This window comes from Cryptomeria japonica, chromosome 4, assembly GCF_030272615.1.
Source record: "Cryptomeria japonica chromosome 4, Sugi_1.0, whole genome shotgun sequence".
Classification (NCBI taxonomy): domain Eukaryota; kingdom Viridiplantae; phylum Streptophyta; class Pinopsida; order Cupressales; family Cupressaceae; genus Cryptomeria; species Cryptomeria japonica.
The window spans coordinates 183,583,362-183,655,450 of record NC_081408.1 but is presented as its reverse complement, the minus strand read 5'-3'; the positions used below and the strand labels follow the sequence as shown (position 1 = coordinate 183,655,450).

Here is a 72,089-nt window from a genome sequence, read left to right as displayed (position 1 = left end):
CATGGCGCGCCTGATCAATAGACCTAGCTTATTGTTTTATTTTCCAAACCCAGTTCTTGATAGTCCCCCTTTAGTGATTTTACTTCTTTCTTGCCTACACTTGGACTTCCTCTTTTTCTTTGAACCCTTATGATGATACAATGCTTTTTCTGAGTGAGGGTTATCGGTGAATGAAGCATCAAAACTTATATTGAAGGGGAATCCGCCAAGCGGCAGACAATTTGGCATAGAGAGGATCAGAGTACCTCCTAGAGGAAGGAAATTAGGTTGAGAAATGTCGTGCAAGGCCCTAATAGGAATCAAATTTGGGAACATCTCTAGAGAACAAGAATGTCTGATGGTAGAGGTGGGCCCTAAGCTTACTGCTCCCAGAAACTGACATAAATAGAGTCTACAGCGCAGGTTAGTTGATAGAACCGACAGTACGCCAACCTTGTTTCCCACCTAGGCTATTGATTTGAAAATTTTCCATTGGGAGGACACTAGGTGCAGAGGCTTGCCAGTGACCCATTCTCTCCTCAAATAGTGAGATTGAGCTAGTACATAAAGAATTGTTTGGAGTGGTAAATTATGATAATGCCTTGTTCCTTTGCTACAATGAGAGCGATCTCTGTGAAAGATGTAGAGGGATACAACTCCAAGAATTCATAGACAAAGCTAATACTGAGGTAAATTATGGTTTTCTAAAATCGTTAATGTAACAAGTATAGTTTTGAGACTGAATTTCACCCTAGCCACATATAGCCTTTGTAAATACTATCGTCCATATAAAATGGAACGTTAAAAGAGTTTTTTTGAGAGATAATACCTAATGCATCATATGGATTTAACTTGATCAATCATTTATGATTAACCACTATTTATGGATTTTTTTTTTTCTTTAAAGAATATTATTCATGATTGCTAATTATATATTGTATTTTTAGTTTCTCATTATGTTCATGTGAGAGTGATTTTTGACTCATTTCCCTTGTAGGATCAAGTCATCAATGTATATCATTCTTTCCTCTCACCAGAGTTTTTGGGAATTCAAATTGTTTATCAATTTAAAGGGAATTATCTTTAGTGATATTAATTTCTTTTGTATTTCTAGTGCATAGGTTTTTGTTTTTTTTAGTTTATTAGAGGTTGAGGAGGTATTTTACTTATTGATAATTTTGTGTGTCTTGTTCTTAGACAGGTTATGATTGTAAGTGACCTATTCACAATTCTTCCTTTCTCTAAATATTTTATGTAGATGTCTCTAACTACTTACCCTATGAATATTTGTAGAACCTCAAGAAGAAGGAAAACTTACCCCTCTCGTCATATTGTCTAAGATGTTTTATTCTTTGAAGATGAGAATTTTCATTGGAGGCATCAATCTATAGCATTCTTGTTGAACACACACTGGATATTGAGAGGAAGGGGAAGGGTTGAGGAGGGGGGTGATTGAAACAACATGTACTATAACTCATTTATCTAATAACACTTAATTATTCATTCATTAGCTCATAAGATATTAAATTCAAATTTGTAGAAATAAAGAAAGGACCAAAATATTCACCACACAAAGATAAAAAGATTTTTATGTGGAAACATAGTGAGGATCAAATCACAATGTATAAATCAAGTATTACAATATCTATTTTAGGCACACTACCAAGGAATGTCACTGCCACCTGGACTTGCAAGCTAAGATAAATTGACTTAGGGAAAGATACAAGGACTTGCAAACTGAAGATCACTTCTTTAGGGAAAGATACAATCTCACAATTATCTCACCACAACAATGAAATTTTTTAGGTGATATATGGTAGAAGAAGCATCTCAAATGGAGATAGTGTGATCCTCATTGAACCAAATTCAAATCTATCACATTGACATCACACACTTCATCAACAAATATTTATAGATTATTTTTTATCAACAACTACCACACCTTCCTCAAATGATTTTTCTTTTGAATATATCATTCCCAACACCAAAACCTATACTATGTCGACAAAATAGGACCCAATAAATGAAACCTGTTACAAGGCATAGGCCTAACCTAAAACATAATACAACATCACCAAGATAGGTTGTGGATCAACCCAATGCAAATTCAGCCTCAATTAAATGATAACACACCTCCTAAACATGGTCTAATTCAAGTAAAATAAGTTTGGATCAACTACAATCATTAGAACATTATTGAATCAACATCAAACAATAATCTTCGTAACCAATGATTGATCCCAACACAAACTAGCATCCAAAACACATTATGGACCGCTAAGAAAGATGTGTAAGCCATAAACACATGTCCTCCTTTCAAATCCCCAAGTAGCAGATTATAGAAAGTTGATGTACATGCAAATAGTAGATTACTGATTTGACAAACACTATGTAGAACTAATAGGTTGTATAGCTACCATAAGTAATAAATCATCCACCAACACTCCAAAAAACCTAAATTCCTATCATAGGACCAATAAATTATCTTTATCATGTCCCAAAATATGCATGATCCTGTCTATTAATGCAAGAAAATGTGGAGCATTCTATTGTATGACCTACTTATACACATCTGTCAAACCAGTATTGAAGAGTCAAAATTCTTTTTCCTATAGGTGATAAAGATAGCTGAAAAGTTGACAATATGCACAAATCCATTACCAAACCACAACCCAGATCCACAGAACAAACTGATGCAATGTGGTGAACTATAGCGAAAATTATTGACTCATGATTATAGAGAAATTCACTAATTCAACACTTAGTCATTTTTTCCAATCTCATAACTCTAGACTAATATGTTGGCGAACCTCTAGATTAACTTTTACAATAATGACCAACTCATCTAAACATCTTCCAACATAAAGTCATAGTCATCAATAATACTCATACAATTAAATGATAATACATATTGTCAGACATCAATGCTGACATCATTGACAACATATATTGCTATCAAATTCACAACAAATCAAGAAGTCACCAACAATCTCCCCTTTGTCATTGATGGAAGCACTATGTACATATCTACCAAAAATCTATATACCCTTCCGCGTAGCTTATTTCTCCTTCAACATCAAGGAAAAATAGCATAATATTTACACCAAACCAAAATAGAATTGTACATAGTCCCCTAAATATGTGCATGCAGTTTAAAATTCTCCTACAAACTATACATAAGTACTCCTAAAAAAAAAACAATTACTGCAACACCTATACTACTGATTGTATCTGATAAAAACTTATTTGTAGTAATGCAATCACTAGGGTTGAGGCAATATGACCTTGTAGATAACTACAAATTATCATGAGGTGGATTTTGACTCATCTAATGTAGAGGTAAGAATGAAATTCTAACATTCAAAATTCAATAAAAGGTTGTTTTCCTCATCTAAAGAGATAGGTGCTCTCATCTCTTATTCCACTTTCTTCAATTAGATTCCAATAAATTAGAGAGGGAAGTAAGCCTTAGATTTACAATATCTCTAAGTTTATTATACTGCTTCTTGATTTGCTCCTTTCGGTTCACAAGCAGTGGTAATTGTAAGTACAAATTATTAATTCGCACCATTTTCACCCATCGTTATCATTCTATAGATCATAGGAGTTGATAGACTATAAAATTTGAGACTCGAAAGAGCCTATTTGATCCTTTATGCTTTTGGTGGAAACCAACTACCCATGACAAAAGTGGTATAATGCAATGGCTTCAACTACACTTTTCCTAAAGGCTTTTAAGTTGTCTTGTAACTTAGAATGAGAAATTGTACATCTATCAAATAATTTCTTCATTGCATCCTTCTTAGCTTTTTATTTCAAGTTACATATGTAGTATTTAAGGGAATCACTGAGCAACTTTAGTTGTTGTACACTTGGCAGAGATGCATCAAACATTACTTCCAAATGACCTTGTTACAAGATTTTAATTAACTCTTTCATAAACTCTCTATTTTGCAGGTGTTTTTTCATCACCTTCTTCTACATAAAGTGTTGAAGAACACCACCAAGATATAACTTATGTAGTGGAGAAATATTTGCTAGGTCCAGTTCACCTTGTCACATTGGACCTTGTAAAACTTGAGTCATCACCACTGATTGGAATTATAATTGGAGACTCAACAGGTCCTTGAAAGAGTCTTCAAAGGGAGATGATGATTCTTGACTAGTATCAGAACCATATTCATCTTGTTTCTTATCCTTTTCCTTCATTGCACGTGGAACAACATCTGGGTTCTTTACATTTTTATCCACCTTAACACCCAAAGTTTTTCTTGGAGGAGGAACAAATTTCTCAAATTGTGTTTTTACAGTCTTCAAATAGTATCCTCTTTCTTCACTTCATCTTTAACTCCATCATTTTGTTGTCTTGTTGAAGGGGGATTAGTATCAACTTATTATTCAAGTAACTCTAGAAGAGATGAATCTTTTGGTTCATCATGAAAAGATTTCATTATTCTATCCTCTACATCATTATTCAAAGGTGTCACCAGTACATTCAAGGCTGATTTTTGATGGCCTATCATTGGAATTTTGACTACTTTTTGTCGTACTACCGACAAACGATACCGTTAAAAACTCATCGTCAGACATTTCATCAATTCCATTTAACATCGGAATTCCGACGACATCCTAAAATATTTCGACGACGTCCATGATTGCTCCTTCGGCCAAAAATGTTGTTGGATGGACATTGGAATTCCGACGCTCATTACACATATGCATCAACTACAAATACGACGACTGTTTGACAAGAAAGCACCTTCAGACATGCAACATCCTCACTGGATGTTTCTTAATTAGCGTCGGAATTCCAACGTTGGCTAGAAAATTTGCACCGACGAGGATGTTGTTGATCCGACAGTTTGGCTGTTGGTGCAAATTTGTGTTGCCATCGGAATTCTAATGGAGATGTATTTTTAAAAAAAACAATACGCATACCAATTACAATGGTCCTTGTTGGTTCGCTTTTAGCATGTGGGGTATGATTCAGATCTTGACCTCGGTTTTGAGACCTCGGGTATTGGAGACTATTAAGCCTATTGGATGGGGTGTTCAACCTGCCCATTCCCAAACAACTCACCTTTTGTTGTTCTTTGTACAAGTTGATAAGAATTGGGTCTATCTGGCGTGTATGGATCTCTAAATAACCAACATGTTAATTTTAAGATAAGACTGTAGAAAAAAATAGCAATAACAGAAAGCAAAACAATGTGCACAAGGAACAATTCACTCTAGGTCGGCCCTTTCAACTTGGCACCAAAACATAGGGTTAAGATTACAAGATACATAAGATAGGGCCTGCCCTATTCACAAGTTACAAGTTACATTCAATATAGTACCACAAGCTACATCACCCAATTAGGGTTGGGCCAAATTACAAGTTACATTTATAGGGCTTGTCCTATCCACAAGTTACATTATATATAGGTCTTGCCCAATATTCATAACAAGACATAATTACAAATCACATGTATATAAGGAACTAATCTAAGGAACTAATCAATTCAATTAAAAGATAGATACCATAATGAAATAAAAACACTTAAATCTTTATATTGAAAATATAATACTCAAACCAGTTGATTTCAACATGTATCATCCACCAACATGATACTTACATACAACGAGTTCATAAGAAAAGCATGAAAGATTGTCCTGATAAAAACTATAACGAACTTATGTCATATGTTTTTCCTAAAAGATCCTCTATATATATATATGAGGATTTAGTTTGAAGATGAAAGGACATACACTTTCATTAAAATTAAAACTAACTAGAAACTAAATACCTAAAAACTATCCTAACGGACTAAAACTAACTTAACTATTGGGCACAATACATAAAAGCACTTGAAAACAACAATTTGCAATGTTTAAAAATAATTTTAATCTCCAAGGACCTCGCCACATTTCCAAATATGCTTCAAGTATTATTCTAATTTATAGGTGTCTGCATCATGGATCGGGTCCCTAACAATGATCTCCCATGTGATCAACTTTTCCATCTATTCCATATTCCTTGTCAATTCCAAACCATCAGAATGACCAATGTCAAGAGAAACACGGAGAAGGGTCTAACATTCTAAGAGCCACTTGTCTTTATCCTTGATTTCTCCATTCTGATCTATCAACTCTACAAAACCATACTGTGTTATTTCTTCACATTCATTAAATTCACTCTTCAATTCTTCTCCAAAACTTTCATGTGCATCTACAAGACCCTGTATTTCGTCAATCAGTTTTTTATTAGCACCTACCATCCTCTTATCATGTTTTAATGTTCCCAACCTGTTGTAGATCCGATGATGGGACAAGGTAGTGTCCATGTTCTTCTGATATACAGTCCAAAATTCTACCAGAGGTATTTACAATTTATTAAATCTATTTGTTAGCAATACAGAGGAAGTGTTTGATCTCACACTTTGAATTTGCCTTTGGATCCTCTTATTTTCTTGTAATAACTCTTCATATGTCTTTTTGATTTTGGATCCATCATGAATCATTGGCAGTGGTTGGCGTCCTCCTCTTAGAAATACCTCATACAAACCTTTATATTGATCTCTCTCTTTTATCACCTTAATTAATTGTGCTTTATTAAACCATGAAAGACCAATACCCATATCTGTTGTTATAACAAGGTCCACTTCACCTACCTTCAATTTCATCATGTGCCCAAAGGGCTTATCCACATCAATGATTTTTGGTCTTTTGTTAGGAGGGTAAAGGGCCCATAACCATAGAGCTTCCTCGTCTTGATCAAATATCGAACCAATAAAAATATCTTGAACTCCTTGGATATCTAATTTGAACTCTTTATTTTCTGATTTCAACATATTGTCAAAATTGAAAGATGCACTTAAGTCCCATCTTCGGAAAACAATAACACCGGTTTCAATTAAAAGTTGTCTCCCTCTATGAGGGGTCATATTTGTGACCTCTGCATCAATCTCTTCCTTAAGTTTTCTCAATAACTCTACTACATTTTTTAGGGGTAATAATAGGGACAGTGTCCCTTAACTTCTTGCCTTTGAAATGATAAAGAAAAGATTTCAATTCCTTAGACTTAACAAATACAACATTTGAAACAAAATCCAAATAGGCATCATACCGAGCATCACTGTGAATGCTTAACCTGGTGATAACTTGTACCTGCAAGTCTGGTTCCTCAATAATATTAGGTTCCTGTTCTCTTGATATGGTTTCAATATCCTCTGATTCTTCTTCACCTTCCACTTATTCTACTTCCATTTCTTGTAATCTCAACCTCTTCTCTTCTAGGTCTTTATTCAAATTATCAATAACTAGTTGGGCTTCTTCCTCTTCCATATTTCGAAACAAGTCCTCTGATTCCACAGGAATGTGCACATAATCTCCTAGGATCTGTCCTTTCTTGCACATACGTATGTATCCTTCGGGGTCATAATTAGCTCTGGCAGTAAACTTGAACAGATTGTATTCTTCAATTAGCTTTTTATCAATGGCCTCATAGGCCTTGGTTGATACAGTAGTAAAATCTCTAAAACTAAGGGTTCCAGGAAGAAAAACTCGTTTGTGCATGCTTCCAAAATGTTTATCATTTGATACACTTAATGGCCTCACATTTTCCAAATAGGCAATTCTGTCTGGTACAAGTTTTGGTAGTAGATAAGGGTGTCCTTCAAAGCCATAAAATCTAAAACAAGTGAAGTCCTTATGCACTAGCCAATCATCCCAATTGTGGTTCACCAGACCCCTATCATCAAAGGCAACAGGTCTTAAGTATTTCTTAATTTCGAGTGAAATTGATCCCTCACATGGGACACCGAAAAATTGATATAATGGTTTTTTTACAATCCATTCCTCAAACTTAATGTAATTTGAACTTCCATACCATGAGTCCCATACCAATGTCCACATCTATACAGGTTGTTGTTTTCCTTCCATCTCTATTGTGTTCAATCATAGAATCAATGGCCACATGCCTCAATATCTTCCATAAAAAATAATTATGTGCATCAACAATGAATAAAACTAAAATGTGGGATCCTTATTGTCCTTGAGATCCAAGAATCCCTCATGTAGTTTCCCAGCAAGGTATGCAACATAATTAAAGAGCCTTGGTTCATACATTTGTATATTAGCTGCCAATACTAGAAGCCCAATATTGGCCACATCTGGAACTTCAACACCCCCCACTTATCCACATGACATTTAAGTATACTACAAGTAATCCCTGAATATGTCCATGCTAAAAGGGGGACCATCCTCATCAGTCAAAACACCCTTCTCAACCTTATGAAAGGCGAGATTCCACCCTTTATAAGTAGTGTCCATTTTCACAAATTCTTCTTCCAGTTTCTCAAAAGATAAGGGCATATCAGGATGAAAGTCAAGGTTAAAAACTTCATCTATGGTGCCTTTGTTAAACCTGATAAACACATCATCATTTGGAAGTTGTATGCACCTCTTTACATAATCATAATTCCTAACCAAAGTTTCCAATACTCTAATATTTACAAGCACATTTGGAACAACCAGCTTGCCTAAATTCGTCATCCACGAGTTACAAATTGGAACTTCCCTATTCTGTCTCAAGAAATGAAATAGGAAAAGTTTTTAACCCCTTACCTTAGTCCACACATCTGCTACCCTCTTAAGTTTGTCCTTTAGTTGATGTCTAACAGACAAATGTTGTTTTGATCTTCTGGATTTCGGCCCTGGTGCTTGCATTTGGTCGATCATGTCCTGGTTCAATCTTCGTGCAGGAGGAGTCTCTGATGTTTTTGGTTTCTTCGATGTGGACTCAAACCCTTTAGAAATTCTCTTTTTCCCTGAAGAACTCGAGGCCTCCATTTCTGCAATTGTCAAGAATTTTTAGCCCTAGTTCTTCAATTATGTTATCTACTTGAAGAAGATACGCTATGTGAAGAGTTATAAACATAAATTCTGTATTCATGTGATTTAATTTCTTGAGCGAGTTCTCAATTAGTATCGTGTGAGCCACCAATTCAATTGAGAGCATTAAATACAGGTCACTTCTGGTTTCAGTTTGAATTAACTCTGCAACAGCTTATCGGTATTAAATTTCTGATGAAATATTTCCTTAGCACCACAAAAACATTTTGTTCTGAGTTATTTTATCGGCATGTGTTTTACCAATGTTTCCATTGGGTATCGATATAGCCCTTATCACCTCATACCGATGGTTATTTCTTCCTCGATGAACCTTTTCTTTTGTGTTTCCATTGGGTATCGATATAACCTATCAACCCACATCCCAATTACTTAGGTACCCCGATGGCTTGTAACTGTTTGCGGATAGTGTTTAATTATGAACATATCAATGTATGTCTTCCCGATAGACCCATCGGGTATCGGGATAGCTTATTTCCTTCTACTCCGATAACTCATGTCTTCCTGATGGCTTTGCTAATAAGCCTTCTTTGGGGTAAGTTACACCGATGGACAAATAAGCCTTTTGCTATAACCAAACATACTTATCTTAATGAAATATCATTTCTTACAGTGTTATATATAAGAAAAGATGTCTTAAAATCTTAACATCTGAAATATCACATAGATCCTCCTCTTCCTAAGCAAATTTGTCGAGATGGAAACCTATGAAAATTGAAATTCAATTGCCCTCTTACATTTTTTATCACTTTAGGAATTGTCTGACAGGTTTAGCTCCCAAATAAACCTCACATGTCTTATCCCAACTCAGTGCCACTCCTTAGTCACCCATCTGATGGTTGAATCTCAGGAGATAGATCATAGATAGAAGAGGAATGATGTTGTGAGATCATCCGTGCACAAAAAATCCAACAGTAACTATTCTCATGATAGAGAATGTTCAATGTATAAAACCAAGAAATAGAGGAGAAAAACATTTTAAGAGCATAATTAATTTGAAAATTTATATGCTAATAGTATTTTCATTGTAACACGTAGAGTTTCCATGAATACACTCAAAACATGAAGAATACAAATGAATACACACGAGTCATAAGATATACATTAAATGAATACCTTGAAGCATGAAGCATGCAATGAGAACTTTAAGCATGAAGCATACAAATGAATACACTTGAATTATGAAGCATACAATGAATACTGAAATCATGAAGCATACTCGTGAATATACTTAATGCATAAATCAGGAAGCATACATAAAGCATCCAGTATCCAGATGAATCCACTGAAGTCATAAAGCATACACTTGAATATATGTAGAGCATGAATTCTCTTAAGTCATGAAACATACATATTGTTACACGCAAGGTAGGAACATGAAGCATCCACGCAAGACATGAAGTAGTACACACAAATATCCCCTAAGGTACAATGCATATATAAAAAAGTACACGTATAAATCATACAATGAGGAAATCATGTTGAAGACACAATAAACACATTAATATCCATAATTTATCAAGTAAATATACATAAAACATGCATTTAAGAGTAATATACATGAGGCACATGGATGCACTTAAAGCATGAATTATGCACATAAAACATAAATAATACTAATAGAGCATACACATGAATATACTTGGGGCAAGAAGAATTCATGCAAAACATAGAGTGAATATAATCCTTTTGAGTAACCTGTGGCCTTGTGAGGGGTCTTGTGAGTCAGTGAAGGGTTGACACCTAATTGAATAGGTGAGTTGGCAGAAATATCTCCCTAGTTAGTTGAGTTCATTAGATTCTTTGCATCACCATGCCTTTTCGCTATCAATCCATTTAAATTTCCACCCAAAGATTCAATCTTGTCAAAGTTCAAAATAAATTTCCTTGCTGTCCTTACTATCTTGCATCAACTTTCATATCACTAGGTAGTCTTTTTCTTAGAACTCTCATCTTTCATGTTAGGATACCATCTCAGTCCCTTGAGTTAAGTTATCTTACCTTTAGAATATATCATTTCCTAGGAACCCATACCTTGCTTGAGTTATCAATGTATTGTGTCACAACGATGCAAGATAAGTAAGTGTTCATGTTGTTTGGACAACTAAGATAACTACGGTTTTTATTCACCAAAGAAACCATGATAAATTGGGATGTTGTTTAGACAATGGGTGTTGTTTGTGAAGATGTATATGGGGCTATCATTTTCATTTATTTCCATTGGATCTAGTGATAAGTCCAAGCTCTAACAATTTTCCTTTGTTGGGAGTTAATCTTAGAACCCTCTTGAACTTCTCAAGAGAGAACAATGGCATACGCTCCAGCTTGTTCTCTCCCTCCCTCTAGAGACAATTTTGTTGATGGGTTTTTTGACACACTCAACATAGACTAAGTATCGCCACTTAATCTCTCTCTTATAAAATAGTAGAAACTAAAGGTATTCCAAACCTCCCAAGGTAACAATGATACAAGATAACAAAGTGTTCATGTGGCTAGTTTGTTCAAGGGGAAAATGTCACTAATCAAGTTGAAATGATGATTTCTCAATCTGCCTAAGCTAAAAGGTTAAAATAAATTGCAAAAGATAAAACAAGGCTAGGAGAAAATGAATCATCAGTATTACCTAAACCCCAATTATCAACAAAATCTAGAAATAACCTTGTATGTAAATAATTTATCATGCCAAAATTGCCAATTCTAACATGAAAATGAGACCAAGGAAAGCTCTAGAACAACTACTACTATTCATTGACATGGTCATTATTAACCTCAATCACCACAAAAGATGCACAAATTGATTATAACAAAGAAGATGTTTCATAAATGTAAATATTAAATCAAGACTAAGGAAAATGAAAGAAATAGAAGAATACCAAGCAATCAAAAAAGATTACCAATATAGTTGCAAACTATGAACTTCATTTCCATTAATTCTTCAAAATATACTAGCAAAGCACAAGTATTCAATCTACAACCTCTTACTAAATGTCTTTTGAAAGAAAACAAACTAAGTAGTGTTACTAAAGTTGGACCTTAAATAATCAATTCTTAGACCCTCAAAATGAATTTTGAAATTACATTTATAGGAAAAAAATTTCCTCAAAATCAAAGATTAAAATCCACCCAAAACCTTATCAAATTAAGAGGTACAATCAACACACGAGATACTGGCCTATAATTGAATTAAGAACTATAAGTTGACTCATGAAAATGAAATATAAGTCAGAAGGAACTTAGAATATGGAGTTGTCAAGCATTGGGAATTTATAGTTGTAACTCAAACTATTGAGAATGAGAACTTTGGACCTTTAGTTGAATTGAGAATGATCAAACTGTTGAGAATGATCATACAGTCCATTCTTCTAGACATCCTTAGATACATTAATTGGCTTCTTGGCTTGGGAAAACTAATATGAATTGAGCCAACAACATGAGGATAGGGTCAAGTATCATGGCAACTGATCATAATTTGTGAGGACAGGGTTCACACTCGTTGATGGTAATTTTGCAACTCACCTTGAGTCTACATGAGCTACATAAGCTTGTGATAAGTATGGATGATTGTCTCCTACCAATATGTAGTCCTTTCATATTTTAGGTGCCTACAAACTATGTTTTTGTTAAGTATTGATGTAGTCTTAAGACATATCATGACTCCATTACATGTCCACACTTGGGTTTACAAACACAACTCTATCAAAACAATAACAATATCACTAGTAAAACTATGACTATGACAATTAATACCCTTAGGACAGTAATAGAAATTTAATCTATTTCATTTGATTTTAATCCACAAACCCTTCTGAAGGTTTCATAGGGTCCCCTCACCCCTCTCTCTATCATCAACCACTTCAAAATACCAATCGCTTGGTCTTCCCACCAAATTCTTCACTCTTACTGCCTTTTACTATCTGATACATAGAGATATCAGACCATCCTCATGCCCAAACACATACCAAATCTAATTTGGAGCCTTGCACACAACATAATATGATACATAGCATGATACCCAAGTTATCATGATACACCAATTGTTACTCCTACCCAAGTGAAAACACAAGAAGCAATGGAAAGGGGTGTGGACCAAGAAAACTCAAGAATTATCATGACAACAGAAGACCAATAAAAAAAATTTCAGAGCCTAAGGCCAAACGAAATGAAGAGAGAACAAACATGGAGTCAAAGAAGCATGGAGAACAAGAAAAATATGATCTATCTAGGCCCCCCACCCCCAACATGACTCCTCCAAAATTTTAAACTTAGGTGCACAAGAAACAAGATGAAGAACAAAGGCCAAAGTAGGTTGTAACTACCATGAACCCATCCATCCAAAGTGATGAGAATCTAGATGTTCCTAAATGGCTACAATTCAACTTTGAAAGGATTAAGAAGAGAGCATTGAAGAAAGTAAGTTTGCAAAAGATGATCATTGAGGTTGAGGCCGCAAGGAAGTCAAAGAAGGCAATGACTTTGTATTCCACCTAAAACTATGTAAAAGGAGAGATGGTTGCCAATACCCTAAACTAGAGAAGATTTAGTAAAAACTGCCAACACCCTAAACTAGGGTAACCTGAGACAGTAAGAAAATGGTTTGGGGGTCATATAGACTAGCTTTATGTTGTATGTTAATTACAAATTGTGACCCCGACACCAAGATTTATAAGAGATTGGAAATTCTTAAAGGCCAAACAAACCCATTGACCTAGAGCAAATATGAATCCATCTACCTAGCTATTGCCCACCTAGAAATTGCAACCGCCCTCAACAATTAATTACTAATGTTGTAGTGTGTTATTTTACTCTAATGATATCTTTAATGATGAAATGTGGTTAATATTATTTTTCATGCGATGTGCTATTAATCTACCTCTCGATATGACCATTTAAACAATCATTTCTTTAGTTTGTGGATCAGGATTAGACTCCTATGTTGTACCACACACTTCTCTAGGTTTCCAAATATTAGTTGAGAGCATGGGCTATAATAGAGACAAATATAAAGTGATTGATTATGTGATTGGATGTTTTCAGTCCACCCCTTCTAGGTTGGGATTGTTCTGAACCAAACACAATTGTATCTCCCTAGGGCCGCAATTCTTTAACAAAGATTGATAAGGTGTAATGGGGACAATAGAAGGAAATCTACCACCCCACAAATAATTCCAAAGATTCATTATCCATTCTAATACTCTTTGCAATGATTCTTGCCACAAGCTAGGTGGAAGGATCAAAAGACTTCCATACATCTCGTTGTGGCAAGATTCTTCACTAGTCGATTCTCATTTGTCTTCCTTGAAGAGAGATAAAGGGGGAAGCCCAAAGCTAGGACTGAGAAGAATTTGTAGCTGCTTGCATAGGCTTTGGTGAAATGCAAGGTTCCAACAACAATCCTAGAACAACTAAATTTTGAAGAAGGGCTTCCTTCCACCACAAATACGACATTGGCCAATTTGCATCTAAAACTTGGTCAATTAACCACCACATGTCTCATTTCCTAACATCTTTTGCGTAAAAAAGGAAGCTCTCATACTCCAAGAGTTGCTTCCACAATTGGTCAATATCCCACAAGAATGTAGCCATAGCTAGCATGCATAAAAGAAAAAGTTGTAGAATCTCTTGAAAGGAATCTCTTGAATGGTGTACTTGTTGGCATGATGAAATTAAGGTGAAGAATATACCTCATGCACAGGATTGCAATGCACAAATGCCTTAAATGCGGGTTTGATCTTATGAGGGGTTGAAGTCGACGAGAACACCTATGCAGGATTGCAATGCACAAATGACTTGCCCTCTTTTTTTTTTAAGTAATACCCATTGTCATCGGAATTCTGACGAATGTGGGCAATTTTTTGAAAAAAAAAACAAATTTTATTACTAAGGCCTTCTCTGTCGAAACCAAATGTCAAATTACCATCGAAATTCCAATGAATTTGGGCATTTTTTCAAAAAAAAAATCAAATTTGGTCACAATATACCTTCTCTGTCGGAAACCTCCATCGGAAATCTAGACCAAATGTATTAGTGTGTAGTTTCCTCACCTATTAAAATGTCACCAAAAAATTCATTGTCATATCCTCAGTTTGCTTGATCAATCTTTTTATTTATTCTCTGTCCTTCCCCAAAGTAATGTTCATTCTTTCTTTTGTCCTTCAACCAGTAGCTAGCACCTGCAAGGCTCTTACTCTTTCTTCATGTGTCAAAGATCCACCACATTTTTATAAGGTGCGTTTCTCTATCTTCGCCTCTTCTAGGACAAATTTATGTCTTTGTATGCTTAGAGTATTGGCAAGGCTCTTTGGTAGCTCATCAAGAATGTCATTTAAGCTCTTATTAAGGGTCCTCGTGTAAATAAAAGATAACTTATTAAATAAAGCTCTTAGTCTAAGAACAAGGATGAAACAAGGCATGAATAAAGGCATTAACTATGCCATATCATGCATCATATGATGAAAGGAATCTAAAATATTTAATAGTGCAAATTGTAGCTTACACTTGGTTGACAAACTATTGTACTTAAAAAGGAGTAGTTCATTTTAGAATAAGAAAGTCATTCAACTTTGCTTTCTTTATTCATCTAGGACAATTGTAGATCATAGAGTCTAATTTAAAATTAAGCTAATTGAAGATTAAGTTGCATGTCTAGTGGATCACATGGTAGGCTTGGAAGGTGGATTGATCGATGACATGCTAAAACTGATAGATAAGGCATCAGTTGTCTTCATACTCCCCCTTAAAGCTACCAGGTCTCACAATCTTATCTTGAAGTGTCAAAAACTAATATCAGACTTTGTGTGGATTAGAAACATCTAAGTCCCAACAATACTTTTGTAAGCTATCTCATCAACTCTTTCAGCACCATCATATCAATACAACACAACTCCAAGAGCACTTGTTGTGGAGGATGGGTTACAATCATACATATCAAATTATTTAAAGTGCTGATCCAAAAAATCATGCCCCATAAGTTCTAAAATAAAATATTTAATATTTGATTTCTCTTATATAACAAGAAATAATTAGTTACACATGGGGATCTACATATGGTTTCATTTTGTTCCTACCATGGTCTATGTGGGTCTATCTATTGTTGTATGTGAATATGTTTCCTCACATTTGTTTTGCTTATGTCAATGTGGATTATTTAGGTATTTTGGTGAGGTTATGTGGTGGGGACTATTTTTAAGTCTAGAATCTCACTTTTATACTTCATCACTCTAGGTAGGAAGAAATTTTTTTAGTTTATAGACATTGTGTGCAATCCTATCTAATGAACACTATCACACGTGGTACTATTCAAGAGATATAAGTGTGATAGGCTTGCATTCAAGGTAAAAGTATGAATAAAAATGAGTGAAATGATATAGAAACCATGAAAATTTAATTTTAAGTATTTGACATGACTTGAAGGTGCACAAGATATAGTGGATAAGCCCCTCCTATGAACACTTTGAACCCCATTAATATATGGGATAAATCAAATAACTAGGATCCTCCTCCTCCCTTTGTTGTAACTCTTGCTATGTACTAGCTTTTCTTTTACTTTCTAGATTGATGACATATTTAGACTTTAAGGGTTGGTGAATATGTATAATAGTATACTATAAATAATAATATAGTAACTTATTCCTTTAAGAAATAAAAATTAATATTTAAAAAAACAAATCAAAAACCTTAGAGAAAGGGACTTTCATTTTTAGTCTTGTTTAAGCAAATTTGGCTTGTCAAGTTTTTCGTCTTTCTTCGTTGATGGATAAAAGTAATTACGAAGATTGATTGTTAGACAATATACCTCGTTCTTAAGTGGGGCACCATAATGTTGTGACGTACAGAAGGATACAATCTAATGTTGTGGGGCACCGTAAGTTCTATATCATACGAGGTCTGACCAACCAGTAAAAGAGACTCAAAATTTTAAAATTTTGCAGGTTTCGACCTGTTAAAGAAAACAGCAAAACAATCAGTACCATCATGCAATCTACGTAATTATCAAATATATGACATTTATTGAAACAGTTGAAACTCTAACAGTAGATTTCATGGAAATCATCCACCTGTTATTTTCTAGCCACCCATTGAAACGGAGTATATTCTATCTTGTCAGAATATTACCTTCCATTGTCTGGATTATATCTGCCAAAATATATTACGTTTGCTCATATTTTAAATAGTTTTTTCATTTTAAAGTTGTTTTTGGACATTAGGATAAAAGCGTAAATCTCCTTGTAGCATAAATCTCCACGCTTTTATGGGATCATATTGATTTTCGAATGGAGGAATTAGAATATGATTAGGCATATCCTCTGCTTCTCGGTCAAAAATGAGCTGCTCAACATAGATTATGTCTTCCACTGTTTTACAGCTGTCATTTATTGAAACCTCCGTTGCTTGACTGCAGTATGGATATATAAATTTAATGTTTTGCTTCAGAATATGAAGCACGATCATTTGATTTTGAGGGTAGATCATAAACCCATTATCAGAAGCTTTTCTATTTCTTTAAAGTTGGAGTTTAAGTTGTCTACAGCTTTTTGCAAGCGGATTTTTGTTCTCAAATCTATAGGATTTTCAGAATGTATGAAAATTATGATATTCTATTTCCAGACCAACCAGTGGTAGATCTTTATCTTCCAATGTGGGCTAAACATCAGCATTTGGCCAATAAACCTGCTTTCAAGTGGGTGGATGAAGCAGGCAATGAGCAGTGCAGTTTGACATACTCAGAGCTCCATGCTTCCGCATCCACCATTGCCTCAAATCTTAGGAGTACACTGCAAAGAGGTGATACAGTTTTGATTCTCTGACCACCTGGGATTGAATTTGTGGGAATCATATTTGGGTGCCAAAGAGCTGGGCTAGTGAGTGTTCCCATGCTTCCTCATCATTCATCCTTCTCTTCTCAGGTAAAGAAGCATTTTATTTTTGAATAGTTTTTATTATATGGTTCCTCTGGATTATTCCATAAACGAACAAGGCTCTTGGGTAGACTTTAAGCTATTGAATTCTTAAATACATCTTTTATACTAATATTAATATTGAATGTTGTGAATGGTGTTCAAATTATGTGGTATATCTTAAATGCATGTTATGTTTTAAGGATTGGATTACCATCTGTGTTACTGATTGTTATCTTTATAGACATCTGATTTATGTATGTGATTATTTAGTGATCTCATCATCTAATATTTATCTCTATAGTTATTTATATGTTTACATATAGAGATGATATTATAATTATGTTGGTATACTAGATTATTTATTATCATATTCTTATGATTATATATGATAGGTATGACATACTGTTAGATTAAATGGTTATGCATTACTTCAGCTATCATGTACGTAGCAGGTATTCTTGATATGAGCATAGAGTAGGCATGTAAAGGGTTATTTCTCCAATAGAATATGTAGCTGTGAGTTGTTCCCTATTTTTTTTAATTTGAAAATGTTACTTTGGATTAATTTGTTTGATAGCCTCTGTCACACCTAATTTGTGCGCGAGATGTGCCCTTAATCAACTTATTTTAAATTTGGATCTGAATCAGTGACAATTTAGACATCCATGTATTCCGAAACACCTGTAAATTCATTGTTTCAATTGTGATCATTTACATTCTTTTTTTCATTCAATTATATCTTTTACTATTATGTTATTAGTATAATGTTTTGTGTAAATCACCTTGAAAGAAGTCAGTAATTTAGAAGGTCAATTTTTCTCCAGTTATAAATTTTGAAATTTAAGGAGCAGAGGTATCCTATTTTGAATAAGATAAAGTATTTCTATCTTTCAGGAGGATTGCCGTAAACTTGTAAGGATACTGCAACAGACTCAACCGAAGGCTGCCATAGCTCATCCTGCCTATATTTCAAGTGTCATAAAGAAGAATGATACTAATGAAATGGGTACGTTGTTGAAGAAAATGCAGTGGATATCACTGGTATCTTTACTCAAAGCCAATCCACAAGAGAAATCATTAACTAATGGAGGAGGTGAGAGAAAGTATAGTGGATGTAAAGCAGAAGACCTGTTTTTGATACAGTACACTTCTGGTGCAACAGGCAGCCCGAAGCCAGTCATGATAACAGCAGGATCTGCAGCACACAATGTAAGAGCAGCAAGAAAAGCCTATGATCTTGAACCATGGAGTGTTATAGTTTCATGGCTTCCTCAGTACCATGACTGTGGCCTCATGTTCCTTCTCCTAACCATTGTTAGTGCTGCAACCTGTATTTTAACTTCTCCATTCATGTTCATCAAGAGGCCAATCTTGTGGCTGGAAATGGTAAGCAAATACAAAGCTACCTGCACACCAGTGCCATCTTTTGCTCTTCCTCTTGTGCAAAACTACATGAGCAGTAGATCTAATAGAAAACCACACATCAAACTGAATCTAGAGACCCTAAGAAATCTTATAGTGATTAATGAACCTATATATGGTAGTGTTGTGGAAAGCTTTGTGAAGAAATTTTCGGTATTTGGTCTGACTGCTTCTGCCATGGGTCCATCCTATGGACTTGCAGAAAACTGTACATTTGTGTCCACTTCATGGGGATCCAGTATAAGCCAAGCTCCTACTTACAGAGGCCTTTTGCCTTGTGCAAGAATTTGTTCACAATCATAACTGGGCATTGAGATGATAGTTGTTGATCCAAAGACTTGTGAAGAAGTTGAAGCTGGCGAAGAAGGAGAGATTTGGATCTCTTCTCCAAGCAATGCAGACGGCTACCTGGACAACCCATGGCTTACAAACGAGGTATCTTTGATATATTTGTATATATCTATTTCTAATTTATTTATCTCAATTCAAAATATCTATTATTAGTACAGATATATAATTTAGAAATAGATTAGCTTTAACTTTTTTAATTTAAATATAATTTATATGTCTCAAATAAAAATAATGTATTTTTAAATTACTTTTGATTTTTCATTTTTTATTATATAATTACATTTATAGGTCTATATACTACTCTTTGACTGTTTTATATTAATATATATTTTAAAAATTTAATATCTTCATGTTTAAAGAATAAATATAAATTTTTTAAAAATTCCAGGATTAATATAAGAAATACTTCTCTCTCTATTACCACTATAAATTATGCCTTCTGTAAAACAAAATTAATTCATAAAAACTTAAAAATTACTAATTTATACAATAAAAGTACATTATTCGTCCATCTCAGTAGTACTTTCTAAAGTTTTTGCGACTGTTGCTATGGTGTTTAGATTTGTTATTGATATTTGTTATTGTTACTATTATAGTGGTCATGATATAATAATGTTATAAAAATAAATCAGACGTGCTTTCTATATTTATCTTATATTCTCAGTGCCATTACTATATTTTGACACAGATATTCCTTGCAAGGCCAAAGAGAGGAGGAGATTGGGACAAAAGAAAATTTTACTTAAGAACAGGAGATATGGGAGTCATTGCAAAAGACAATGATCAGTACTTATATGTCACTGGTCGTCTCAAGGACCTTATAAGAGCAGGTGGTCGTCTGATGCATCCTCACTACCTTGAAACAACTGCTTTCATGAGCTGCACTCAAAGTTTGAGAGCAGGTTGTGCTGCTGCCTTTGAAGCAGACATAACTAGATCTAACACAAATGTAATAGTAGTGCTTGCTGAACTGCAGAATTTTGAGAATAAATACATCACAGAACAAGATGAAGGGATGATGAAGAGAATTTGTCAAAACATTTATTTGTGTATTGAGAAGGAGCATGGAGTGGCTGTTGGCTTTGTTGGGTTGCTTAAATCTCGGAGTGTTCCAAAGACTACATCAGGGAAGTTACAAAGATGGAAAACAAAAAGACTGTTAATGAGTGGTGAGATTGAATTAGTACATAAAGAATGGTTTGGAGTGGTAAATTATGAGAATTTCTTGTTCAAGTGCTGCAATGGGACAGATCTGTGCGAGAGATGTAAAGGGCTACAACTACAACAACTTGTAAACATGGACAAATCTGAATTGGGTTACGGGTTTTTGAAATCATTACTGTAACCTAGATTTATGAGACTGTCTTCCTTTCATATAAATAGCAGAGTTGGGCACCACAAGGAACTGGCCCTGTGGATGGCCCTTGGTAGCTTCCCTCCAACACAAACGAAGAAACAGTGTGATTTAAGGAAAAAAGAAGAAAGCTCAAGGGAAGAGGGATATAGAGGAAGTGGAAATTAGGGTCACTGGGAACCCTAAAAGAAGGCCGGTCCCTAAACAAAAAGAACATTTCTTTAACTTATTATATAATGTGCTTCAAAAGGGCAGACCACGTGGTCATGGCACATGTTATTTTAATGCAGGAGTTAATTTTGGCGGCTAGTAATATCTCACTATATTTAGTGTATTCATATTTGTATCCTTGAGTCTTTACCATGACACCCAAAATGCCTTACAGTTTCATTTAAAGGGATATAACTGCCCTCACCAAGGCTTCAAGCCTTACAAAGAGTCATAAATTCTATGTTATATGTTTGAATATTATACAATATATATTTCTTGTTGCTTTTAAGATAGATATATTTAAGATATCTATACTAATATATAGATACAATCTAATATTAAATAAATTTTAATTTATACATACAATCTGATATTAAGTGAATTGTAAGTTGTGGAAATTGTTTACATCATAACTAAGGGCAATTTTTTTTTTTCAATTTTAATTTGAGTTTTCTTTCTAGATTGTCACAACTTTAGAATTAACAATTTAAATTAAGGAGTTTATTTTACATCCTTTCTTGCAAAGCATATTATTTCACCCTAAACAATAAAATATTTTAGAGTTTGAGCAATAGCTTATGAATCAAAATTAAGTATTCATTATTTTTTAATTTAAGATTAATCACTTAGATTTTGGAGTTGGTCTACAATCATTGAGGAGTGAATGATTGATTTATTGCCAAGAAAAACCTTATGAATGCTTCATAATTCAAACTCAAATTAAAGGTAAAATTAATAAATTGCATTGAATAATTAATTGGTGCAACCATGTTAACATATTTTTCACAATTCATTCATTAAGGATGTAATGAGAAAATTATAACCTCATCCATTTTAAAATGTAGAAATTTTACCTTATGTTAATCAAATTAATTAGTTTAAGGTTCCCCTGTCAATTTAATTCATTAGAAACTGTATTTCAAGGATGTGACAAATGTTATTTCATTAAACTAATTAAATAAGCTGAGGGAAGAGAAGATTATGGAAAAATATTTTCTTTCCAGGTAAAACATCTAGATTAGTATCAACTATTAGTGGTATGAATTAATTATTAAATGGTTCCATGTTCGATTCAATTGAAATAAATTAAATTAGACATCAATAGGTTTATTTCTCATCATCAAGAGTTGGTCTTCATCACCCTTAGGAAAACCAACCTTGAAGGTATTTCCCTTGAGTTGTTCTTTTTACAAAATGGCAAATTCAATTATTACTACATTTATTTCAAAGTTGAAAAATGTGCCTTTCATAGTCATCTTTGTCTTCCCTCTCTCCCCATTTTTTGAGTGGCACGCTTGTAATGATTTTTCACGTGCAAAACCACCAAGTACCCATATGATAGAATGTCATGGTATGATGATATAAAAAGAATTTTGAGTATTCATTTTTAAATTTTTGTCTTGAGTCTACATTGTGGGAATGACGTCATACACCACTGCAAACATTTTAAATTACCACTACTCCATGACCCTTACCACAACTGGGCCTTAATATTCTTATTAAGATCCACCCATCTTCATCCAATAGCTATAATTTTGTAATCACTACTACCAATAATTCAAATAGGTCAAATATATTCATCTTACCTACACTACTAGACAATAAATTTCCAAATTAATCCTTTATTACAATATATATCACTATGAGTCATCTCGTCCACCATTACCACTAATAATAGAAAATCATTTGACACAATAAAGTTCGTGCACTTGAGCTATTTCATATCCAGCATAAATTATGCACTCTACAATGTACCCATAAGGTAATGGTCAAGTAAAGACATCTAAAAATCCCTCTTAAAAATACATAGAAATAAAGGCAATGATGGTAGCTTTGATTGCCATCCTTAGATCAATAATTTTATTTTGGTATATAGAAATAGCATCTATACACCAACTTGAATGACTCCATATTCCTTGTCTTTGGATCTAAATCCATATTAATAATTGAAGTTAAAATTTCATCCTTTTGTGCCTCTTTTTGACACCTTATTGATGATGGTGAGGAATATCATGTTGCATATTTGCACGAGTTAGAGATTATAGATAAATAGTGTCTCAAAATCCGGAATCACCTTTAGTCACATGAGAACTATATTCACCATTGCTATAATAAGATCACAGCTCCAAATTATTATATTTTTTATCATGTCTCTATGAATAATCAAATAAATCCTAAAGATAGAGACAAGAAATGGAAATTTCAGCCTAACTAGTTTGGCCCATATGTCATCATTTTTAACTATGGGTAAGCATAATATCAACTAGCTACGCTTGAGTATCAACATTTTGATGAATTAATCAACATAATGTGCCTCAATTTATTCCATTTTTAATCTAATGAATATCCCAATCATAAAAAATACAAATAAAATGAAAGTAAATTAAAAAAAAAATAGAAAAAATAATAAATAAAAAATTTACCCTTAAGTGAAAACCATTTTTATGGCACATTGGAGTAATAACCATGATGAAATATAGAAAATAAGTATCATATTTGACATCCAAAATAATAGTTAAGGTAATAATCATCCTTTGGTGAAAACCACCTTTAGTGGTGCCCTACAAAATATGCCATGGTCAAACTTACTAGTAGATGTGATTTATAATAAGTCATACTTCATCATCAGCTAGGTCCTTTTCAACTTATCAATCATATTTTCATTTCACAAGATAATCTCTTAAATCCATTTCATTTCATGCATTTTTATATAGTAGGGGAAACTGATTACAACCTTCATTACAATAAAACTTTATTTATGCCTTTTGGCTCATTTAGTGACTAAGATATCTTCCATAGTTGGCAAGTTGCATGCATGTTCTAAAAATATATGAATCAATATAAACACAAAGACAAAACATTGACATATTCAAAACTTAAAACTACACACTTCTACTTTCATTAGAAAACTTTAGAAACTTACATAAACCTCAATAACACATAGTTCAAACCATCGGTTTTTATCATAAAAGTTTTCCTTATCACCCATCACTTTTCTTGTATGATATTTGCCTTCCTATAGCTATGCATGATCCAAATCCATCCTTTAATCCTTTTTGCACATTGATATAAGATATAATTATTATGTGTAGTCGATATTTGCACATCGATATACTATACCTACTCAAGATCACCGTGATCATTTCATGTCATGAATTTATCCTTAAATGGTATATATTGGGGATAAGGTCTATCATTTTTTGTGTTGTGTTTGATTATCATTGTCTCATTTGACCCATGAAGGTCATGTAACCCCAAATGTGTAGGGAACTCTTTATGACTGTTAGTTGTCTCTTCACAAAACCACCAAGAACATTTCTTTCCATGTGAGGGATATGAATTTTTTTTCTCTTGAGAGTTAATCAATCTATTTTATATTTCTATAGCCTAGTTCATAACATCATTTTATATATAAAATAAAGGTTATTAAAATCAAAATCAATATAACAGATCATCATCATTTCATTCATAGTCATATTTCTTACATCCATCTTTTAATATTTTTCTTCCATCATTTTCATCCTCTTTTTGGACAATTGTTTTGCATCTCTTATTTTGAGAGTTCACCCATGTAGTTTTTGTGTTGATAATCTCTCAAGTGGGCATAAATCATCTCACATTTTTTTATTGTCATTTCTTACTCGATTAAGGCATGACATCATCTATATTTCCTCTGATGTTTATTCAATCTAGTTTTATTTTCTTTCAAACTATGGCTTGTACTATTGCTTCAAAAAAGATAAAAATCTAGACACTAAAATAATTCACCTAAAGTAATTATAATAATCTAATTCCCTAATTAGAAATCACATTAGTGTACCATAATATTAATTATTATGTTTATTCATATATCACTTAATCACCATTTTGTTATTATAATTTCTATTTGTCATTTATACAATGTAATTAAATATTATTTTATTAGCTAATTAAATGACAACAAATTAAAACATGAGTTTTAATCAAACTCCCATTATGACTTCTTTCTCTTCAGTTTCAAACTCTCACCTCCTACCCAACTTTTCTATTCTTAACATCTCTCCAACATGCAACCTAGTTGTAGACATTCTCTAACATGGACTGTGTTTCCCCCTTTGAAAATCTTTAAATCCTACCACTAGGGATATTGTTGTCCTGAAGGCTTTAGTGAACTCTCTTAAAAAATTATTTGCTGATTTATTATGCAAACCATTAGTGGGCTATTTTATTAAGATTAAAAAGTGCATCCCCTATGCACCCTATATTTCAAAAGTGGTTCTGATTAGGAGGTGCTAGACAAAAATTCCTACATTGAAAGGAAGGTTTTAAGTTTTAGGGTCAATCACTTATGGCCATTTCTCCTTGAGCTACATTTCTGGATTTTAGAGCACTGGAACCTAGTGGTTTTTGGAAAGGCTGAAATTTACCCCTATGCTTGGGGCTTCTTTGTTATTTTGTTTTGACTCTACAAAGGATCATGATGCTATTCTAACCTTAGGTGACTGAAAATGAGGGTATCATTCTCTTTCCCTTTACCCTTGGTCACTCTCTTTAAACTACCTCGAGATGGACCTTAATTTTGGTTGTTTCTTTCATATTTCCTATGCCCAAATTTTGGTGGATATGGACCTTGCAAAGACACTTCCTATTGAGATCTCCCTGAAGATGGGAACACTACCATAGTGATACATTGTATACTATAAAGGTCTCCCTCTTTGATATAGAGATTATTTTTTTATGGGCCATTTGGCTTCTTATTGTCCTCATGATAATTCACAGTAGCACACTTCCCCCAACCTTGTGGGAGGATTCGGTGCTCCCTTCCCCTATTAGGTTGGTTGTTTTGGTGGCCTAAGCCATTTCTTTGAACTGTTAATGTGACTCCTTTTGTGGTTCCTTTCACGGGTCTCTCAATTCTTGCCCCAACGCATCGTTAGCTCCTAACTCTCTATCCTTGATCTATAGAGTTCCCTCTCCAAATTTAATGGCACATCTAGGTGATTTGTCTATTGCCTCTAATGATTCCTCATTCCTACTCTTTTTTGTTCTCCTAGTACCATAAAAAAAGTCAATTTCTTATTGTTTAGTATATGCAAATGGCCTTGTTGGGCCCACTAGTGGGTCCCAACCCAGATTTTTTTATTAAGAATGGTTTTACTACTTTATCCTACTATGTGGATTGTTTCAGTTTGCTTCAACTCTTTGTCATTATTTTGTAGTTCTTGTTTGTTTCTCAATTTTGTTTGTTCTCCTAGTTTTGGTTACCAATTGGGCAACTCTATTGTTCTATCTTTGTAACATCTTGTTCTCTTGATGATTTTTGTTTCTAATTTGTAATGGTTTTTTTGGTCCTCCATCTACTTATTTTAATAAAAAAAATGATATCTAATCATCTAGTTTCAAATAAAAATATAATTTTTTTCAATTTATTTAGTAAACTACTTTTACTTCTTCAATTAATTCTATATTAATTTAAAAGTCTTCATCCATCAATCAAGTATATTTTGAAATAGAAAATAATCTTCACATTAATCCAATTATTAAAGTAGATAATGCATTATTATTCTCTCATCACTTAAAAATGCTAAAATTTTCATTTAATAAATGATTTGACTCCAACAAACCTCCAACTAACTTAGGTACTTGACTTCATCCTAATATCTCATTATTCATTGGCAAGCCTATAAATATGATTATTCCTAAACAAATTTTTAATCACATCTAGTGTTATACTTTTACTTTGCATCCACCTCCAAATAGGAGAATAAAAAAATCATTCTTATGTTTGCATTGAATTTGGTAAAATATGGATTAAGATTTGATTTTTTTTTTTTCCTTTCAAGTTTGTTATATTTCTTGTTTTTTAATTTCTTTGCAAACACATTGAAGAAGGATTTCTATATAAATGATGTACTATTTTGTTATGTCAATGCATTTATTGAATATGAGATTATGGTTTGTCTTGCATGAGGTATATATGTTTTCTATAATTTCGTAGGGATATACAATATGTTATAGTAGTTAAAGACACTATTTAAGAAAGTAATACTATTACAATGAAATTAAGGTACAAGCATGTTCATGCAACTGCTGATTTACATCTCGACTAGGATGATGAAGATGAATTATGAACCTTTAGCTACATACACTCTTATATTCTAGAACTTATCTCATGCTTACGACTACATATTCTTGTATATATATCAACATACTAACTATAAACTTAACTATCGATCTACAATATTATATGTCACATGTTATCCAAGCCGATGAGCCTGAGAGTCCTATTTTTAAAGGATAAATTTGCTTTTCTTGAAGATATAACCCTATTATGGCATGTTGATTTTCTAGAGGCCTCTCTACTATTGTAATCTTCTATATTTTTTATTAGTATATGTTAGCATACCAGATAGTATTACATTGTTAAACCATCACTTACTGTTATGATTATGGTTACATAGTTTCAACCATTATTTGGTTACTGTTAACTGAATCTCTTTTATTTATATTCTCCTCTGTTCACAAAATGAATAAGTTTTTATTAGACATTTGGTATTAGAGGCGCTCATGTGCCTAGGCGTGAGAACAATATGAAGTTTGTTTGGTATTGAATGGGAATTTAGAGAGGTGGCATAGGAAAAAAAAAAGCACTAGCAGCTTGTTGCCTCTGGTGGTTACTTCAATATATGATGCATTTCAGAGGAGATGATTTGAATGATGTTCTGAATACATTGCTGTAAAAGTATTGTGAAGGATGCATCACCCAAAGACAATGTTAAAAAGTTTATGGAAAAGGTGTATGAAGGAGCAATTTTGACAAACGAGCAGGTTCAAATGTGAGAATTTATATGCTTGTGAGGAGATCCATTGAAAGAAATTGCCATTCACTGGATTATCTGTTTGCAAAGTAGATTTTTTGAATGCTACACGTGGGAGGAGAAGCGGCTATGATGGAGAATTAATTTTATGTTCTTTTTTGTTGCATACCATTTTAGTCCGCTACCTTCTAAACCCTTTGCGGCAAATTTGAATCCACAAAATACAAAGAAGTATACCTACGGTGAAAGGAATTAAGTGTGGCAAGGATTCAACACACTCAACTTCGTTGCCTTCGAAAGACCTCATCACTTTTATTTAATCCCCAGATTCTATCTTTAGAAAGGATCTAAATTATTATTATATGGTGGATTTACATGAGTTTTCTAGGCCAATAAACTGCATAAACCAGCTATGGTTCCAATGTAAACCATGGCAGTTGGAACAGTTCATTTTAGCGTTAGAAGGGGAAGCGCTCTTTTTGCCAAAACAAAATTGATCACTTCAAAGCAATGATCATGTCGTTTAAATAATCGATATGAATCCAAGTATTTAAATATTTCTTACATAAGGTCTTTGGATTTCAAACCGAATTTTATATATAAGGCCTTTGAAGTCTTTAATTGTGATTTAGCATGATCTATAGACTGAGAGCATTGAAGAGTGAAAATGAATAATAAGTAATTTAAACGGAAGGTATATAAAATTGATTAGGATTTTGAGGAGTGAAAGAGGTTCTAATTAGTTAGAAAAGGAGATTGTAGCAAATAAAATCTTGTGGTTTATAGAGATATTGAAACAATAATTTTGTTGAAGCTATTGAAGAAGAAAAGAGGTGTTGGAATCATGGCATAAAGAGAAGTTTTCAAAATTTGTTCAACGAAAATCATTGCTGAGCATGAGAAATGAGTGTATGATTTAATAGTAATATTAGTCGTGAATTATGATAAGTAGGTGAGTTTATGAAAATTTGATGAAGTTTAAGTGAAGAAGTTCAATTTTTTTGTGTTCTTTATAATAATCTTTTTGATAATTTCGTAATATTGGAGGTATAAGTTTGACAACTGTATGGGTCTATTGCTTGTGCTTTTGGTCACTATCAATTAGAATTTTGAAAGTTTTTTTTTGTTTTCTTTATCAGTAAACGGCAAAGCCAAAAAATTCATATTATACAAAAAAAAAAAACTAGATTTTAAAAATGATAGCAGACTTTAGTCCAACCATTAACAGTTTTAGCAGATTTGTTCATTGAAATTTCATTTCACCAGCTCCAATTAAATCCATAAACCCTGATTAAAGCATAGCTAACCTCTAGACCAAGCATGTCCACTTCCTCATGGTCATCCCCTGCCTTTGCTTGCAACACCCATCTGCCCACAACCCTGACCCCCTTGTGATGCATCTTGATCATCTCCGCTTGCAGATGGACGATCATGCTCTAGTTTTGGAGGGAGGAAGCCATTTAATCTGACAAAATCTCTAAATTCGTCCTCCCTATCTTGGTTTTCAGGTTCATCACCCAATAGTTTCCATTTTAGATACCTGAATGCCATTACTATGAAGGCCCTATGTTACAAAGGAGCAGGGCCTTTGAGGTGAAGGAGGAAAGGATAATAATTGACGGTTTCTCCCAGGACTGAGAGAAGGATCATATCCCCTAGCCGAGGTGTTGATATTTTTGTAACTAGGAAGCAAAGTAAAAAGTGAATTCTAATTGCCAAAGGCAACATTAGAATTCATTATAAATAGGGCTGGGCCCTATTCCAATATTATGTGAATCTTTATAGGGCTGGACCCTATCCTTATTGTATTATGTCCAAAACTAAAGGCCACACCTAGTCAAACGTATGGACCCAAAGTCATATCATTTAGCATGTAACTTAGGTGCCAAAGATAGGACCCATATGTGGCGTGTAAACTAAAATATTGTTTGGTGCCAAAAGTTATTGAGCCGACACAAAAGATGGGTCTCACATCTTGCATATATATACAAGCAACAATTGCAAGTCATTTACACTATTCATCAAGGTGAAACACCTCTCTACTCTATGTGAACTTCTTCAGTCATGTGTGCGAATTATCTCAGCTAGTAGGTGCAAAGTTATCCAGAAAAAGGTGCGAGATTATCCTTCTAAGGGTGTGAACTGTGTGTGCACTTGGAGCACAAATCTCATCTTCCAAAGGTGTGAACTGTGTATGCACTTGGAGCAGCCCAAGTGTGAAGAAGTGCAGATGGATGTGCACTTGATGCACACCTTGGTGCGGGCTGGTGCAATGCAAATAAGTACACAGAGAGTGTAGTGCAGGCAAGTGTAGATGCAAGGATGAAGGGCAGATCGGTGCACACTTGGTGCATAACTTGTTGTAGACTTAAGGTGTGACTAAAGTGCAGATCTGATGTGGATAAAAGTGCAAATCTATGACTATCCTGTGTGCAGACCTAGCCATCAAAGGAGCATAAAATAGATTGTTGTTTGATCATCTTCATCAGCCCTAAGAGATAAGTGTTGTACTCAGAATGTTACATCTAATTTATAATCAGATCTAAGGATCACCTCATGCTGGGTTTTTCCTCCAAGAGGGAGGTTTCCTAGGGTAACTTGTGTTATGTGTGTATGTTGTTTCATGCATTCATCTTCTACTATGTTTGTTTAAATGTTCATTATTAATCATTTAACCTATAGGTTAATATAAGCTGGAAATTAACATTATCAAAGATACAATTCTGATTTTTGTTCTTACTGTTAATCTGAGATTTTAAAATCAACAAGCCCAATTCCACGATTCGCATATTTAAGGATTAATCCAAACCCACCAACACATCTTCATCCAACAATTGAGAAGTCAAAGACATCACCTTCACCTTGGGAACCTGGTTATCAAGCAATGAGGCCATGAATCTTGATGAGATATGATAATTATCCCTCGGGTATTCTTTCCTTCTCAAGTGACCATGGCTCAGAATTAATTTGACTGCCAAGATTACTAGTGGCTCCATTTTATGAAGATTTCTTTTGAGTCTCTAGTCCAAAATTTCTTTGAAAGAAACTTGGCATTTTAGACAAGACAAGGAGACAGGAGTATCCACTCCAAAGCAAGATATAGGTTCTGGAAATAGCCTTACTATAAAACCAAAACGATCTCCCATTTTAAGTGGGAACAGGAAGAGCACTCTCTCACACCAGCTAACAGAAGCGAAGAATGGACAAACACAACTTTGACAAGACAAGATAGCAGAAATAAGCTCTAGCTCAAATAGAAATAACTACACTTGCCAATCTCTCTCCTACCTACCATCATTTATGAGAATTGCCTTAGGTAATAAAACCTGAGAAAAAAGATGGCAGAAATTCATTTTCCAAAGTCGAGAGTTATTTTAAAGAAATTATATTGATTAAACAATGTGCTTGTGAGTTCCTTTTGCATCCTTATTTGGCTATTTATGTAAAGGGTTCAAACCCACTCCCCATTTTATCAAATCTAAACAAGTGTGCACCACAAAATGTTGAGACACAAAAAAATGATTTTAGTATTTGTGTATATTATGACCTAATTTACCTATGCTTATACTATATGAATCTTATATATAGTCCTAAGTGAATTGTAACAATTTTTTAACACTAATACTAACACTAACTATAATCCTAACTCTAACTTTTACTGAATATTAAACTATAATTCTAACCCTAACTAGACCTTAATTCTAACAAAAACCTTATCTTATTCTCTAATCCTAATAGTAACCCAAATAAAAATATTAAAAATCTTATCTAATTTTCTAAATTATTTTAATTAATTAAAAATATTCAATATCATTATCTTGAAGAAATTCTTTTTTCATATTTTATGATTCTATAATCTAAATTCCATCTTTATTTTAAAATCTAGAATAATATTTAAAATTTTCAAATAAATCTTATCTTATTCTTTAAATTATTTTAATTAATTAAAAATATTCATTATTGGTATCTTAAATAAAATCTTATTTGAATATTTGAATATCCTATTATTTGACTTTCATCTTGTCTTAAAATCTAAACTCTTTTTTTTCTAAGAATCTTATATTATTTTTTAATCCTATCCTAACCTAAATAAAATCTTAAAAATACTATCTTATTCTATTCTATTATCTAAATTTCATCTTGTCATTTAAGTATTTTATAATATCTAAAATATCTTAAATAACATATACTGTTTCTTGAAATTGTTTCTGGATTAGATTGTGAAGGAGTTTATTTCATCTACATGTTTTGGATCATACCCTATGATCCATCATCACAATATGATCTTTGAGCTCTTTATTATCATCCTAGTGATCCATCGAGAAGTATGATCCCAAATACATAGATGAAAAACTACAACACAATCTAATTTAAAAACAATGACAAGATTTACTATAGATTATGAGAAACCTAATATCATATATATATATACTTGAGAAACCTAATATCATATATATATATATACTTGTGATCTACTCAAAATCTTTTTTAAAAAACAATTGCCACTCTAACATTAGATATCGTCGAAATCGTCAACCTGGTATTATCGATTTACTCAAACGGACGGCCTATATTCTTTTCTCTCAGAATATTACCTTCCATTGTTTGGGTTATATCTTTTCTCTCAGAATATACTTTTCTCTCAGAATATTATTTTCGCTCATATATATCTTATGCAAAGCGCTGCCACCGGGCTTGTCGACTTCGATGGAGTCGAGTCTTTTTGAAAAAGCAAAAAATCATTTTAAAATTTTTCAGACGTTGGTAATAAACGTTATCACCATGTAGCATAAATCTTCACGGTTTTAGATCATCTTTATGATTTTGGAATGGAAGAATAAGAATAAGATTAGGGATATCCTCTGCTTCTCGATCATGGATCTCAGCTGTTCAACATAGATTATTTATTTAATTGTTTCATAGAAAACATCTATTGTAAGCTCCGTAGATTGCCTGTGGTATTGATGTATAAATGCAATGTGTTGCATTACAATGTGAAGCATGATCTTTTGATTTTGAGCTTAGATCAGAAACCCATTATCACAAGTTTCAAATATTCCAAAAGGTTTGAAATTTAGTTCTGAACTACTTAAGGTCGATCAAGTGCCCAAGGGATATTGGGGAAGTGTTCATTTTAGCGGAGATTTATATATAGTTAAACTAAGCTCCTCTTCCTTCGAAGTTGCAGTTAGGTTTTCTAGAGCTTTTCTAACAGAATATCCTCTCTCTGGTAGTCTCATCTCTTGTGTTTAGCAAGAGGATTTCTATTATCCAAGTAGAAGCAACATAAATTCTATAGGATTTTGAGAATGTATGAAAATTATGATATTCTATTTCCCGACCAACCTGTGGTAGATTTGTATCTTCCCATGTGGGCTAAACATCTGCATTTGGCTAATAAACCTGCTTTCAAGTGGGTGGATGAAGCAGGCAATGAGCAGTGCAGTTTGACATACTCAGAGCTCCATGCTTCTGCATCCACCATTGCCTCAAATCTTAAGAGTACACTGCAAAGAGGTGATACAGTTTTAATTCTCTGCCCACCTGGTATTGAATTTGTAGGAATCATATTTGGGTGCCAAAGAGCTGGGCTAGCGAGTGTTCCCATACTCCCTCCTCATCCATCCTTCTCTTCTCAGGTAAACAAGCGATATTTTTTTTCAATAGCTTTTACTATATGGTTACTCTGGATAGTTTCAATTGCATTATACCATAAACGAACAAGTCCCTTGGGTAGACTTTAAGCTATTGAATTGTTAAATAGAGATTTTACTATTATAGCTTCAAAGCTGCTACACTGTTCTATGAATGAGCAATAAGAAGTGGAACTGTCAAGATAGTCTGTATAGTTTGTAGTTTAATAGTCTTCTTTAAAAAATTTATATGTTAAATGGTGAAGTATGTTTAAGATCTTTTTCCTGATATAGTAATTAATATAGCCTCTGAGAAAGCATTCATGTGAATTATGCTAAGCAATTAAGATTCTCGCAAGGAAATTTCACACATCACTATAATTACTTGTTTCAATGTTTTCCTAAGATTCTATTAGAGACCCTTATTCTAACCATGGTTGAGGAGTTTAATGAGAAGATGAAAGTATATGTATATGTATCTTGAAATAAAATTGAAGGAACAAAAACATTATATTTGCAGTAATATAAAGTATTTCTTTCTTTCAGGAGGATTGCAGTAAACTTGTACGGATACTGCAACAGACTCAGCCAAAGGCTACCATAGCTTCTCCGGCCTATATTTCAAGTGTCATGAAACACACTAATGCAAATGAAATTGGTATTTTGTTTAATAAAATGCGGTTGATATCACTGGTATCCTTATTCAAAGCCAATGCACAAGAGGCATCCTTAATTAACAAAGGAGGTGAGAGCAATTACAATGGGTGTAGAGCAAGAGATCTGTTTTTGATACAGTATACTTCTGGTGCAACTGGCATCCCTAAGCCAGTCCTGTTAACAGCAGGATCCGCAGCACACAATGTAAGAGCAGGAAGAAGAGCATATGATCTTCAGCCATGGAGTGTCATAGTTTCATGGCTTCCTCAGTACCATGACTGTGGCCTCATGTTCCTTCTCCTTACCGTTGTTAGTGCTGCAACCTGTATTTTAACTTCTCCATTCATGTTCATCAAAAGGCCAATCTTGTGGCTGGAAATGGTGAGCAAATACAAGGCTACCTGCACACCAGTGCCATCTTTTGCCCTTCCTCTTGTGCAAAACTACATAAGCAGTGGTTCTAATGGAGAGCCACACATCAAACTGAATCTGGAGTCCCTAAGAAATCTTATAGTGATTAATGAGCCTATATATGGTGCTGTTGTGGAGAGCTTTGTGAAGAGATTTTCGGTATTTGGTCTGAATGCATCTGCCATGGCTCCATCCTATGGACTAGCAGAAAACTGTACGTTTGTATCCACTGCGTGGGGCCCCAATATGAGCCAACCTCCTACTTACAGCGGCCTTTTGCCTTGTGCAAGAATTTGCTCACAATTGGAACTGGGCATTGAGATGATAGTTGTTGATCCAAAGACTTGTGAAGAAGTTGAAGCTGGCGAAGAAGGTGAGATTTGGATCTCCTCTCCAAGCAATGGAGACGGCTACCTGGACGACCCATGGCTTACAAACCAGGTATGTTTTAAATTTCATAAAAAAAAATAATTTAATTATTAGTTATTTAAATTTAATAAATTACATAAATTTAATCCGGTTATAATTACAGGAGAGGTGTATTTTAGTCACAAACAATGAAAAAATCTCACTAAAATAAAACATTCTATTTTTCTTAATTTTATAAAAGCAATGTTTAAACTGATAGAAAAAGAAGTCATGATAATATCATCTATTTTTCATTTAGAAGACTTTGATAAATAGAAGAAAGACGCATTAGCAATCTAAATAAATTCATCAAGTGTGTTATGAATAGAATCTTAGAAAATTGAATACTATGAGTTTTTTTATTATTCATCTTCTTCTAGTCACAATGGGTAGGCATCTATAGACTTATGGTGGTTGGAAGGTTGTGTTTTTTCCTTTACATTATAGTTCTATTTCCTTAGTGATAATGCATAATCTAAGTTTGATATGGGTTCAACATGTAATTTAGGTGGTTTAAAAAAGATCTGTTATGTGATCTTCATTGGGTGATTGTGAATTGGTAGATGTGCATTTTATTTGATTTTAATTCTCAAAGTGATTTTTTTTTTTCAAGACACAATTTCCTTATGTGAATCCCTGCTTATCCCTGTATGAAAGTTCAGTAAATGTCTAGACCACAAAAACAAATTAATGGGGATGGTTAAAAATATCAATAATAATGCTCAGGTGGAGCTTTGCTTTCCCCAAAATAAAACTCTAATGGTAATAATTTTCATCAACTTTTAGGGTTGTAGAAAATTCAAATGACATAGTTGCAAGAGATGAGAAGAATGGTTTTCAAATTTGATAATTATATGTATATTGTTTAACAAACAAAATGTATATTTTCTTAGATTAAGATATTATCCCATTTAGATTATTAAAATTTTGCTTCAAATTCATTAAAATAAAAATCTTAATTTTATTTATGAATATTACATACTTCCAATTTTGATAGATTTTATAAAATATAAATATGCTAGTTATAATATAAAAAGAGATCTTATATAATGACTTAAAACTGTCCCATATATATAAAAGTCAATACACAAGCAAGTTTAACGTATCAACATAAATTATGCATGTGTATAGAAAACTATTTTATAAGAAAGTTATTTTTCTTTATTTATAAAATAAAAGTACATTCTTTGTAATGATACTTTCTAAAGTTTTTGTGATTGTTTCTATGCTGTTTACCTTTGTTATTATCACCGCTATAGTGTCCACTATCAATATTTTATTATAAAAAATAATCAGTCAGTGCTTTCCAAATTTCTTATATTCTTAGCTCCGTTATTTTTTGGCACAGATATTTCTTGCAAGGCTACATACAAAAGGAGATTGGGACAAAGGAAATTTTTACTTGAGAACAGGAGATATGGGAGTCATTACAAAAGGCAATGATCAGTACTTATATATCACTGGTCGTCTCAAGGACGTTATAAGAGCAGGTGGTCGTTTGGTGCATCCTCACTACCTTGAAACAACTGCCTTCATGAGCTGTACTCAAAGTTTGAGAGCAGGTTGTGCGGCTGCCTTTGAAGCAGACATAGCTACTGCTAACACAAGGGCAATTGTAGTGATTGCTGAACTGCAGAATTTGAAGGATAAATATAACAGAGGCCATGATGAAGAGAAGATGAAGAGAATTTGTGAAAACATTTATTTGTGTATTGAGAAGGAGCATGGAGTGGCTGTTAGCTTTGTTGGGTTGGTAAAAGCTCGGAGTGTTCCAAAGACTACATCAGGGAAATTACAGAGATGGAAAACAAGAAGACTATTAATGAGTGGTGAGATTGAATTGGTACATAAAGAATGGTTTGGAGTTATTAATTATGATAATTTCTTGCTCAAGTGCTGCAATGGGACAGATCTGTGTGAGAGATGTAGAGGGCTACAGCTACAACAGCTTTCAAACAATGACAAAACTGAAGTGGGTTATGGTTTTTTGAAATCATTACTGTAACCTAGAAATATGAGGGTGTCTTCCTTCCTTGCCACATATGGGCTTTATGATTAATGTCGTTTATAGAAAATGGAATGCTGAGAGTTACTCGATTATTTCTGCTTAATATTGGCCACATTATTATATTACAAACGTGTTAATATCTTATTATGGATGTGTACCGTTTCCGTGGAATGTTCTAAAAAAATGTTAACTAATTTAATATGTCAAAATGTATTTGATTTAATGGAAAAGTCCATGTTATAGACAATTAGATGGTGTTGAGTTCAAATCTTCTATAATTAATAAAAATAATCTAAAATTATACAATAACTGAAAAGAAAGATAACAAGGAGATCTTCTCCTGACTGATTCCTTGTTCACTGTATTTAATTTAAAATTAAAATTGTATAATTAATTCACATTGTATGGGTCAATAAATTAAAATATATTCTAAAATCTTATAAATTAATTGTACTAATCAATTGTAAATATCTGTTCATAATCTATAAAAGATATATCATGGAAGAAATTCTTCTTAGGTACCCATTTACAATTACTTATTCATTCATATAATATAGACATTCATAATAAACTTTCTTGAATAACAGCTATAAAATAATTCATTAAGCTTCATGTAAGCCTAAAAGACTTTTAAGATATACAAACTTAGTATCACATAATATCTTGGTGAAAAGACTATTTGCTTGATTTGTTGGGTGCAAAAACCACTACTCCAAATCCTAGAAAATGCATGTACCAAGGCTAGTGGTGCTCCAATAAATGAAAGAAACAAACTTATCAACAAATAAGAAGGGTTTAAGGCCGACTGAATACGAATAGAGTATCTCTCTTATTCTTTGAGTTCAACTTAGAATCAATTAGGTGTTCTTAGAATTATGTCATAGAAGACATTAAAAACAAACAATATGAAGAATCATAAATAGTATTAGCTAAAGCCAAATTATATACTTGACTCTAAACATGTCACTAAGTGAAATATAACTAGTTGTCTAAAAATCTCTACATAGCTAATTAAAAATGTGCATGCATAATTCACATGGGTAAAATTCATTCAAAGTTTGTACAAGATGTTTCCATAGTTATAATGTTCAATATCAAATGCACAAGACAACCCGTGCTCCTAAACTAATAACTAAAGGTTTTGATTTGTTTTGAAGAGCTGAGATCAAACAAGTGATTATAAGGTCATCGCCTTTCTAATTGGGCTATAGATTCACTGAAAAAAGAAAGAAAGATAGTGATTATTTGTAACTGTGCGATTATCTTTTTTTTTTTCACTTCTTATGCTAGGTTTTAGTCAATCTATTTATCTTTCTACCCTCTAGAACATTTTACCTACATATATTTAATTAGGTTTGTCTATTGTTATTTTCACAATTCTCCTTTCTATCAATTCCATTGTAAATATGAATCATGAAGTATCATCAAAATGTTAATGAAAAATCTTACACACTTTTGGTCATAAATTTCTCTTAAACTTTTGATCATTTGCATTCTCAAGATTGCTAATGTGGGGTTTGACATGTCACTTGAACTTGTTGAATGTTAACTTGATGGTCCATCACCAAGAGTACCAATTTGTGATGGTGTTTGCCACATATTTGGTGAGGTATTTGTTTGAGTGTGTGGGGTTGTCTCTATCCTTGATGGTGTCATTTGTTGTCCACTTTGTTGACCTTTAATGGGCGCAGAAAGAGTCACATTTGAAGGAGTACTTGCTAATATGAAATATTTCTTTGCTTCTTGTGGTATGTTGGCTGTAGTATTGATTGTTTTATCCAAATTTCTATCTCATTCATCATCTTATATGAATTGCACATCTTTGCTGATTATAATATTTTTGTTGGCTGGCTTTTATAACTTGCAAGCTTTGGATTCATCATTGTAGCCCACAAATATGATTTTTTTTTCTCTATTGTCTAACATTCTTCTAAGTCATCCAACACATGTACACATGTCACACATCCAAATTCTCATATATGAGAAAAATTATGTTTTCTTCCACTCCATACTTCCTCCAGAATCTTATTGATGACACTTTTAGTGGGACAACTATTCATTATATATGTTGCACATGCTACAACTTCAACCCAATACTCATTTGACAAATTGTTTGCCTTCGACATGCTTCTTTCCATTTCCATTATTGTCCTATTTTTCTTTTCAACCACACCATTTTGTTGAGGGGTGTATCTAGTGGGCAATTGCTTGTGGATTCCATGGTCTTTGCAAAACTTTATCGAGTCATTTGAAATGTATTCACCACCTCTTTCCATTCTCAGTTCTTTTATGTGATGCCCACTTTGATTCTCAACAAGAGCCTTGAATTTACAAAAATAATCATACACTTCATGCTCATTTTTTAGAAAGTAGACCCATGTCTTTATTCTAAAATCATCAATGAATGTCAATAAGTAGTATCTTCCACCCATAGAGGGTGTTTGCATTGGTCCACATAAATATGAATGAAAAATCTCCAATGGTTCGTTTGTATGAATTGACTTTCCTGTCGGTAATGATTCGCTGTGTTGCTTACCTAGGATACAACATTGACATATTCTATACAAAAATTCTATTAGTGGCAACCCCTTCACCATTACTTTTTTATGCAATAAGTTTATGTTTCCAAAGTTTAAGTGTCCAAATCGAAGATGCCATAACTAATTTTCATCATTAATTTTAGCTTCAACTATTGCATGGTTGAGTGTTGTAATTTTCTATTCTTTCATTTATGAGTTTATTGAATGGTGTGCTTGAGTCAATTATAACTTCAAATTTGGTTTTAACCTTAGGAAAAATATCTTGTTGTTTCTCATTTGGACCTTGGCTATAAGCTGATTTTTTGGAAATTTGTCTAAAATTGTGCATTCTTTGTTAACTAAAACTTTGTTATCATTCTCTAATGTAACATCTAATTTTACACTTTCATCCAAGCTAGAATTTTTTTCTAAGTTTTTTGTCATATGATTGTTACAACTTGAGTCTAAAAACTATACATCCTTTTCATTTTCCTGTGCAACATCACAAGTTATGAACATGTTGTCTTGATTTTGATTTTCTTTGGTAAAATTTGCACTTTGTTGTCTAGAATAATATTGTTTCTTTCTACATTCATTTACATAACCCCAAATTTCTTGGAATAATGACATTGAATTGAGGATTTATCATACCTTTGGGCTTTAGATTGATTTTGAGCCTATGTTTGATGGTTACCTCTTCCACTTGAGTCTCTACTTGAACTTGATGGGTTGTTTCTTTCACCTCTATATGAGTTTCTTCCTCTACCCCTAAAATTTGATCTTCCCCTGCCTCTACCATGGTTGATTGAGACTTGTGTCTTGAAAGCATGCTCCAAAAATTTTTTTTTGCTTACTAAATCTATGTTCATGAGAAATAAGTGATACATGTAGCTTATCAAATGAATATTGTGAAATATTCTTTGTTTCTTCTATGGCCACTACAATACATTTAAACCTTGTAGGAAAAAAAATTAAAATCTTTTCAATCACTCTTCCCTTCAAGATTTTAACCATGAGATCTAATTTTATTGTCAATCTAATGATTTGAGTGAAGAATGAGTCTATTGTATCTGATTCCTTCATGTAAATGGTCTCAAAATCCCTTCTTAGCATTTGTAGCTTAGTTGTTTTGTCTTAGCCATTTCTTGTTAGGTAGTTTGGAGAGTATTCCATACTTGTTTGGATTTTGTTGCTATTCCAATCCTTAGAAAAATCATCTCATACACTCATTAAAAGAAAAACAAGAGACCTTTTGAATTCTTTAAAAAAAAAACAAGAGACCTTTTGAATTCTTCTTTTTGTTTTCCTTGAGTAAATCCTTTTCTACTTGATTTAGAGAATTGTATGCTACTCCTTTTCTACTTGATTTAGAGAATTGTATGCTACTCCATCTACTTGGTTCTAGGTAGCCATTTTTAATAAACTCCCATAAATCTTGTGAACAAAACAATGTCTTTATTGTGATTGCCTAATAATCAAGCTTGTGATTGAAGCTACCATGATTGACTACGAATACCTTGCTGGATAATCTTTATCTCCCTTGAAAAAACTTCAATCTTCTTGACCTTTAGCTCTAATACCACTGATGGATTGAGACAAAAGAAAACCAAGATTCCAGAAAAAACACAGACCAAAGAGGATAATAACAGAGAAAAGAGTTTTGATTATTCTAATATTATATATTCATTTATCCAAAAGCATACAATCTGATTTCTGAATCAGAGCTTCTGCTCTTCTTGATTTTAAACACATAAAATCATTACATATAATTCTTTATTATTTCTCTGCTAACTGGCTGTTGCAACCGCAATAAACCTCTACATTTTACCTTACTCAGCACACTCAAAAACTACTTTTGTTCTCCCCTGTTCTGGCTATTATATTGCTGCTGCTACAGCAATGAAAAACTTCCAGACACTTCTACACATATCTAGGAAAGAAGGGGAAGAAAAAAAAGTTATTAAATGCATTTAATATTACGTTTTTACATCCACCGTAAAGAAATCTAAAGAAGATTACAATGACAAGATTTTTTACTCAAAACTGCTTTGTTTACATACAAAATGGACAGTGATTGGAATTTACTTTTTTCTGCTATTGAGGCGGATGTGACAAGGATGCATGGGATTACTATGTCAAAAAGTCCTATCAGAAGCCCACGCCAACAGATTCTGAAGCTGAAATTTCAAGATGTCTTATCTGAATACTGACTTCACATAAGTGTGTTGAAAAAAATATCAAAATCTGACACCGAAATTGTGTGCTGTAATGCCCAACTAAACGGAATCTTGACTTTGTGATTTTAATGATTTGGTATCTGTTCGTATCGAAAGCTACACTATGTAATGCCTAACCTTGGCCTACATGCTGGGCCCAAGCTAGTGGCAAGATAATTCTAAGATGTCAACTTTATAAAGATGCACAATCTTGGGCTGTTGGGAAGTAGATTTGATATATCAATCCCAATAAATGTTGGGGTAAGAACCCCTCCATAATTAAGAGTAGTAATTAAAATATATTCTTTACAAAATAATTTGGGTTAGTTTTTGGGAATAAATAGAAATAAAATTTTATAAAAATATGAGATCTATATATATTTTTAAAGAAAAAATTGAATTTAACAAATATGTGCAGTAATAAGATTTTAAAAATAATGTTCGATGTATAGATTTAATGGATAGAAAGTAGATTTTTGTATAAATCTACATGCAATTAATAAGAATTCAAAAATAAACTAAAAAATATGAAAATTAGAAAGAAAGCTTTTGAAAAAAGTAGATGTATTTAACACAAAAATATAAATATGATTCTATCTAAGAAAAGACAAAATCATAACATCACATAAGACTTGATAATGATTACTTGAAATTCTGAATTTTGTGATCATTTAAGATTTCTCAATGATTACTTGAAATTGTGAGCTCCCTGATCTAACATCCACCTCATCCACTTATATGCAAGTGTTTATAAATTCTCTGGTCTGTCTTCCTTCAACCTTTCTGGCCCGGTCAATCCTTTTATGAAGAATGGTTTTTATTTTTATTAACACAATCTCAATAGAAAAAGACTTCCTGTTTTTACCGAGTAATAAATGAAAAGAGGAATTAAAGTGTTTTTCTCATTATATACATAGATTTTAGATTTTTGAAAGAATACAAGCTCTTAGTGAAAGCAATCATATAACCATTAAAATCCTTTAATAGTTGGAGTTATATACACTTTTCTGACCACCATAAAGGTCTGGTGAGATTAGGCGTAGAATGAAGTTGGGGTGGGATTCAATAGCGTTTATATTATCAACTAGGAGGTTCATGTATATTATCCAACTACCATCTCCATAAGGGCTAGGGCTTGGCATCACATAACCTGGAGAATAAGGTAAATAGTAACTTGCTAAACTAGGTTTTCCCCATCCATGATCAACCTCATACAAGGGAAAACGAAGCCCAGAGGATATCACAATGGAAGGTTCATCTTTGTTTGCATATATACTTGGAAATACTAATGATGGTTTTGATATCTCAATAAAATCCACTAAGCTTCGAAAACACTCTTCATTTGCTGCACTATGTATCGCATCATGAATTAACTTTGCACTCCAAGAAAGTGGCTCCTTCTTGATGTCCCCAGCTCTAGCCCTAGCAAAAGGCACTAATATAGCATTTCCAAAGTAGTTAGCGGGCATTCCCATCTCGTTTAAATGAGAACGCCCATCTACAGCAATGCCTATATTGCAATTTATTGTGTCCTCCATCCTTTGGGCTTGAATTAACAGTTTCCAAAAATAAGAAGAAAAGGCCTCTAATTTCGTATAATTGTTGCCATGTTGGTTTGCACTGAGTTGGAGCTTTTCTATATCATTGGCACTGAGGTGATAGATTCTACTTGCTAGAGCAGGCTGAGGGATTTGCATGTTGGATTGTGGTAAAGGTTGCACCTTCATATACATTCTGTCTATTTCAGAACAATAGTTTGGGGGATCTCTAGGAACTAAAATGGAGCGCATAAAGCTTGGACTTATGGATTCAATTGGCTCATTTCTAGAAAGATTGGCCCAACATATGAGAAACATGTTGGCAGAGAATGAATCTGCAATCCTGTGATCGAAAGTACAGCTCACAACTATCCCACCACAGCTAAACTGTGTTACCTGCCATTGTCGAACAGTAAATGGATTAAAATTCTAATAAAATGATAGTTGAATAGTAGAAGAAAAAAGATAAATTAGTTCTTATTCATTTCAATTTTGAATTGTTAATCTCTTTTAATAAACATTTTAGTGAATTGAATACAACACTAGAATTGATATATAAAATCTATACATATTGTATAATTGTTATTACCTGAACAGCAAAAACTGGAGTGCCATTTCCTTGAGAGTCATTTACAAGCTGAGGAACAAGCTTTCCCTCAATAGCTGCAATGGGATTGTAGAACTCCACTTGAGAAAGACAAGTGTCAGCATAAGCTTCTGAAAATTCAGCCCCTTTGTTATTGCAAACCATCTGCAAGTCCCCAACACCATGGCTGACCAATCTTCCAGCAAAAGCATAGCAAGACACAAATGCTCTAGACAGAGAACTTTTGAGATTTGATAGAACTGATGCAAAACTAGTTTGGGAAGGCTTCTCATAACAGAAAAAAGTATACACGCAAATAGGAGGAATAGTGAGATCCATATTGCTTAATGGTAGAACATGCTCTTGAATTACAATAGCAGGCAATACAACTTCTCTTTTGACTACCTCTACATTATAATCCTTTGAAATGGCCATCCCAGCTCAAAGATGATGCAAACTACTGCAAGCATGTTTACTCTTATATAGAAAAATTACTCAAGTAGAAAATTAATGAGTAGAGATAACGATAACTCTAAGCTCACTACAGAGATGCTTTGACTATTTTGGCTTTTATCTTAATGATGGCTGAAATGTCTTTCGGTTAGATGCTGTGAAAGAGTGGTTGAGATATTAAATTGGCCTTGGTTAAATTGTAAACGTGGATACATTAAATGTCTTTGGGTTTGGGTTAGATACTGTTTAAAAATCATAATTTACTGGCGTGGCCACTTTTGTGATGCCTATCAGGAGCCAAATGGTGCTTAGGTTTATCATCTTGTAAGGATTTCTCCTTCATTAAAAAGTGGCGTAAAAAAGTGGCGTAAAATAACTTGTTAACATTTTTAAAAGTTATTTTTTAAGTCTATCAATATTTTATACTAGCACTTGCATCGAAAGGGTGTAAGGGTTAAGCAATTGTTGTCACATTAATTATTTAAAAAAATAAATAGAAGTGTTGATTGGTTTCTAATTTTCTTTTTTAATTACAACTACTGGATTTAATCTAATATATGACAAAACCCTAACCTTAATCTTAACCTTAATTCTAAATTATAAAATGCATATTTTCATATATTTTTTTTAATAAAACTTATTTATAAAAATGTTTAATATTTATTTTATTAATCATTAAAATGTTTAATATGCATTTTATAATTTACAAAATTTGTTTGAAAAAAGAAAAAAGAAATTAACATTTTAGAATTCAAATTATTAATTAGTTTTGAGAATTATTATATGTAGGATTGAAATATTTTGGATAAGGGGCAATTGCCTTCTGATATGACTCATGTGCTTATCAGTTAGTTGATAGTGATATGGCTCCTTTTATTGGACTCTTTTTGCTTCTTTGTTTCTTTTTCTTAGTTCAATAAATTTTTACCTTTTTTTTATTAAAAAAAATTAAATACATTTTTATTTCAAATAAAATTAATTAGAACTGTACGGGACGGTGTAGAGCTGTGCAGAGAAAACAAGAGGAAATTGAAGCAGATTTAATCATTTTTGTGGAGCAAATTAGTTAGTTTTAGACATTATAAAAAATTGCAGGGCCAGACAAAGTCATATGCACAGTCAATAGTTGGAAAGTTCTTTTTAGCATATATTTTGGCATATTAAAATGCAGCTTCGATGCATTATTCATTCATTATGCAGTAGCAAAAACAATTGATTTGTCTAACATGAATTACGAGCCAAAATAAGAATACATATGCATTAGAAATCGCTTATAGATTGATAGATATTAATAATAATAATAATAATAATAATATTATGTTTTTTTCATAATGAGATGAAGTAATTTAAATGGGCTGTATTGTCAATGTTGGGAAATCCTGCAAATAGATAGCACACCTTTATGAAAATAATTGATAATAAATGAATATAGGGGAAGGGATGTCACATCCCTCTCTTTGACTCTCTTTTATATTATCATATTAGTTTAATAATTATCTATTTGGAACTAATGAATTAAGGCATGTGTGATGTTAATTACCTTGCATAAGTTGTGTGGTCTTGAAATTGTAAGGAGATACACTTAAACTCAAATTTCATTTAACATAACAATAAACCAAGGAACTGCAAAATCCTACACCATAACTGGGTGATGAAAGGGAGATAGATTCTCCATGCGATCAATCTAGAAATCCACGTCCACCTCTCCACTCCATCAATTTGAAAACAGAACTGAAGTTGTAGATTCTAGATGGATTGCATTTTCATCAACTTCAGTTTCTAGTATCTACATTTTCCATTAGACTCAGAGATTGAGCATGCTCAATCTCTGAGTTTAACCAAATGAAAATGTAGATACTAGAAATGATGGATTGCATTTTTGGGAACTGTAGATACTAGAAACCTTAATAAGAACTCCTCTATCACGAACTTGATAGATCATAACTAATAATAATAGATGAAGATAGATGAAGTCATGGCACAGGCTTACAATTAAAAATCTAAATTACTTAAAATAACAATACTATCCAATAAAATGTTTAGTAGAATTATTTTTTGATCAAATCCAAAGACTTAATATTTCCACTAATGATCCTATGTTGGTGAATATGAAATAATCAGAAAATGTGCTAGGATTAAGGTTGAGCATGTATCATTACTGTAATAGTAATTATTCCGAAGTTGCCAACTCTTAACACCATGGCCCATACTCCTATAAGAAACTCATAGGAATATCGATTGGACTACTGATATAAATTTTAAGATTTATTTTCTATTCTAACAGAAGAATTTGGAAGTTATACCAATCGCCTTTACTTACTCATGAGAATCAAATCACCACTTAGAATATACTGGATGTACACCCTTCTTATAAGAGTAATACGCAGAAAAATGCGAAAGCAATATAAATAGGATTAAGTATAAAATCACTCATAAGATACCTAGGAACAATTGTGTGTCAAGAAAATGAGATAATATTCTTAAGCCATACAAGATAGTAACAACACTTAGAAGTCCAGTCCAGGTATCCGATAATATTATCATCATACATGAGGAAATTTATACACTTATAAATTAAGTGGGAATAAGTCAATAAAAGAGTTAAATTTTTTCCGTTTACAAGTTAAATACTTAATAAAATTATATTTAATAAAATTAGTTTTCCTTTCCCATGTAAGAATATTGAATCAAATGAAACAATCATCACAAATTTTGAACTAAGAGAAAGTATGAGTAGATAGTTGGAGCCTTTGAATTTTGATTACTAAGTCTTTAAGAAAGATTAAGTAAATAATCATAAGCACCACCAACATAAGAAGACAATATATATGGAAAAATACTTAATATCTTTTAGATCCTTAAGAGAAGTCTATGCTAGTTAATACTCTTTCCGAGTCACCAAAACATTCCCATTATTAAATTAACATTTAAACCAAGTTAATAATCCTTCTAATTTAGAATTAAGTTAATCAAAGAAAATCACTTAACTCATTGACTTTTTAATTAACGATGGTCACTAACTTTAAGTTATTTAGGAAAATCATTGATTATAATATGTCTATCTCACAAAATATATCTTTTGATTGTTACCAAAATACTCTTATATTAATGTTGAAAGCATGATGTTGGAATGATAAATCCTTAAAGACATAGTTAAAAGGCTTGGAAGAATAATCTACATAAAATTAGGAGACGTGATCTTATTAATGTGAGAAATTGATCCTTTTTCCCAAACCATTATCATAGTGCTAACATAAAGAATGAGTACAAGAAAATAGTACTAACTTATGTATCTCAAGGTCATTCTTTTACCTTTCACAATAATGGTTGTATGATGCAATTATATTATCTATCTTGTTTCAAAATAACTATGATATAGAGCATCCTCACCAAAACCATCTTAGGGAGATTTCTTTCTCCCAACTCACCTATCCAATAGGTATAACTCTTCAATAACTTCACAAATCCACTCACAAGGCTACAATAGACCAAAACACATCCAATCTTCTCAAACCCTTAACCAAATTCTCACACACATTCTTCCATGCATCTTAAATCTTCTTTAACCCATATCCATGATTCTCAACACTCAAACACTTTCAAACCCCTTTATGGTCACTCAACTTAGGTTGCCCCAACTAGGACTTCCACTTTTCACTAGTATCCAACTCACATCTTGTCATAAGGTTCCTCACAAACACTCAAACTCCCTTGTAAATCTAAAAAGGCTTCCAAATATGTTCCCTTTGGAATCTCTCTACCCACCCAACCTCGCAAAATGACAAAACAATGTTCAATGAGGACTCACTGTTTTTAGGACAGTCAACAACATGTATAGGACAACCAGCAAGATGCTTAGGACAGTCATAGATTAAGGTTTATTTTTCAATTCTCAATGCCTCCAAAGGATTCTAGAGACTCACTAGGGTTCGCCCAATCACTCACCAACTCCAACTACAAAACCAACCAACATTCAAACTCACAAACACAAGTTCTTGTTAAACTGTCAAACTAGGACAACCACTAGCCATTTTAGGATAGTCCATAGTTTGTGCATTTGGATTGTTTCCACCAACTTGAAAACCCTTTTTCCCTATCTATGTAACCCTATCACACTCTCCACAACCCTCACTTGACCCCTCAAGGTCCTCCAAGACATTCAAACCAACCAAAACTTCCTCTTTTACACTCCTGTCCCAAACTGAGACATAATTTTCAATCAACTTCCTTCAAGTTTTGCATGTGATAAATAATCTATAAATCCCTAAAACAAAAAGGAAACTAAAATACATATATTTTCCCTCCATTACACAAAATTTTGCCCCTTTATCATGTGGAATGGAGGCTATTTACAATTTATAATGTCTCAACAAACCCTAGGGCAGGTTTTTGACTATTTTTAGTAAAATTACTATAATATTTTCAAAGCAAAATGAAATTCAGTGAGACAAAAGGAAAAATGAAGGGGACTCACCCCTCTACCATTTTAAATTTATTTTATCCTCAAAACAACAGGTTAAAGAAATGAAAAACACAAAATAGCATACTATTTTTTTGAAAAAAAAACCAGAAAATGCAGGGAACATCAAGATATTTTATTGATTTTTCTTATTACATCCACCAACTTTTGACAAATTTTTACAATATTGACTATATGACTTCAACATGACTCAAAATACCTTCTAATGACCTTAAAGAAACTTATTATATGAAAAATGGTCATGATTGAACTTAATAAATCACATGAACTAAAAAACCGTATGATATTTCATCATGCTTTATTAAGGCATAAAGACCTATTAGGTGCTCCTGCACCATACTCTTGGCCTTGAAAACTTTCCAAGTCTCTTGGAACTAGTGTACCTGCAAAACAAACTTGATTAGATTCTCCTCGGTATCCTTGATATGATCTCATCTTCACTTTGGGCTTGTACACATCCTCTTCTTGAAGTTTCATTCTTGCTTGGCTACTTGAATCCTTCATGCTCGCTCTACCAACTTGGATCTGCACTCTGATGCTCTGATTTTCCATCATCCTTCTGCTTCCAATTTTTCCTTCAACTTCATTCATGTCAAAAAAATTGTACCCTATTCATTTTTCATCTTTACCTTTGGTTTAGCATTCATCAACAACATGAACAAAATCAAGAAGCAACAACAAGCTCCTTTTAACATCCACCTCTTACCTTTCCTCCTCATAGCCATTACCACTTTCCTCTTTCTTGGAATCATTGTTAGTATAGTATACATCTGGATCACAACTAATCTTACTCAGCATAACCTCTCTTTTCCATCTCACTTGGAGACTCCAGACACTCTTTAGCCTTCTCATGGCCCATCACTATCAACTTTTCAGTCTTAGTCTCTCCCCTCATTCAGACCCTCTTCTCATTCTTTACCCGCTCATATTCACCCTTCATGGTGACTACAGCTTCCATCTATGTCTCAACCTCATTACTTCCTCTACTTGTCATGTTCTCACCTAGGTTTAATTCAATCAACTTCTTCTCCATTACATGCCATTCCATTTGGCACTCCTTCTCACTAATTTCCAACTCATTATTCACCTGTATTAGTGTATCTTCAGTCTCATAACCCATTGTCATAGTGGCACCTTTCTACCCTATACCTTTTTTCATCGTCAATGGACACAACACAGTCCCAATCATGATCTTCTTACCATCCTCAAGCCCTACAAGACTTGTTTCTTTGTTGTCATCTTTAATACCTCTATCCTTTACCTTGATCTTAGTTTTCAGAACCTCCTTGCCAATAGGTTCACTATCCTCTTCATCAACTATCTGTTGCACCTTTCCTTCTTGTCCATTTAGTAGACAATTCATTTCTTCATTTGTTTCTTCATCACCTCAATGCTGCAACTTATTGTCTTTTCTCATGTCTTTATCCTCTTTCCTTGTTAGGATCTTTGTCCCAAGCATCTTCTTGTCACAAATCTCTTCATTATTCATGGTTGTCTACTCTAAAACACCATCATCTTTCATTGAAAAAACTCCTACTTGTGCCTCACCTTCATCTTCATGTTCCTCATGCACTAGGAACTCTTTTCTTCTAATCAACTCTATCCTTTCCAACTTCATTGATACCTCAACATCCTCGAATTGATTCAACACAAACTTTTCTCCATCTTTGCCAATGGTATATGTATTCTTCCTACCAACATGTAATACAAATCTATCAAAGTGCCAAACTTTACCCAAGATCAAATGACAATCCTTCAAAGGCATAAAATCATAAAGAATAATATCTTGATATGAACCAATATTGAAATCCACAAATGCTTGTTCTCTAACATCAAGCCATTGATTGTCATTCGCCCAACATGCTGTGTAGGGTGTTTCAGGAGGTTTCCTTATCAAATTCAACTTTTTAACCATTTCCACTGAAACTATGTTATCTAATGACCCATAATCAATAATCATCCTATATACCTTACCTTGCCATTTGCAATTTGTCCTGAATATGGATTGTCTCTGAGTTATCTCCTTCAACTTGGCATACTTTTCTCTCATTTAATCAATCTCCTACATGATGGCTTCAACTCCTTCAACCTCTCAGTCTCCAATTGATCTACTTTCTAGCTTTGATACCACTTTGATGCAAAGAATCCTCACCAAAACCATATTAGGGAGATTTCTTTCTCTTAACTCACCTATCCAATAGGTATACCTCTTCAATAACTTCAGAAATCCACTCACAAGACAAAACACAACAAATCTTCTCAAACCCTTAACCAACTTATTACACACATTCTTCCATGCATATTCAATCTTCTTGAACTTATATCCATGCTTCTCAACACTCAAACTTAGGCTGCCCCAACTAGTACTTTCACTTTTCACTAGTATCCAGCTCACATCTTGTCATAAGGTTCCTCACAAACACTCAAAATCATTTCCAATCTCGAAAGGCTTCCAAACATGTTCCCTTTTAACTCTCTCTACCCACCCAACCTCCCAATATAACAAAACAATGTTCAATGAAGACTCACTATTTTTAGGACAGTCAACAACATGTTTAGGACAACCAACAACATATTTACAATACTAATATATTAAGGTTTCTTTTCCACTTCTAGATGCCTCCAAAGGCTTATAGAGACTCGCTAGGGTTGGCCCAATCACTCACCAAATCCAACTACAAAACCAACCAGCATTCAAACTCACAAACACAAGTTCTTGTTAAATTGTCAAACTAGGACAACCACAAGCCATTTTAGGACAGTCAATAGTTTGTGCATTTGGATTGTTTACCCCAAATAGAAAACTCTTGTACCCTATCTATGGAATCCTCACACACTTTTCACAACCCCCACTTGAATCCTCAAGGTCCTCCAAGACATTCAAACCAACCAAAACTTCCTCTTTTACACTGTTGTCCCTGACTGAGACACAATTTTCAGTCAACTTCCGTCAAGTTTCGCACATGCTAAATAATGTATGAATCCTTTTAACAAAGAGGAAAATAAAATACGTATATTTTCCCTCAATTCCAAAAAATTTTGAGCCTTTATCACATGGAATGGAGGCTATTTACATTTTAAAATGCCTCAGCAAACCCTAGGGCAGGGTTTTGACTATTTTTAGTAAAATTACTATAACTTTTTCAAATCAAAATTAAATTCACTGAGACAAAAGGGAAAATGTCGGGGGTTAACCCCTATACTATTTAAAATTTATTTTATCCTCAAAATAATATGTTAAAGCAATGAAAAAAATTAAATAGCATACCATTTTTCTAAAAATAAAACCAAAAAATGCAAGGAACATCAAGATATTTTATTAATTTTTCTTATTACATCCACCAACAATCATACCCAAAAGTGTAAAGGATTTTATAATTCCTTCCAAGACTCCACATAGTTATAACCACCTTTACAACTCATTTTAACAACAAACACATAATTACCCTTACAAACTCAAAAGTTGCTTGGCAACTCTTTTGTCAATTTTGACAATTTTGCTCCAAATTGCATCTAGACCTCATCTATGACTCCCATGCCCCAATAATGACTTAAATAAGTACATATATGACACAAATACCCTTAAATATCATAAAACAACATATTTGACCCATTGACACATTTTTTTACAATTTAATCACAACTTTGACAATTTTTGACAATATTGACTATATGACTTCAACATGAGTCAAATCACCTTCTAATGACCTCAAAGAAAATTATTAAATCAAGAAGGATAATTATTGACCTTAATACATCACATGAACTCAAAAAACTTATGATATTGCGTCATGCTTTATTAAGGCATAAAGACCTACTAGGTGCTCCTGCACCAAACTATATCTTAAGTGTTTAGTCTATACACAGTTAATTTCTTGAATAAGTAACATATAACCATTTAATATTTAAATATTATAAAATATAATCCATAGTCATTCATATTGTTACTATTAAATCATAATGTGCAATCTTTCTCCCTTTGTGAAAATTAATTGTATTCTTGAAGGATGATTAGGATAGATAAAATCATCTATATGAGTTTATCATTAGTTAGTATGTCATTTAATTGTATTTTCTTCTTTTAATGACATAAAAAGTGGAAATTAATGAAATTTATTACTTATAGAACTTATAATTCATTAATTCTTATCTTCAATAACAACTGATTAGAATGAATCCTTTTGTATGAGATTTTATATCATCCATTTCCTTTCAGACAACTTGTAATTACTTTCCATTTTATTTTCCAATGAAAATTTATATTTATACATGTTGGTTTAGTTGTACTCTTTTATTTTTCATGTTGTTAGTAAATTTAATTAAAGAGGTGAAACTTAGAAAAACCCTTAGTAGAGTTTGGTATATATAGTGTCCTTGGCCCACCCTTACAAGTAATTCCATCGTGATTGAGCTCTTGCATATAATGCTTAATAAAGATGCAAAAATGGCATCTGCGGCATCGACCCAATAAATCGCCAGGGGTAAAATAAGGAACATTGTGGAGATAAAATCTAACGGGTGGGAAATCCACCTTGGATAGATAATCTAATAAGATAAATTTTAAATGAACCTATATTTTCTAGTAAAACCATAGAAAACCCCAATAGGGTTTGGATATATGCAATTTCTTTCTATTTCATTATTTTAATTTGGATGATACAATTCTTTAATTTGACACATTGGATATGGGTGATGCGATTATTGGACTAGGACCTAGATGGGAATTAGGTAAACAAGAAAGGGTTCAACATGGACACTTTTATTTTGTGAGCTTTTCAACATGGGTAGCAACTATAGAGAAAATTTCTAAGACAATGACCCTATAAAGGCCTGCGTACCCAAAATGTAGTTTACATCGAACCTAGTTTAGAAACTAGAACTACATAGGCCTTGATGTCATTTGGAAGCAATGTATGTAGGTAGTCTAGGGATGGATTGTGTCCGTAGTATGTAGGCAATTGGGGCTAGGGATTTAGGAATTTTAAATAAGATTAATAACTCAACAAAATCATTAAGCGAAAGGGGGCAGGGGGTTAGGTTAATAATTCCTAACATAAATGTTGAGGTAAAATAAATTCATATTATACTCAGAAGGATCCTATATGGATCGCTTGACACCTTGAGGCCATAGGATAAATTCTAAGGTAGGTTTCAAGATAAATTTAAAATAATACCTCCGAGGATGTTGACCTTAGTGCACTTGCAATGGGAAGTGTAGTATTCAGGGATGTGACTCAGGACCTGGTTGGTCTCGATTAGCCATAAGAATTTGTCTAGAGCACATACCTGTCCCATGCCTAAATGGAGATAGATGCCTACCTTGGGTGGATACCTATTGTGAGAAAACAAACATCTAACCCATATGAATAGATGAATGGAATAATACCCATTCTATATGGAGAGGAGTACCCAAGTATAGCTATGAATGAAGACTTAATAACTTAAGAAAAATTAATAAGACAAATAAAAATATAACTAACATTTTGGGCTATTATGGAAGGGATATTACATATCGTTTATGTGAAAATGAGTATTTTGAAATAGTCCAAGGACATCAATCAAATTAAAAAAAGGGGGGCAGGGGAGTTGGGAGGGGATTTATAGATGTTATATTTGTAAATACGCTAGTCTACATGTATGAAATATGGAGAAGCAGAAAAAAGGCATGCGGGTAATGCATACATTTTATCTTTCTTTCAATTTTGACATGATCATATGTAAGGTTCTATATAATTTATGCATTGAAAGAATAATTGATAATTTCTATAGAGAACATGCATATGCATTTAGTCTAGCTACTAGGATCTTTTGGTCTATTCTAGTTAATAAAAGTTTCCCTAGATTATAGCACACTTCACACAACATAAATAAGTTTGGATGCTATGTCATTGGGTCATGCTAGTGGTTAGTGAAAGAATAGCCCTAAGTCATAACTATATGTCATCTAAAAGAGATTGTAGGAAAGAAGGTAGCAAGAAAAAAATAAGGCCAAAGCACCAGTCCAAGTGTGATGAAATCCCCAGTTTGCAAAAGGGAAGCCACCCAAGTTGAAAGGGTGAAGTATTTTTTAAGTGAATGATGTCAAGCCTATTCCAATGCAAAAGCCACCTCCTATAGAAGGTGAATATAGTCCTCAAAAGAGGGGATCACAGTTAAAGATATCTATCATAAGATGTCAAGTTTCAATCTACCTTCAAAAAAGGTGAACCCTTTCATTTATAAGGTTGTTGAAGGAGAAAAGGCTAAGCTATCGTAAATAAAGAAATGGTTTATTTGTGTGAAGATGATCATGGATATTGTAAATGCCATATAACACAAGTCTAAAGCCACCAACATGAAGTTGTATAAGGCTGTTATATCCTAGCCTTAAAATTGGCTAAAGGGATTTGTTAAAAGAATTAAAGAAGGATAGAAAGTGTGAACAATTGAATGAGTAATAGTATGGTAAAACAAAATTGAAAATGAGATCACCACTTTGTGATAGGAGAGAAGTCCACACAAGTCGAAAGAAAAAATAAAGTCAACTACAACTATTATTGAAGAAGATATGAAGACAAGATATTGTTGTTTTTGTGTTAAAACCATTAGTGGTTGAAATTAAGGGGTAGATTGTTTGAATATTATTTAATAATTTCTCTCAATTGAATAGTTTTATTCTTTTATTTTTTTAGTTTTATTTAGCATGAGTATAGAGTAAAAACTATTTTATTTTGGTGTTTTATTTCTAACAATGCAAGTTTTTCAAGATAAGTTTTTAAAGTCTTTGGATGTATCGAAGAACTTTATTTAATAAGTCAATTGTAATTCATTCATTATCAATTTACCTAATCCTTGGTCATTTGATGAAGAAGCTCTTTTAATATCTTGAACCAATAGAACAATTTATTTACATTACAATTTTGTATTTATTTCAATCTAGAGTACATAATTGTCTAGGGGGAGAATTGTGCCACTTAATTACTTTTCTTGTATAAATGGATTTTATAACATTGAAAAAACAAAATCTCTTAGTCAAAATAAAGATACAAACATGAAAATCCAATGAAATTTGTTGTATATGTAAAGGGGAAAATTTGATTTAGTGATTTACAACATAGAAGGGAGAAACCACTAAATCAATTTTCACTTAGGACCTTTACATTTAAAAGAGGGTTTGAATCCACTAGATTTAGTCACAAATAAGATAATGACTGAATAATAAATGGATTGAATTGGTTTTGATTCCCTCTTTTGTAAGTTGACATGCTCAAATAGGTAAAGTGCTAAAAAATGAAGGAAAATAAATGGAAAAAGTGAGCTACAGATGCAAAATTTTCGTCTGTACCTAGTTATGACCAATATAATCTACGTTGTATCTGACCCTTGAAAAATCTCCTAAAAATTTGAGACCATGACGCGGCACCACGGTCCTCCAAACTTTTCACATGCCAAAAAGGGTTGATTTGTCTCTATGAATGAAGCTTATTTTGAAGAGTACAACTCCGTACCTATTTCTTGCACACAAAAAGAAAGGGAAATACGTTGGGAATATGGGTTTGGTTAAGTCAAACCCCGATTTAGGAATTAACCTTGAATGAAATATTACAAATACTTTAAATAAATGATGGAAAGGTATACCTTATATCTGTAATGACTGATAATGATGCTTTTCTTCTTGAATGTAATGACATATTTTGTATGAAATGGCATGAACATGACAAAACACTAACACACACATGCTTGCAAATAAATAATGTAATGTTGTTCCTCAATGGATAGATAAAGAATATGCAGCCTTCCAGACCTCTAGAAATACTTGATGATGAATAATTCAATGCCTGAATGCTTGATTGCTTAAATGTAGTGCTCCCAATTTTTCCATATCCAAAATGAGAGGGGAAGATCTCCTTATATAATTTCCCATTGTCAATTATGCAATTTTCTAACATAGGTCAACACGAAGAAGGTTTCCCACTCATTTTCAAGATAAGGCATAGGGTTTAAAATGGGCCCCAAATAGGGAGGATTGTGGCGCCATTAGGGCACAAGGTTTAAAATAGGCCTTAAATAGGGAGGACCATGGCATGTTGCCATGGTCCTAGTGAGATCCAAGGTACCACGCCCTTGTCCTACCCCATATTTGGGCCAAGGTTAAAGGTCTAGCAAGATGAAAATGTGAAAATAAGGCATTATTGCATGGCGGGGCCATAAATAGGTCCCGATCAAGCATGGAGATGCAGGCACTAAGGAGAGGGCTCCAAATATGGTCAAAATTGCAAAGGGTGCAGTTTTAGGATGCTACGTTTAGCCCCCACTTTAGTGGGAGTATGATCTTACACAAATACTCACAATAAAGTATATGAAAGAGAGATGAAGAAGAGAAGAAATGCATAGAAATATTACAAGGAGTATAAGATATCACTAATTTTGAGGAACCAAGCCCCCAATCTTAGGATCTTAAATCACTCAAACATATGCAAGGGCACATAACACAAGGGGTTAGTAATAAAAACAAGACATCAAGTCAACTAGCCAAAGAGACATTGATATCAAAATGTCTCAACAACTAATATTATTCTTAAAAAAATATTATCTCATGAACACAAGTGGTCACATAAAAGAGTAAAGAAAGCATCATTCATGAACTATCAATAGCAAAGCTATGAGTTCATGAGAGGAAGAAGAGAGAGAGTGAGCATGAATAGACACTAGATATGTTTATCCAAGTGATCCGTGAGAGGAATGATGAGAGAGAGAAAGAGAACATACATACCTCACCCCTAAATGTTTTCATCTAGGTGATCCATGTTGGGGAGGAGAGGAGGAATAGTATAGCCCTATTCAACTACTTCCACTCATCCTCATGTGTGTGCAAATGATGTCTGGTTTCAAGTGTATATCACCCTATTTAAGATTTTTTTTCCTCCAGTTTTGAGTGTGATTCGACCTGTTTAAGACATGTAATGTAAATGCAAATGCCAAGGGGAGACTATGTACAAATGTGTGTGCTAATGCCAAGGAACGAACAATAGATACATGTCTGGTTTCAAGGACATCTCGTGTAAGCATTTTTCTTTGGTTTTGGTGACGTGTAACCCCATATAATACATATATAAAATCCCACATCTAGTTTCGGGCGTAAAGCATCTTGTGTAATATTTTTTCTCTAGTTTCGAGAATGAATACCTTGTTTAAGACATGCAAAAATGATATGCAAAAATACGGTAAAATATGGTACAAAGGGAGTGATATGGGTGCCCCCCTCTTAAGATGTCATCATAGCCCTATGTTGATGTCTTAAGGAAGATAGAAACAAGGATACCAACCTTTAACACTAAGGAGATATCCTTTATACAATATTGTCATATATGCAAGCTAGAGAGGGAATACTCTTCAAGAAAGGGTAAGATAATTGAAAAGGAGATATCTTGCAACAAGTGTAAAGGGGATCCTTGGAGGAGAAGAGATCTTCTCTCAAAATACATCTACCTCCATGAGGAGTTTCTTGAACAAATATAGCATCTTCTACCAAAAGAAGGGAAGGAGAAAAGGAATGCCTAGCTCCCCGCTATTGGTAGGTGAAATATATTCTTGATGAAGGATGACACACTTTTGAACCAATGTGAGGGGGCGAGTTTATGATAGGTGTACATCACCAAGTGAAAAATAGGTTGTAGCCAAGGACATACACCTCTTGCATAAGAGAGAGTCCTTGACTAAACAACAACTTCTGACAAGGAATGACACCAAATCATGAAGCAAACACAACTAAACAAAGGAAAAGTAGATCCTTAGAAAGGAGAGAGAGAGAGAGAGAAAGAGATCATTGCCCCCCAAGTGTAAGGAAAATGAGAAGAATTACACAATTTCCAAAGAGAGATTATTCATAAGAGACATATATTGTTTCAAACAAAAAATAGGTCCTAACAAGGGACACACATGTACTCGTGTAAAGGATAATTCTATGGAAGAAAGGACATCACATTATGAAAAATGCAACTCAAAAGAAGAGACAATCTTCAAATAGAAAGAGACAAAAGAAGGATCAAAAACTCCTCTAAGGAGAGATTATTCATAAGAAAAGTACCATTCCAAACAGATAATAGGTCCTAACTAAGGGAAAAACATGTACTGGCATGAATTATAATTCCATGCAAAAAAGGTGTCCATAAAGTTATGAATAATGCAATCCATAAAGAAAATAGTGAAACCTTAGAAAGAAGAAAGATAATATTCTTGGCCCCCAAGCATAGAGACAAGAATAAATATACTATTATGTTTCTAACTAAGTATGATTGCACTTGAAATTGTATGACAATGAGCCCCCAATGGCCCCTATGAGGATGAGGATAAGAGTATCTCCAGGTTCATCATGGATGAGCTCGAGGAAATCAACAAGAGTATGATCCAAAAGAACTTGGAGCTGATGCAATTTCTAGTTTAGTGGTTTTTAAGTTTTTTCCATTAGTGGTTTTTCTGTGTGGGTGTGACCCCTATTTCTATGGTTGTTTTGCCATTGTTTTTAGACTAGTTAACAATAGCTTATTTTTTTGTAATTCTCTACTTTGGGTTTCAGGCCCTCGTAAAACCCGTTTATCTTAACAAAAAATAATATCACATAGTGAGGAGCAACATACTAGGACTTGAATGTTATTTGAAATGATTATGATAAATATTGCATTCATTATCAATGTTATTTTTATGAAACCTATATCAATATAATGTTTTATTTTAGTTTTCAAAGATTGACACTCATTAGTAGAATGGCCATGAGTTTGATGATACTTCCAAAAAGAATAATTTTCAAGATGTTTTCTATGTTTCTTTCTTCTTTTAGGTCAAAGAAGAGAGATTAAATTGGCATGGAGAAGATTGGACAAAACATTTTCTTGATATAATACCATATTGAAATGAGAAGGTGTGGATTCACTAGACAATGAAGGAGGGGATGTTGACAAAGGAAGAGGTTGGAAACCCAACTTTTCATTAGAAAAGTGTGATTTCTCATGACTTTCAAGACTTTGTGGCACACATCCTAAAACTTGTCCATTGTATCCATGTGTAGGATCAAGAGAAGGTATACTCTTAGGTGGAATTAGATTTAAGTTTAAAGAGGCCAATAAATTTCTAGACATGTGTTAGGATAAGAATTTTGAGTATCAAATTCGAGTGTCTTAGATTTTCTAGAAAAAGGAGGTGTGAAATCTAAGGACCCCAAATCATCCTCCACAAGTTCTTCTTTAGGAAATTCTTTAGTAGGAGATGGTGTACTTTTCTGAATTGGAGAAAGGATTATAGGAAGTAAGAAAGCATAATGTTCTTCAATTCATATGTTTTCATCAGTTTCCAAAGCAAACAGTTCATTATCATATGTGTAAGGCACCACATGATGATCATGAACAATTTTTGGTTTCTCAGCAATATGAATGGAATTTATTTGATCTTTGCTAGGCTCTTCATTTTTGGGAGAGAGAGATTTAGAAACATTAGAATGATGGGAAATAGGATAATCCTCTTTTTCTAAGGTATCTTTGTGATTAAGATAAACATTAGGAAAGGGACTATCATATGTAATTAATGCTTCATCTCTAGTGGGAAGGTAATTGAAAGAAGGTATAATGTGACTAAGAATGGTAGTTTTAATATCTTCCTCTATTAGTAAAGGATCCACATGGGGGAGGTACGCTCTAGGAGAAGGATCAACATTACTCTTCAAAGATTCATCCTTGAGATGAAGATCCTTGAAAGAAATATTAACAATCTATTTTTGAACTAGGGTATCCTCATGAGTAGATCCAATCTGGAGAGGGGAAGTGTTATTAAGGGTTTGGTCAATCATATCACCCTCTTTTACCATAATATTATTTTCTTTCACCGAGGTAATCTCATCAGGGAGAAATAAATTAAGAGAATAATTAACGTCATCATCAAATAGTTCATCCCAAATAGGGAGATCTTTGGGAGGAGTGTTAAAAATGCCTTTTTGCATAATGGTGTCCTCATGGGTAGGGACAATTTGGCAAGAGGGAATAGCGCTATTTATTAATGCTTCATCTTTAGGAGGGAGAGCATTAATAAAGATGTTACTAAAATCATCATGTTGCCTCAAAATGTCCTTAATAGGCTCATTAGGAAAGGGGGTGAAGTGTTACAATAAGGTCTAGGAAACTATTATGATGCAAAGACAAGTCAACTGAAGGAGAGGAACCATTGAAAGGCTAATAAAGGGGGTTTTCATATATCTTAAATCCTTTCAACTTAATAACCTCCTCTTGCAAAAAAAAAAATGGACATTTTTCCAAATTAAAAAAATGAAACTTGCAATGAAAGAAGTGAATGTAATGAACTAGATTTGAAAAACACAATTGTAGAATTATGCAATCCACAAGTTAACTTTAGAATTATAAATTAGGGTTTTTGTAAATTCAACCACTAAATTTATGTAATTCAAATGAGATCTAGGAAGGAAAATTTGAATTTTGAATTTTGAAACAATTAAATAATGCAAAATTTTGTAAAGGAGATTGTTCAATTATTTAAGAAAATTAGTTTGAAAAGATAAAGAATCTACTAGATTCAGTCACAAATCAGATAAGGACTGAATACTAAATGGATTGAATTGGTTTTTATTTCCTCTTTTGTAAGTTGAAATGTTGAAATCGGTAAAGTGTTGAAAAATGAAGGAAAATATGCAGAAAAAGTGAGCTACAGATGCAGACTTTTCGCATGCACCTAGACCTGAGCAGTATAAGTCAAGTCGGATTTGACCCTAAAAAAAGATCCTAAAAATCCCACGGTCCTCTAAATTTTTTCCATGCCGAAAAGGGTTGATTTATCTTTGTGAATGAAACTTATTTTATAGAGTATAGGCCTGTACCTATTTCATCCACATAGAAAGAAAGGGAAATATGTTGGGAATAGGGGTTTGCCTAAGTCAAACCCTGATTTAGGAATTAACCTTGAATCAAATATTGCAAATAATTGAAATAAATGAAATAAATGATGGAAAGGTATACCTCAGATCTACAATGACTGATAATGATGCTTTGATTTTTGAATGTAATCACATATGTTGTATGAAATAGCATGAACATGACAAAACCCTAACACACACACATTCTTGCAAATGAATAATGTAATATTGTTCCTCAATGGATAGATGAAGAATATGCAACCTTGAAGGCCTCTAGAAATACTTGACGATGAATGCTTGAATGCTTGATTTCTGGAATGTAGTGCTCCCAATTTTGCCATATCCAAAATGAGAGGGGAAGACCTCCTTATATACTTGCTTGTCGTCAATTATGCTAATTTTCTAACATAGGTCGACACGGAGGAAGGTTTCTCTCTTATTTTCAAGATAGGCCAGAGGGTTTAAAATGGGCCCAAAATAGGGAGGACCATAGTGTGGCACCATGGTCCTAGTGAGGACCAAGGAACCATGCCCTGGTCCTACCCCATATTTGGGATAGGGTTAAAGCTCTAGCAATATGAAAATGTGAAAATAAGGCATTATTACATGGTGGGGGCATAAATAGGTCTCGATCAAGCATGGAGATGTAGGCCCTAAGGTGAGGGCCCCAGTTGCGGTCAAAATTGCAAAGGGTGTAATTTTAGGATGCTACAAGATAGCTATACATTTTTCAAACCAACAAAAATCTTTGATGAGATAATGTGGATAATTAAATTGGGATGTCATTCAATAGCTTTCAATTGATTGACAAGGAAATTCACATATATTAGCCAACTCCCACCTCCATGAGGAATAGGAGTTGGCATCACATAACCTCGAGTGAAAGATAAATAGTAGCTTGTTAAAATGGTTTTTCCCATCCATGATAGATCTCATACAAGGGAAAAAATAACCCAAAAGAGACCACCAAAATTGGTTCATATCTTTTTATAAATGTGCTTGGTACCATAATTGATGGTATTTACATCTCTACCAAATGAAGAGAGAATAAAATCTCTTAGGCTATGAGCATTCAAACTCAAAATCCAAACTATAGAGACTACATTTTTGTTTCCCAATCAGTTGGGAATGCAAATCAACAAAGTCCAAACAATAAAACAAGGAGACATGCAATTTCATTTGATTTCTATTTAATGACTAAAAATTATATAAAATATAAAACAATAAACTCATAAATAACAATTGATTTCTAATCTAAAGACAACAATTGGAAGCTGCATTCAACCATATAAAACAAAGCTTCTTAGAGCTCACTACAAACCAATGCTTACCTGGAGCTACATATAGTCAAGAGCTATCAGTGCTCAACTAACAATCCATATGCATACTTATAGGCTATTGTTGTATACAAAATTATTCTTCTCTACTTAGACTATTGTCAAGCTTTTGCACATTCTCTTTGTGTTGCTCTTCCACCTCTACACATTTTGGAGAAAATTATTCCTTTTGTCTAGGGGTTTTCCACACACAAATTCCCCTTTAAATTAAAAATTCAAAAAAATCAACTACCTCATTAACTCCTCTTGTTGTTCATGTCAGGAACAGATGGGATGAATATCCCGACGTAATATTCCTCCAGGCTATTTGTTGTAGATGCACTCCTAATAGGTAGGTGGAGTTTATATAGGGGTAGATGGGATTAGGGAAATAATTTCTAACACTCCCCCTTTATCCTTCAAGCCAACAAACAAAATCAATCATCATTCAAATCAACTACACCAAATTTCTCCTTCGGGGCTCAAAGTTGTCTCTATTCAATGTTGATGAAAATGTCTGCAAGTTGTTGCTCAGACTTGCAAAATTCCATTCTTATTTCATCATTATCAACTAAACTTCTAACGAAGTGATACCTAATCTCAATGTGGTTGCTTCTTCTATGAAACACAGGGGTTTTTCTTAATACAATTGATGAAATATTGTCACAAAAGATTGTTGTTCTATCCTCTTATTCTTCCTTCAAATCTACTAAGATTCTTCTCAACCAAATAGCTTGACATGTCGCTGCATTCATTGCTATATACTCAGCCTTAGGTGTTGATAGGGAGATAATGGTTTTCTTCTTAGAAGCCTAGGAGATTACACCCGAACCTAAATGAAACACATAGCTCGATGTGATCTTCCTATCATCTACACTTCCTATGCAATCACTATCTGTGTAACCAATCAGCCTAAAATAATTTTTAACATTATACAAAATACCAAACCCTTGGTACCATTCACATACCTCAAGATTCTCTTACCCCTCCTTATGCGTTTATTCTAGCAAGTTGATTAATTACAAGCTGATTAATTAAGTGCCTACTATTCTATGGAATCAAAGAATAGCCCTCCTTCAATTTAAGATCTAAAATAGACAAATCTCTCTCCTCTGATCCATGACAAAGAGAGTGGAATAGATCCCTAAGCACTAACTATTGGCCTTTCTCCTCCTACTTTGGGGGATCATCAACCATTTAGAATTCTCTATTCTAGGGTGGGGAGGATCAGCGAGCATAATCTGATTCTTGGGTCGGGGACTTTGATCCTTTTTGGTGTATCTTGCTTGCATCCTTAACTTGATTCTCTTGCTAAAGGGTGTTCTTTGGAGTCTCCATAATCTGGAAATCAGACTCACTGCATGTAATATATCATGCCTAGTTGTCAAATAAATCAAACTTCCAACAAAGCTCTTAAACTTGGTCAGATCAACACTCTTGTTGCAATGTTACTTAATCAACTTAAGACCTATGGCTATTGGAGTTGGTGTAGGCTTTCTACCATGCATTCTAATTCTCTTCAAGATCTCACTAGCATAACTTTCTTGAGAGATAAATATACCATCATGCATTTGTTTTACTTCTATGGCTAGAAAATACCTCAAGGGACCTAAATATGTTACCTCAAACTCTCTTTTCATGGTCTCTTTAAAATCAAGAATGAGAAAATCATCATCCCCAGTGAAAACTAAATCATCAAAATACAAGACAACAATGAAAATCTTACCATTAACTATCTTGATGTAAAGAGTGGTCTCACCATTGCTTTTGCCAAATCCATTGCTCATCAAATATTCAAGTCAATCTTGTTGTTCCATACCTATAGACCTTTCTTTATCCCATAAAGAGCCTTCTTTATCCTATATACCTTGCCTTCATGACCCATAACTTCATAACTAGGTGGCTGCTCCACATAAAATTCTACTTTTAACACTCCATTAAGAAAGGCAGACTTCACATCCATTTTAAGCACCTTCCATTTGTGTTGGGCTGCAATAGATATGACCGCCAACATGGTCTCCATCCTTGCAATAGGGGCATACATCTCATCATATTCTCTCCCAAACTACTATTTGTACCCCTAGACAACCAATATTTCTTTATGATGCTCTATTCTTCCTTCAACATTACTTTTGGTCTTATAAACCCATTTAATCCCAATAATTTTCTTATTGGGAGGAAAATTAGTTAGCTCCCATGTATCATTCCTCTCTATTGCATCTATTTCCTCATCCAGGGCCTCACACCATTTCTCCTCCTTAATAGCATCCTAAAAATCAATCAGATCACTATGAGAAAATATTGCAAAGTTTACATTTTCATCAAAATCTTCTTCATACCTTCCACCTTGGTAGATTTCCCTTAGACTCTTGGTCTTCTTTTGCATTAGGGAGGCAAGAGTAGGGTCTGAACTCTCATTACTACTGCTGCTTTGCTATGCAAAATTTTATCTATATTGTCGAGAGCTTTTATGAACCGATTCTCTAGTTGTCTCTGGCTACTTGCCTTTCTACCTATCTATCCGAAGCTGTTGAGAGTTCAATGGAACTGAATTTTGAGAATTTTGTGATAGTTAGTTTGACTACCTATCTGCATCAAGAGCTATCTGGATATGTTTGTCTCCATCTCTAGTTGCATCATCTTCATCATCATCATCGATGTACACATTTTGTGACGTGGATGAAGAGGTATCCACCAAGCCATCCCATGACTCATTTTCCATGAACTCAATATCTCTACTAACGATGATCTTCCTAGTGATGGGGTTGTATAATCTATATGCCTTGGATTCAACACCATAGCCCATGAAAATGTATTTTTCACCCTTGGCATCCAAGTTTTTGCCTCTTCTCCTTTAGCACTTGAGCATATTCCACACACCCAAACACTCTAAGGTTCTCAACCATCCACTTGCACCTAGACCACGTCTCTTGTGGTATCTTGTCACAAACAACCTTGGTTGGACTTCAATCTATTAAATATACTACTATTGCTACAACATCTCCACAATATTCATTTGGGAATCCTTTTTCTTTGAGTATGCTCCTTGCCATCTCCATAATGTGTTGGTATTTTCATGATGTTTTGATTGTCATTGATGGACACACACTTTCTTGATGTATGAGTTATGCTTAACTGGTAATTACTCCAACCGGTATTGTGTATTATTGAATGTATAGTCTTTAGACTCAATATTTTGTAGAAGATGGTTTACCGGTCACAAACAGATTGAAGATCCCAAGCGGTATGAAAACCCCAAGAGGTTCGAGGATCTCAAGTGGTATAAAGGACCCAAGCAGTAGTTAACTTTTGATTAGGACACTATGATCTTCCAGTCTTCATTCTTGACAACCGGTAATCGGTATATTGTACCAACCAGTATATATCTATGATGAGTTACCAACCGGTATTACTATAATGTGTGATGAGTTATCATCCACCGACACTTTAGTGGTGTGTTTGTGTCATGTTACCAAATGTGTCTAGATGCACTATATCTAGTAACTTGTAGTCTAATTCTATTGGACCAACATGAAAACAGATTCCTTTATAAGGACATCATGTCTAGGGTTTGCATGTGTACGATATAGAATAAGGTTATGTGTGATCATCAAAGAGAAGATTAGGTCTGTGTGAAGAGATAGAGAGTGGAGATATTGAAGACTAAAGTAATGCTGAAATTCATTAACAATGAGCTTCAAGTTTGGACAACTTCTGGTCGGTTTATTCTTTTATTTTCAAGGTTATTTCCTTGGAGTAGGTGATGTTCAATGGTCTACTGACCTAGCGGTTTCCAGGTAGATTAAGTAGAGTCTACAAGTAGTGGGAACTACATATGCTGAGGTTCTAGGTAAGTACTTTGATGAATTCAAATGAAAGATGAGCCAGAGAATGAGGATATCTGGTGATATAGTGAAGAAATATGAAGATGACATCTACTTCACAATAAGGACACATGACTGCATAATGGAAATGGTGGAACCTAGAAAGGAAGTAGTTGGCCTTATCGGGTATGAAGTGGTGAATGACCTATTGATCGAGTATGCCTCTACCCTATTTTCCTCACCACTGGATGCAAAGAAGAAAAGAACCGGTACCTACTTGGAGAGGGTCACATCAATTGAGGAACTGAAGTAGAAAAAGGGCAAAGCAGTGCCATTGGTATCTACACAGGTTACATTTGCCAGTCCAAAAGTGACCAAGCGGTCACCAGCCAAAAAGAAACCTGAGATCATTTCGGAAAAAGTATTTGAGAGGAAGCGGAAATCCAGGACTCACTCACCGGAGGAAGAAGACACTAAACTAGAGATTCAAAGAAAGAAGACAAGGCAATCAAGCAAAAATCCAAAGTCTACCGGTAATGCACAAGCAACTTCTGCACTGGTAAATATAGATATTTCTTCTTATAAACCAATGAAACATTATCAGAGGACAATAAAGAATATTAGGAGGAAAGTGCTTGATGATTTAAAGGAACATTTTGATGACTTTAGTGATAGTGAGAAAGAGGAGGTAGAATAGGAGGTTATTAAATATTTATGTGTTAATGATCAGTCACCTTCTGAGATTAAATCGGTTACTCCTAATTCTTTGTATAATTCTTTGGATAATAAATGGCACATTGCCATTGAGAGAGAACAAGAAATCAAGAAGAAATTTTTTGCACAATACTTTCCTGATGCTTCTAATTCTAAGTTATTCAAAATTATGGATAAGAACAAAGGCATCTTCTTTATGAGAAAGAGGCGACTCAGGTTATTAGAAGGTAAAACATTCTAAAGTAGAAAAGGATACACACATACATGTCAAAGTTGTTGTCGAAATACACCGGGTATCTGAAGCCACCAAGAAGGCTGATCCAGAACCTGACCTATCCTCAGGCAAACCAAATGAGGTATTTGATAGTCAAGGTGAAAGAGTGACATAATAAATTGACCCTATTGATGTTGATGCATTAGATAATGAGGATGTCACTCCTGACAAAGAGAAAGAGAAACAGGACAAAGAAAAAGCTGAGAAAGAGAAACAGGACAAGGAAAAAGCTGAAAAAGAGAAACATGACAAAGAGAAGACAGAGAAAGAACAAGAGGAAAAAGCAAGGCAAGAAGAAGATAAGATAAAACAAGAAGAAAAGAAGAGAGAAGAAGATAAGAGAAAAGAAGAAGAAAAGAAGAGAGAAGAAGATAAGAAAAAAGAAGAAGAGAAGAAGAGAGAAGAAGATAAGAGAAAAGAAGAAGAGAAGAAGAGAGAAGAAGATAAGAGAAAAGAAGAAGAAGACAAGAGGAAGGAAGAAGAAAGGAAGAAGGAGGAAGAGAAGAAAAAGAAGGAAAAGGACAAGAAGAAGGAAGAAATGGAGAAGAAACAAGAAGAGGAGAAAAAGAAAGAGGAAGAGAAGAAGAAGGAGGAAGAAAAGAAAAGAGTGGAAGAGGAGAAGGAAGCAAAGAAGAGAAAACAAGCAGAGATCCAAATCAAAGAAGGAGGGCAGACTCCCAAGGAAACCAGTGACCAAACCCAGCAGGTTGATTCCACTAGTCCTATTGATCTAACTCTTGCATGTCTGACTCAATCTCAAGATGAGTCAGAGCTACTTCGAGGCATCAAACTTGCATAGGAGAGACTGGAAGAATTATGGACGAAGAAAGAATAGGATGTCATACAAACTGCAATTGACACCCTTACCAGTCTAATTCCCGGTACTAACCTCCCTAGTACCGACTCCTCTCTATCCAAGCTCAAACTTCTTTGTACTATAGTAGAGGACCAGGTACAATGCTTGGAGATGTTGCTGAAGCAACTACAAGAAAGAATCATGAAAAGGCACTCAATACTGCCTTAGTCAAAGAAATAAAAAAATCCAAGATGCAACTACTGAAGCAGCAAAATGACATCAATGTTTCTATGGATGAGGGTAAATTACTTTTGAGTAAAATCTGCCAACCCCATCTGTTTTGTGAAGATGTGCTCAAACAGAAAGCTCAAGTCCAATTAGAGTTACAGGCATACATCAGCAACTTCAAGATGCCCTATGACTTATTCACTACCTATGGGCAAACTGTTCATTATTTTTAGTGTTAGACTTCCAAGATGGACTTAGAGATCAACAACCAGACTAAAGATTTGCAGGAGCTTCAACTGCTCCTATTGCCAAAATTGTAGGTACTTCAAAGATGTTTTCTCAACTTGGAAGCCATCATGGTAACTCAAGAGATGAGTACCATCGATGCAATGGAAGAACTGGAATTCCAGATGAAGACTGAAAGTGAGGTTGCTACCTCATTACTTGAGTCATAGACATTGGACATGAAAATTTTTGTGCAGAACTTTAAATCTATTTTTGAGAAATTTCATTCCTTATTGTCATGAACATATACTCTATTTTATCATATAAGGAAAAAGGGGTCACTTTGCATTACTTTTTCATTGTTGGTAAAGGGGGAGTAGTGTACATTAAAATTTTGGTGAATGTTACCATTTCATGCACTTACTTGTAATTTTTGCAAAGGGGTTAGTGTATATGCTTAGGGGGAGTAATTTTGATTATGGCATTGTTTTTGTAAAGCACTTAGATGTCAAAATTTTCCTAAGTGTTACCATCAATGCCAAAGGGGGATATTGTTGGCATTTTGATGATGTTTTGATTTTCATTGATGGACACACACTTTCTTCATGTATGAGTTATGCTCAACCGGTAATTACTCCAACCAGTATTGTGTATTATTGAATGTATAGTCTTTAGACTATCAATATTTGCAGAAGATGGTTTATCGATCATAGATAGAATGAAGATCCCAAGCGGTATGAAGACCCCAAGCAGTTTGAGGATCTCAAGCAGTATGAAGGACCCAGGCGGTGGTTAACTTTTGATCGGGACACTACGATATTCCAGTCTTCATTCTTGACAACCAGTAATCGGTATATTGTACCAACCGGTATATATCTGTTATGAGTTACCAACCGGTATTACTCTAATGTGTGATGAGTTATCATCCACCTACACTTTGACGGTGTATTTGTTTCATGTTACCAAATGTGTCTAGATGCACTGTACCTAGGAACTTGTAGTCTAATTCTATTGGACTGACACGAAATCAGATTCCTTTATAAGGACATCATGTCTAGGGTTTGCATGTGTGAGATATAGAATATAAAAGGTAATGTGTGACCATCGAAGAGAAGATTATGTCTATGTGAAGAGATAGAGAGTGGAGATATTAAAGACTGAAGTAATGCTGAAATGCATTAACAATTTGTTTGTAAGGATCTAATTAAGCATACAAGCCTCAAACCCTTATCAAAAGCTTTAGATTTATTCTTCAAAAAATAAACCCATGTTCTACGATTGTAATCATCAATAAAGATCATAAAATATTGGATTCTATCAATAGATATGGTTTGCATGGGGCCAACTAAATCAATAGGCACCAGCTCCAATGATGCTCTTGCCCTTCTAGAGTTACCTTTTTGAAAGGGCAACCTATGTTACTTACCCAAAATGCGAGCCTCATACTTGCTACTACGCTCTTCTATCCTTGGCAACCCATCTACCATTCTTTACTTGGATAATAAATTCAAGCCAGCATAACCCGAGTATCCATACCTATGATTCTATAGCTTGGAAGGGTCTTGAGTGTTTCTCTTGAGGGCCATTACCTGTTGTACTATTGTACATGCTTGATTCAGAGGTGCAGTGATAGATTGAGAAGAGAAACATGTCTCTATTCTCAAAGGAAACATCTAGTTATTTTTTATTTGTATTGCTACAAAAACTTTCTTACTCAGGCATCTTTATCAAAAATGACACATTCACCCTTCTCCATCAGGAATTTGTATCCATTTTTGGACCAACTATCCAACACTCATGAGATTATGTTTAATGTCTGCAAAAAAATAAATATTCTTAATCTCCTTCTTCTCACCTTGTGTGGTGTGGATCATAATAGACCCTTTTCCCACAACTGGAACTATTCCATTGTTCCCCATTTTTATCTTAGATTTTATATTTCTATCAATAAAAAAAAAAAATTCTCATTACCACTCATGTGGTTACCGCAACCATTGTCCAAATGCCAAAACTCAAGGTTGCCTTCTTCACCAATGTTGCACATGATGAAGGTTGTGGACTAATAATTTTCACCCACATTCACATTAGCTGCATTAGTATTTTGCTTTGACTAATTACCTTTCTTTTTCCAGCAATCTCCTGCATAATACCCAAATTTTTGGTAGTTAAAATATTCTACATTTCTCTTGTCATACCTTTGATTGGAATTGATGTTCTTCTTTCCTTGTTTGGAGTTATTTTGAGAGATTCTCGCTCCCTCTTGGTTAAATGCTAGTTCAAAGCTATCTTCATTGCCACAGTATGTGCCTCTTGAGCTCCTTCCACCACTTCTTCCTCTCCCCCTACCTCTTGCGTTGTCTTGAGCATTGAAAGCTTTCTCTTGGGAAGAAGTAGTAGACCTACTTAAATGATTCTTATGGGTTTGAAGAGAACCCATCAACTCATCAACTGCCAATACTGACAAATCCTTTGCCTCTTCAATGGCAATCACTATTGCATCAAACTTTGAAGACAAACTTTGAAAGATTTTCTCAACAATCCTCTGCTCCTCCATGGTTTCTCCAATTGTCCTCATGAGGCTCAATAAACTAGAGACTCTTGTATGAAATTTTGAAATGGACTCACTATCCTTCATTTCAAGAGTATCAAAATCTCTTCTAAGCATTTGGAGCTTCACCAATCTGACTTTATCAGTCCCCTTGTAGCTAGTTTGGAGGATTTCCCACACTACCTTAGCATAGTTAGTTGTTGCTATTCTATGAAATATTGCCACTATCAAGGATACTTTAATCAAACTCCATGCCTTAGCATCTTTCCTCCTTATCTCCTTCAACTGGTTCTTTTGATTGTTTGAGAGGGCAACATACTGATTTGGGTCAGTTATATCCACAAACCTACTGACAAAAAGTTCCCACAAATCATTTGCAACCATGATGGTTTTCATCTTCTTGGCCCAAACATCATAATTTTATCCATTAAAGGATGGTGGTTGCCACCAGCTCTTTCCTT

The 72,089-nt window shown here is 33.8% G+C and overlaps 3 protein-coding genes across 3 annotated transcripts; 2 read left to right on the top strand and 1 right to left on the bottom strand.

The window, feature by feature from the left end:
• Positions 1-18,182: 18,182 nt before the first annotated feature.
• On the top strand, positions 18,183-19,493 carry LOC131028142 (uncharacterized). The gene is made up of 2 exons (XM_059219006.1): positions 18,183-18,209; positions 18,663-19,493. Exons 1-2 carry the CDS (start codon positions 18,183-18,185, stop codon positions 19,491-19,493), a joined length of 858 nt encoding a protein of 285 aa, XP_059074989.1.
• Positions 19,494-33,211: 13,718 nt separating this feature from the next.
• On the top strand, positions 33,212-37,016 carry LOC131028141 (uncharacterized). Its single transcript, XM_057958362.2, has 3 exons — positions 33,212-33,541; positions 34,082-35,044; positions 36,360-37,016. Exons 1-3 carry the CDS (start codon positions 33,212-33,214, stop codon positions 37,014-37,016), a joined length of 1,950 nt encoding a protein of 649 aa, XP_057814345.2.
• Positions 37,017-42,486: 5,470 nt separating this feature from the next.
• Positions 42,487-44,313, bottom strand: LOC131028071 (coniferyl alcohol acyltransferase). The gene is made up of 2 exons (XM_057958274.2): positions 43,882-44,313; positions 42,487-43,688 (listed from the first exon to the last, which is right to left on the bottom strand). Exons 1-2 carry the CDS (start codon positions 44,311-44,313, stop codon positions 42,735-42,737), a joined length of 1,386 nt encoding a protein of 461 aa, XP_057814257.2. The 3' UTR covers positions 42,487-42,734.
• Between the last annotated feature and the right edge of the window lie 27,776 nt (positions 44,314-72,089).

Bases quoted from the DNA above. Each gene is read 5' to 3' on its own strand.
- LOC131028071 (XM_057958274.2), bottom strand. From the start codon at position 44,313: ATGGCCATTTCAAAGGATTATAATGTAGAGGTAGTCAAAAGAGAAGTT. The intron at 43,689-43,881 runs GTAATAACAATT...CGACAATGGCAG, and splicing joins CTCCAGTTTTTGCTGTTCAG to GTAACACAGTTTAGCTGTGG.
- LOC131028141 (XM_057958362.2), top strand. From the start codon at position 33,212: ATGTATGAAAATTATGATATTCTATTTCCCGACCAACCTGTGGTAGAT. The intron at 33,542-34,081 runs GTAAACAAGCGA...TCTTTCTTTCAG, and splicing joins ATCCATCCTTCTCTTCTCAG to GAGGATTGCAGTAAACTTGT. The intron at 35,045-36,359 runs GTATGTTTTAAA...TTTTTGGCACAG, and splicing joins ACCCATGGCTTACAAACCAG to ATATTTCTTGCAAGGCTACA.
- LOC131028142 (XM_059219006.1), top strand. From the start codon at position 18,183: ATGGTTATGCATTACTTCAGCTATCAT. The intron at 18,210-18,662 runs GTACGTAGCAGG...TCTATCTTTCAG, and splicing joins TGCATTACTTCAGCTATCAT to GAGGATTGCCGTAAACTTGT.